The sequence below is a fragment of the Pteronotus mesoamericanus genome, unplaced genomic scaffold, assembly GCF_021234165.1.
Source record: "Pteronotus mesoamericanus isolate MK-2021 breed Mesoamerican mustached bat unplaced genomic scaffold, CSHL_Meso_final contig_100, whole genome shotgun sequence".
NCBI lineage: Eukaryota > Metazoa > Chordata > Mammalia > Chiroptera > Mormoopidae > Pteronotus > Pteronotus mesoamericanus.
The window spans coordinates 4,340,796-4,394,064 of record NW_026554999.1 but is presented as its reverse complement, the minus strand read 5'-3'; the positions used below and the strand labels follow the sequence as shown (position 1 = coordinate 4,394,064).

The following is a 53,269-nucleotide window of genomic DNA, read 5'->3' as shown; positions in this document are numbered from 1 at the left end:
TTAATTCATATTGACATTATGAGAATTAAAAGACTTAGTACATATGAGAACTGTGACTGGCCCACATAAGCCCTAAATAAACATTAACTATTAGCTATAAATTAGAGGAAAGAAAACACACACACGTGCATAGTAAGTTTACACTTAGCTCTCGACTTACTTAGCTAAGAATACAAAATATTTTCAATAGTGAGTTTGCACTCAAAGAAGTACAGATGTGGCATATCTCAGCCCAACCTCTGCTGGCCTCTAGAGATGTGCACTACCAGTAAGTGGGCAACATAAGTTCTTGCAATGCCTGACAAGATCAACTGTTATGGTTCCATTTCTCTTTTCTGCTTGGGGCTTACATCACACCAGTTTAGGGAAAACAAAAGTCTTAAGAAGCTATGCCCTCTGTTGGGAAGAAATTAAAAACATCCGGGTTCTTGCTGATTCTTGAGCCAAAACAAGTGCCAGAATTGTCATAACTCTATCTAAGGGAAGAAAGGAGAATCAATGCCCAGATATTCCTGAACAGCCGTGCTTCTTCCCCCAGTTTCCAGCATTTGGAAAGACTGTTTCTCTATATTGCCTCTATGGAGCAGAACTGGGATTATGATCATTGTGGAAGACATTAAAAATCATGGTCCCTACCACAGATCTCATTAGCTCACTAGGAAAAAAAGGACATATATAAAAATATGATGAACTTTACAATAAACAAGATAAGGGGGAGGGTAAAATAAAGATGCAGAATTTTGCAAAACAAAATAAAACAGTTTTTGAAAAAAATTAGATCATTCTGTGATAAGATAAAAATGCTTGGAGAAAACAGGATTTAAGTTGGGTTGAAAGAATTTAAAAAGCATTCTAAAAAAAGAATAGAATGAGCAAAAATAGGAAAACAGCAATGAAAAAGGAAAGGTTAGACAACATAAATACTCCAGCTTGACTGAATAAGAGATTTACATGAAACTACACTGTGAAAGGCCACAGAGAACCCAGCGTCTCTGGATGTGTTGTACAAATCAGAGATATGAAGGAATAAGGTATTTCAAAAAGCTTAATCTCTTGTCTTTCTACACTTATTCTCTAGATGACTCAATTGGTCTCATGGTTTCCAATGTTATCTCTATGTTGATGACTCCTGACCTTCAGTCTAGTACACCCACGTGAACCTGGACAGCCTTGCTCTGCTTAAATGTCAAAGAGGAATCACAAACTTAGCATATGCAAAGCTTGATTCCTGACAAATCCTGCTAAACCTGCTGCCAAACCTGTTCTCTCAGAGACACCTTCATCTCAGTTAATGGTAACTTCATCCTATATCTGCTCAAGTCAAAGACCTTCAAATAATTCTTGAGTCTTCCTTTCCCTTCATATCCAATCCAGCAAAAAATTCTGTTGGTTCCAACTCAAATATATCTCAAACCAGAATACTTCTCACTGCTATCACTGAGGTCTGAGCCACCATTATATCTGAGCAAGTTTTATGTTGAAGCTCTTAATCTCCCTATTTCTTCTCACTTCTCAATATAGTTGTCAGAATAACTGTTAGCTTTTAAGTCAGATCATGTCACTTGTATTGAAAAACCCTCTAAAGGCTAGCTAGCCATCTCATTCAGAGTAAAAACCACACTCCTAATTGTGACGTACACGGCCCTATTCAATCTATATTTTCCCACTCAATACCTCTCCCCCTAACACCTACCTTGTTTCCTACTACTCATCTTCAAACTCACTCTGCCCCGCTCCCAATATTCACGCTTGCCACCTGAGGTCCTCTGCATTTGTTGTTTCCTCTACCTGGAACCCCCTTACCCTCGACGTTCACTGCCTTCCCCACCTCACTTTCTTCAAGTCTTTACTCAAATGCCACTTTCACAGAGGGCCTTCCTGACCACCTAGCCCAAATGTCAGCCTTTTACCCCTGATACTCTTTCTCCCTCCTTTATTTATTTTTCCCCTTTGCAGTTTATCACCTTCTCACACAGTATGTATTTTGCTAATGTTATTCCTCTACCCCATAGACTGTAAGCCACCAGAAATAAAGTTGTTTGATTACTATACCTTTATCACCTAAAGAGTCCTTGGCACATAATGAGCACTCAATAAATGTGTTAAACAAATGAAAGAACATGGCAATGCTGAACAAAATACAACTAAAAAGAAGAAATTATAGTTACAATACCATATTCTCAAAAACATTTGTTGAGTACCATGTATGTTGCAAGGGCTCTCAGCCAAACAAAATGAAAAAGACAATGGAGAGAGAGGGAGAAAATATAATCCAAAATATATATTCACAATTTTCATATGAGAGTTACAAAGAAAATGGTATAAGGACTTGAGAGAAAATTTGATTGGTAGGGGACTACTGTAATCTAGGCATCAGGTTACCAGGCCCTATATTGGATAAAATACAATAAAAATGGAAACTGTCAGATGTGATGATGATCTTAATAATATAGTTAGTAGGATTCTGTAACTAAATAGGGAGAGGAAGACCACTAAGTGTCAAGCTTAGGGAATTGCAAGAATGGTAGTGTCATTTAAAAAGAGAGAGAAAGAGAAAGGCTTAAAGTGGATGGAAAACTTTAAACAGCCTTAAATGTTATGTCTGAGGTAATAGCGATCACATAAAAGAAAATTTCAGGGCACAGTTCTAGATTCAGAACTGTCACTCGAGGATAAGAAATATAGACTTAGAAGTTACTTTTCCACAGAGAGATAACTGAACTGAAAAAAGGTGAGATTTCTAAGCAAAAGACTAAAGACAAAAGCAAAGGGAAATAGATAAACTCAGAGACACCTAAGGAGCTAACTGTCTTTAAAGGACTTTAAAGGACATTAGGAAAGAGATGAGAAGAATGGATAAGAACAGAGATTAATTGAATACAAAAATGTATGCAAATCAAATATTCTACCTCTTCCTTCTCCCACCTACAAAGCATTCAAGGAGCCCAGTATTCACCCTCAGCCAAATGTAGTAAGAGGATAACTCTCCTTTGTGGCAGAGATGGCCAACTGTCAACCAAAATTCATACACCTACTTCCACAGTGCAGAGTTGTGCCCAAAAACTAATTGCTTAGCCAAAAACATCATTTCTCAGGTGGGACCATGTGACTACTTTTAACCAACGGAATGTAAGCAGTGATATGTCATTTCCTTACCAAGGAAATTAAGAAGTACATCCTCCATTCTCTCTTCCCCTTCCACTAGCAGGAGACAGAGAATCACAAGGCATTTTGGGGAAGGCAGAATCACAAGACAAAAGGCATTCAGGCACTAAATCATCACTTGAAGGAAAGCTGCCTACTAAGAGGGAAAAACCTTCACTGAACTATTAAACAAATGAAAAAAATAAATTGCTATTTTGTTAAGCCATTGAAATGTCCAAGTTTACGTGTTCTAGCAACCAGCATCCTTATTAATTAGAGCCCTTTTATTAAAAGTAAAGAAGAAAGGGAAAGAGAGAAAAATATCACTAGAAAATTTAATTTTATACTCTAGTTTTAGTGACCTAGAGACAGGCCCTCTTCTTTGTAGCTTTTGGAAGACCAGCACCCTGACAGTCAGCTTTCGGTTCATCCACACCAAAGGAAAGCCTGCCAACAGACATCAGAAAAACACATTAAGATGAAGTACTAGGTAGTTAGGATGGGAAAAACATGAATAATTACAACCAAGAGGTCAGATATAGTAGACTAAATTATTCTTGTAGTACCTTGTCTTGTGCAGTTAGCAGCAACCAGCTCATGCTTTCAACATTCTGCCTTGAAATTTCCTTACTCAATAGTACATCTTCATTAGTTACACTTTTGTCTCCCAGGTTACCCGAGACAAGTTTTATCAAATGTTTTGCTGCTTTATAACACAGTTTACCATTTTTTTTCAGCCTCCTCTATCATTTTTCTTGCTCACCATCACCCAGTCCCAAAGCCAATGACACGTACTTTTAAGTTTTTGTTACAGCAGCCCCCCACTTCTAGGTACCCATTTTCATATTAATCAACTTTTTGAAACATGAAACCACATCTCAGTGGCATACAAAAAATAAGCACCTCTCTCACTTAGAAATAAATTCTTGAGGTCAACTGGGGCAGCCCTGCTTCAAGCTGTAGGTCAATCTGATACCTTCATGTTTCTCACATCTGATGGGGCTTGATGGTAAGCAGCAGATGCCTAAAACATGTTTTATTATGAAACGGTTAGAAACTTCCAGAGGGGCAAGTGAAAATATTTAACGCCTGTTAAGGCCTGGGCTCAAAACTTGTGCACTGTCACTTCTACCCACATTCTTTTGGCCACCAAGCCTAATATTAATGATCAAGGCAGGGGTGGGAAGTATCCTCCTTCCATTAAAGAGAGAAAAGTGAGTATTTACTGGATATTGGGGACCATTTTGTGTGGCATCGGGAATTGCAGCCCCCCAAGCTAGGCCCTGCCTATAAGCCTTGACTGGAAAGCCAGCAATGCTGGGAGGTGCATGGACCAATTTTAACACCGAGGGTCCCTTGGGAGATCTGGCCTAAAGAATGCAATATAATTACTGAAGCTTCCTCCGCTTCGCACTGCCCTCATAAGGAAAAACCAGGTGTCTTCCTACACAGTGAAGAGATAATTCCTGAGCCCCAAAACTGTGCCTTGATGAGCATCTGGTGCCAACTTGTCTGACAGACCTTGATTTAAGACAAACCTCTGTATTTCTTCAATTTATTATCTATAGCCTTTTTGATATAGACCAATAGGCTTTGCAAGCATGCTGTATACCCCTGCGTGCATTTCATTCTCAATAAAAGCCACTTCAAGAGAAGGGCTCAGGGTATTCTCCACTACAAGGAATTGCCACCCCCTCTCCTGACAGGCAAATTGTGTCTGGTACAATTTATTCATCCATGACGACCAGGAAGACTCTGCGGGACAGAGCCTCCCTCAGCTGAACAGTTATATAACCAGTCATAATCCACCCTCTTGTACACAAAAGACTGCTTCTATGCAGCAAAAGTTGACTATTCAAAGAATTAAAAAACAAACTAAAAATTATAATTATCAAAAACTGGTAGAAAGATGGGAGAGGGACAGGGGAATAATGTAATTAAACTAAATCTTCATCTTTTAAAGGGAGTAAACAAATGATACTCAATCAAAGAGTGTAGATAAAGGCATATAATTTTAAATTACCAAAAAACAAAATACCAAAATACTTCAAAATGTTTCTAGGGGTAGGTCTCACAATGGGAGGCAACGAATGAGAAATTGTCGCTGTTCATTAAAGTACTTTTGTACTACATTTTTTTATCTTATTCATGTTTTTCTCTTAAAAAATAAATTCTTACTAGAAACTTATTGCTTAAAGGCTAGAGATGTGAGAATCTTCATGTATATAAATTGAATACTATTGGAAAAATTCTGTATCCTTCAAGTAAACAGAGAATTTATTAGTTTCATTATAGTGTAAAAGCATGAGTTCCCCCCCCTTAATATTCAATATAAATTACATAGTTCACACTTCTAGAAAATCCAGTTGAGATTTCTTTAATATATTTTACTGATTATGCTATTAGTTGTCCCAAATTTTCCCCTTTGCCCCCTTCTACCCACTACCCTCATTGCCCCCAACAATACCCTCCTTAGTTCATGTCCATGGGTCATGCATATAAATTCTTTGGCTACTCCATTACCTATACTGTTTCTAATATCCCCCTTCTACTTTGTGCCTACCAATTTGTGCTTCTTAATCCCTGCAACTTTCCCCCCATTTTCCCCTTCCCCCTAACTGATAACCCTCCAAATGATCTCCCTATGATTCTCTTCCTCTTCTGCTTGTTTGCTTAGTTTGTTATTTGGATTCAATTATTGATAGTTGTGAATTTATTGCCATTTTAATGTTCATAGTCTTGATCGTCTTTTTCTTACACAATTCCCTTTAACATTTCATATAAGAGCTTGGTGATGATAAACTCCTCTAGCTTTACCTTGTCTGGGAAGCACTTTACCTGTCCTTCCATTCTAAATGATAACTTTGTTGGGTAGAATAATCTAGGTTGTCGGTCCTTATTTCTCATCACTTTGAACACTGCTTGCCAATCCCTTCTCACCTGCAAAATTTCTTTTGAAAAATCAGCTGACAGTCTTACGGGAACTTCTTTGCAGGTAACTCTGCTTTTCTCTTGCTGCTTTTAAGATTCTCTCTTTTATCTTTAGTCTTTGGCATTTTAGTTATGGTGTGTCTTGGTGTGGTCCTCTTTGGGTCCATCTTGTTTGGGACTCTCTGTACTTTTTGGACTTGTATGTCTATTTCCTCCACCAAATTAAGGAAGTTATCATTTGTTCAAATAAGTTTTCAATTTTTTGCTCTTTATCTTCTCCTTCTAGCATGCCTATGATTCAGATGTCAGTACATTAAAAATGTCCCAGAGGTTCCCAAGCCTATCCTTGATGGGTTTTTTTCTTTTTTCTGCTGTTCTGATTGAATGCTTTTCCTTCCTTGTGTTCCAAGTCGTTGTTTTGATTCTTGGGTTTATCCTCTCCACTCTTGGTTCCCTGTAGATTTTTCCTTATTTCACTTAATTAACCTTCATTATTGACTGGGTCTTTTTTATGCTGTTGAAGTAGTCAATGAGTTCTTAGAGCATCCTGATAAACAGTATTTTGAACTGTGCATCTGATAGGTTGCTTATCTCCATGTTCTTTTTCTGGAATTTTGTTCTGTTTTTCATTTGGGCCATTTTGCCTCCTCATTTTGGCAGCCTCCCTGTGTTTGTTTCTGTCTTAGATAGAGCTGCTTTGACTCCCAGTGTTAGCGCACCTGTTAAATTGTATGGGGGGAGCCTTAGGTAATCACCACTGCTCTGTTGCTCTGTAAGGGGGAGGGCTGGCAATGGGGACAATGTCACTGTCTTGCCTATGGAGTTTTGCACAGCAGAAAGCTGTCTCCCCACTTGCACTTCACTCTCTCCCCATATGCCACTGGTGCCCTTCCGGCGGTTGCCCTAGTGCTGAATCCCAAAGGGTGTAGGTTTGCATAAGTCCTAAGTTCGTTGCATGCCCTTTAAGAGGATGCAGATCCTTCCACCACCCCAACCCCCACTGGTTCTTACAGCCAGAAGTTATGGGGACTTATCTTTCTGATGCTGGGACCCTTGCTGGGTGGTCTACACTGCAGCTGGGATCCCTCACTTCCAAGGTATCCCTCCCATTTTTTATCTACCACACATGGGTGTGAAACCACCCATTCCCATCTCCCCATGCCAGTCCATGTCTCCACACCTCTCTGCACCTCTGCCCCTCCTACCCTTCTTTAAATCCTTGGTTGTCAGACTTCCACACAACTCGTTTTTCTGACTATTCTGGGTGGTGATATTTGTTTTGTGGTGTAGCTATACTTTTTGCTATAGTTGTGCACAGAGGTGAGGTATGTTTACCTACACCTCCAACTTGACTGAGAGATGATAAATTTTTTAATTTAGAAATTTACTTAACATCATTGTAGCTTTTAAAAATTCTTTATCCCAAAAAACAAACTTACAAAATTTATACTTAAGTGATCTGCTGCTACTCACAAATGAAGGCATTGTCAGGAATACAATCCACTGAAGAGTGTATTAAGTATAAGAAAAGGAAAGTAGAAAACAAACATTAATAGATTATATCATTTAGACAATAATTAACACAGACTAAGGATAGAAAATACAGGTCATTCAGGTCTACGATTCCTTCAGGCCACAGCAGACATCACATGTGGCATCCTTCCCAGTAGAACAAGGGAGCAATCTCAAAATCCTTTTAACACAGTACTGCTCAGCCTCCAACTGTCTAGAGCTAGCATATTAAGTGAAACCTCTTTGCCTTAGAGCAAAGCAACACTCAGCTTAATGTTTATTGCATGAGAGTACACTTCATTTCTCCTGTTCAGCTCCTAATGGGCTAAAGAGTTTTCCAAAGGATTAAATAAAATTAAATATTATATTCTGCAATAAGAATATTGTAATAATTGACTATGAAATATCTATTTTTTTCATGACAAAGGATTATGGTTATTCAACTAGTATCACCAGGAAGAGTTTGATGGATATTCCAATAGGAAGGGAAGCCAGAGACTATCTGAAGACTATTTGACAACTATCTAAAGGATCAGTCATCACTTAAGCCATTTTTGTTCAATACAAAGTTCTAGGCATCTCTGGATAAAAAGTCATTGAGCCATGGTATCTACTATACTAGAAAATTTTAGAGTGGTTGCTGGCCCACACCCTGTTCTGAAGAAAGTGCCTTGTTCTCTTCACCCTAATCTCCACAAAAATCAGTCCAAAGCATTTATCACATTTGTCCATCCTTGTAAATTCAGCTAATTGGACCAGGGCAGGAACACTTGGCTTTAAAGTAGCCAATCAATAGGAATGTCATCAATTTTGGTGGCCTATCTCCCAAAAATAATCCAATCAAATTCTCAAAATTTCAACTAGAGACAAAGAACAAATTTGCAAATGAAAGTGAAACTGGAGTTAGAAGATATTGTAAGCTGGTAAGGGCCACCAGTTTGGGACCCTATATAAAATGAAAGAAACAAACAAACAAACAAACAAAGCCTGCTGAAAGCAGGAAAGAACGACTAGGGTACTCTGAGAGATGAAAAGACCTTAGTCCCTGTTTGTGGTTCCCCATTCTTGTTCCTGTGAAATTCAGGTATGTTCTGATGCATGAGTACGGATGTCCTCAAACCTCCTTATAGTTATCTGTAAAAAACAAGAAAAAGTCCCCTCATTTACTTAAGCTAATTAAGGAGGTTTAAATGATGCCCAATTAAAATGATGCCTTAGAGATTGTGCCTCTTTGAGTCCTTGGGAGCCCACTGTGGGATAATGCCTATAATGTAATCTGTACAACTCCAACCAAGATTATTAAAATCAGCCAATTCCTGATTTTAACTAGATGTCAAGAAACGTTATTGACTATATCAACTGCATCAAAGATAGCAACACTCAGTTTGTAATATATTTTTAGCAACAAACATACCTCTAAAAATACCCATCCTCTTGAATAAAAGGAAAGATATTAGTAATTCAAGTTAACGATAAGCTTTTTTTTCTTTAAACTCTGAAAGGGATGAATAAAAAAAACTGCTCTGGGAGTGGACTTACAACACAGGAATTAGATAACAGGGCTAGTTCTTGGAACACAAAATGGACCCAGCCCACACGTATGAGAGCTCTTTGGTAACTAAATCTGGTTTTGTTTTGCCCATATAAAACTTTTAATGTGAATGAGCAGGGAATCAAGGCATTTCACATCTTAAAAAATTAGTATTTTAGCTCCTCTTGAAAATCTAGGAAATCTGGAAACACACAGTCTACTTTCCCACTGGGGGAAGTATCCTCTGGTAAGCCAAAATCCTCCTCACTCTCTATTACATGGCTCTTCTTCTCTCACTGCTCCGGTCTTCTTTAGGATGTAAACTATCAATCCCCGCTTTATTCATCTAGATCTTCCAATTCATAAACTTGCACAATCAACTTGTGAGTGGCTTGGTTAGGAAAAGTTCTGATATCAGCAACATAGTACACCTAGGGAAAAGACCAATGACTTGGTCCTTTGTCCTGCACCCAAACTCACCAGTGCAGACTTACTCTACCCTAAAGACAAGCTTCCTTCAGTCCCTTATTTCTTTTCCCTGTAATCTGACCTCACTAGGAACCCTTCCAATACATCAGACCAGGGAGGAGAGAAGGGGATCATGCTCCCAGTCCTATTCTCCCACGAGGCTCCTGTGCCTCTAAATAAATTTCTGGATGCCTGATAACAGATAACTAGAAGAAAGTTATGTCATCTCTACCTGCCAACAGTGTCTGAAACCCAGACCTTACTCAGAAAAACACATTTTTTCTTCGAGAAATGTTTGAATTTAGGATATTTGCACATTTATTGGTAGTCTTCAAAACCTTTTCATTATGTAGCTAATAACAAAAGTTATATTTTTATAACTGTTGTTTGTTAAGCTGCCAAACAATAATGAAGAGAAAGCTACAGTAAAAGTATATTTAATCACCCAACTGAAAAAGGCACTAAGTTTAGCATGTTAGAAAACAAAATTTATAAGAATACTGAACTTTTCATTTCTTTCCAGAAAAATACATTAACAAGAATTAAGACATCTCTATAAAAGAATCAATCATAATAAACATAAAAAACAGAACAAAACTTTTACTATCAACAGGCACATACTGTATCAAACCACCAGATCACATATCTTGATGTTATAGTCTTGTCAGTTTGTTGCCTGGGTTTCAAATCCAAGTAAGCATGGGTAGTTGCTATAGTGACAATATGCCACTTTGGAACCAGGAGCTTAGTAATACTGAGTACTTATGAGCTTTGTAACGTCAGTACTTCCTCCCACACTTTGAATCATAGCTCAGACATTATAACTTCACAAATGTAACTTGATTCTGTCCTTTAGAAGTCAATTTTGTTACTTTATCAAAAATAGTGTATACTTTATCTAGTATAAATAAATGTCACGAGAAATAACTCACCTAACATGCTAAGAATGTACAAACTCAATAAATATTTCATTACTATTAAAGATGTTGGCTTAAAAAAATAAATTGTATGACATCATTGGGATTTACTGTTTTATTACTGTAACTAGGCAAGATCATATCTTACTATTTCATGTCCTAAACCATTATCATTAATAGTATTCCTACCATCCTTCATTTAAAAGTGAAAGTTAAGTGCTGGAAAGAGCCTAAGTGCCCATCAGTAAATGAGTGGATCAAAAAACTGTGGTACATTTACACAATGGCATATTACACAGCAGGAAGAAAGACGGAACTCCTACCCTTCACAACAGCATGGATGGAACTGGAGAGCATTATACTAAGTGAAATAAGCCAGGCAGTAAAAGACAGATACAATGTGAACTCACCTATAAGTGGAACCTAACAAAAAAACAAACAAGCAAGCAAAATATAACGAGAGACATGGAAATAAAGAACAAACTGACAGTAACCAGAGGGGAGCAGGGAAGGAGATAACAGGGCAAAGGGGGGCAAGAATCCTCAAGGACCAGGCATAAAGGACCCATAGACAAGGGTTGAGGGGGGAGGATTGAATGTGGGAGGTGGGAGTGGATAGGGGGGAAGAGTAATAGGGAGAAAATGGTAACAACTGTAATTGAACAACAATAAAAATAAATAAATATTAAAATAAAATTGTTAAAGAATCAGGAAAAATAAAAGTGAAAGGTAAAATTCAAAAACATTAAGCTGAATTTTATTTTATAGCAGACTGATATATTTCTATTTCCTTTAAGAACTATTCCTAATAATTAAAGACTAATTATTAATGATATCCCAACAAAAGGTAATTTTAGCTAGTAAATTGCAAAAATTATGAAAAAAATATCAGTCTTAAATTAATCAGAGGATATTTCCAGATCATCAAAAAGTCAGAGACTGGAAACCCTTATATACAGGGACAAGGTGTGACAAAAGTAGGTTTACAGTTGTTCAAATGAAAAATAGTAACAAATAATAACCTAAGAATCAACTGTTTTGTGTACTTATAACTGTAAAACCACTTTGGCACACACTGTATATTGCTCATGGGAAAGGAAAATGGTATAGCCACTTTGGAAAACAGTTTGGCAGTTTCTCAAAGAGTTAACCATAGCACCACCATACAAGCTATCTCTTTCACTCTTAGGTATCAACCCGAGAAATGAAAACACATGTCCACAAAAGACTTGTACATGAAAATTCATAGACATGTTATTCATAATAGCTAAAAGTAAACAAAATGTCCATCATCTGGTGAATGGGTAGACCCAAAAAAAAAAAAAAATCCATGTAATGGAATACTATTCAGCAAGAAAAAAAGAATGGGTTACTGGTACAAGCTACATCATGGAAGAACCCCAAGGACATGAAGTCAGGCACAAGAGATAATATAATGTACTAGTCCATTTATATAAAATGTTCACAAAAGGAAAATTTATAGAGACAGAAAGTGTATTAGTAGCTGCCTGCGGGTAAAAGTGGTGATTACCTGTAAATGGGAATGTGGAATCTTATAAAATAAATGAAAATATTCTAAAACTGATTTAAAGTGATGGTTGCACCATTTTGTAAAATTACTAATATCACTGAGTTGTGTACTTGAAATGGATGAATCTTATGATATGCGAAATATCTGTCAGAAAATTGTTTTTTTTCTTTAAAGTTAGAGAACATCAGAGCTGCCAAAACTCTCTATTTGTATAGATGAAAAAGTGAGACCCCAAAAGATTTAGCAACTTGGTTAAAGGTCACCAGCTAGGTCATGGCAAAAGCAAAAAAGAAAAAAGATCAAAATCCAGCCTTATCCTCCCACCAGTCCAATATTACATGTATTTAAAAATGCTCAAAGAATTTTTTAAATTATAATTATTATATAGCATTCTTTGCAAGGTGTTGTAGGAGCATCAAAATTTGAAAAACAAAAAGAATGATTAAAATGTACACAAAATCCATTAGTACATAATGATGTTCAAAAATAAAAATGAAAGCTAGAGAAACTACTTGTCACTCTTTGGAGCAATGTTACTTTCAAAATTAGTAGGAAACAGAATTAAGCCGTTTTTTCTGTCTTTCCAATAGCTGCTGAATTTCAGGGTAACTAAACGTTGTCAGTTTATGAAATAAAACTTCTAGTCTATAGAAGAATACAAACTTAAATACAGATGGAATGAAAGAATAGAAAATATCACTTTGAAACTCCTAATAAATTATGTTTCAGACAACAATTATCAATGTGTTAAGGCCATTAAGTGAATGAATGATGGACGCTGGACATTTCTAGGAAACCAAAATAGCACCTCAGATTACTTTGTCTTAAGGAGGAAAAAAAAAAAAAAGCACAGAATGTTAAATGATGGAGATCAAGATGTCACAAATCTAAAGTGTTTAGCATTATGTCCTGGTTTATTAGAAATACAAGGACTACAGAATTAAGCTAAACACCAATAGATAGTCGTCAAACAATTACAAAAGGTGTGATACTCTACAGGAAAATAAGCCTGGCCTCTTTTAGCTAATCAGAAAAAGAAAAAGACTGCGCAGTGGGGAGCTATTTTAGATTTTAAAAGGTTTGACATACATAACCAAAAACAAGTGTGGTCCCTAACTGGATCCTGGTTTGGACAAAACAGCTGGACAAAGGATATCTGGGAGATAACTGGATACATTTAAATATGGAGTATTAGAAAACATTAAGAAGTTATTTATTTTAAATATTTTGATATTTTTGTCATATAGTAATATGTTTTTATAGTTATGCATACTAAAGTAGGTAGCAGTGGCAGATTTAGACTCTCTATAGTTCACTGCAAAATACATCAATGAGTTTAAGATATAAAAAATTAAAACGCCAAGTCTTAACTTCCTAATGCGCTATTTCCATAAACACTCATTAATTTATGCATAAGATATAACTACATAGAAAGAACTCTTGCAGACAGGTTCAGAGAAGTGACCTACCATGAATATTAGCTATTTTTTAAGCAGGTACTGAGCTGAAGAGCTCAGAAGTAATAACAATATTTTTAGCAACGTGGCACATATGCAAGGTACCAAAAAGCATCAAAGCAGCATGAACAGAGAGCTTTGCCCTCAAAGAACTAGGATTATCTAATATAACAGCTTCTTGGCATTTACAAGATAACAAGGCTGTTCCAAGATCATAGTTAAAGCTTTGAAGCGGCGGCCTTACTAAAGCATTCCTCAATTATTACATAAAATCATATTCCTTTCTGACTTCATTGCCCATTACAACCAGTTAACTACTTCCCCAGATTGTGATGAAGTTAAAGGACACTCTCTGGAAAATCCTTCTCTCAAGCTAAAGAAAACTTTTACTATAACCACTACCTTCATTTCAACTAGGGCCTTATAAATTCAGAACTGGGAAATGAGAGTCTCCTTTAAGCCCTGGAGAATAGACTGACAGTCGGCCAGCCGATCACGTTAGCTTTATTCCCCCCTAGCCCTCTAAACCCAAACGGTGGCGCTGTCCTCACTCCTTCCCCACATAACCAGGTGTGCGCGAAGGTCTATTAGCCTGGTCCGACCCAGCGGGGACGTCCACGTGCGACTTCGGACGCGCCTCTCTCCCGACACAGCCTGTCCGGCTATGCACACGAGAGCGCCCGGTCCCCCTCCTGAGGGACTCTCTCAAACCCTTAAAAATACTCTGAGCAGGTGGGACGGGTGAATAAGACCCTTCATGCTGGCACTTGAGCTCTGAGTCTTCGGCCCAGCAACTGAGAAGCGAATAATGAGAGAAGCGTCACATCCCTCGCACTAACCCGAGTTCTACCATTTCCACCGCCTGAACGCCCAAATTAACCAACTGCCAGACTCGACGGAACTCGACAGCCGCAGTGTGGCGGGAAGGGCTGCTCAGAGAGAGCACCACCCACACTTCCCGCTCCGCCCGGCCGGCGTGCGTCAAGGGTCACGTGCCGCGTCTCCCCTCCCTACCGGCAACGGGGCATTTCCCTCTTCCGGAAGTCGCTCCCATCAGCGCCGAGTCCCTCCCACCACGGGCGACGTCAAACTAAGCTTCTACCACTGCTTTGCCTCCGCTTCCAGGCGTGGGGAGGGCCACTATTTCCTTACAATAAATCCTGCTGCTTCCGGGACCCTTAAACAGTACAGCCGATGGTTTTGAAGTTACTGCGTGTGCAGGCCTCCGGGACTCGTGAGTAGAGTTTGAGAGACCAGCAGCTGGTTGTCTGGAGACCGCCCCCACAGAGGCTTCTCCCCCTCGCCGCAACTTGTGCTGCACTTGGTTCTGCCGAGACCCACGACGGTTCCGCCCCCTTCTTCCTTGTCATTGATGTTGTTGTTCTTGTCAGTGCCGCAGCCCCGACCGCCGGGAACTCGAACCCGAGCCGGGGCCGCCCGGGCGGCGCGGTGGCGGCGGCGACAGTGGCTGCGGCTGCAGCAGCTGCAACGGCTGCGGGGGCTGCTCCGGAGTCTGCGGGGGCGACCGGGGACCGGCAGCCATCGGCGGGGCCGGATGGCTCTGTGCGGGCAGGCGGCTGGGGCCGCTTCGCTGCCTAGCGAGTTGATCGTGCACATCTTCTCCTTCCTGCCCGCGCCCGACCGGCTGCGGGCCTCGGCCTCCTGCTCGCACTGGCGCGAGTGCCTCTTCTACCCAGCCCTCTGGCCCCAGCTCCGCATCTGCCTCCGGGTCTCACCCGCGGAGCAGCCTCGGCTCGAATTCCTCATGCGCAAGTGCGGCTGGTTCGTGCGAGAGCTGCGCGTTGAGTTCGCCGCCGAGAATTACCTGAGCGGAGGTGGCGGGCCAGGAGACGGAGGAGGCGCGGACGCCGGGACTGGCGGGGAAGAAGTCGAGGCCCTGCAGCTCTCAACCCGGTGGCTGGAAGTGCTGCGCACCTACTTGGAGCTGGTGCTGTGCGTGCTGGTCAGCATTCGGAACAACAGGTAGGCTCGTCATAACCTTCCCATCCACCCTCCTTTACCTCCGCCCCTCCCGCGGGGCTCGAGTCGCTCCTAGCTCTCACCCAGAAATAGATTTAGCGAAGAAATGCCTGGCCCGCTTCGAAGCTTTCTTCAGTGGCTGGGGGGAGGTTTCCCGATGATTTCATTGAAGCGGGAGGGCATAACGGGACTCACCGCGCTACTTTATAAACAGTGATGCACTTGGTGTTTATCAGACATCACTCCTTACGCCTTCCAGACACTGTCTCATTCATCCTCTCGGTGGCGGTGCGATGGAGCTGACAGGCGCCGTCAGTATTCATTTTACAGAGGAGACAGCTGAAGCGCTTGTTAAACGTAGAGATTGGGGAAGAGCCCGATCATCAGGGTTGGAAGTTCTTCCCCTTACACCTCCAGCCCCAACTTGTTCTCAGTGATTCACGTAAAAATATCACAGTTCAGCATGGTGGTTGTGTGTGTTGGGTGAATTGGCCTGTGTCTGCAAAGGGTAAGCACTCAACTCCCCGTTTTACATCAGGACTTGACTCTAATTCTGGGACTAACTTCCTATGTTCTTGATTCTAACCAATTATCCTAATAAGTATTCCCCTTATTTCTATTCTCTGTTGTCCTCTCCAAAATCCCATTACTTTTGATTTTCTGTATCTGTATATTCTAACTAGTCTTACAGTTAAACTATGAGTTAGAAAAAAGTTCAAAAGGTCAAAAGAGCAATGTACATAGTAATAATAGCTTAGCAGTTCCCAAGTTCTTTGACATTCACTATCTTAGTCATCCTTTCAATGACCCCGTAAGTTAGGCAGGAGGGCTATTATCCCTATTTTATAGAAAGAAAAGTGAAACTTAACACTGTCAAGTGATATGCACATCGTTATACAGCATTGTTTTTCTCCAAGAGCAGTGTCTTTACTTTTGCAGTAAATACAGCACGTTGATCATTATGCATTATGTTGAACAGAGTTGAGAGAAGAGTTAACTCTAGACCATGTATATTTATATTTATATTTTTTTAATTCTCTGTGTAAATCAAAAGTGGGGGAGATAAGCATATAGCTCGAAGTCATATCCAGAACATGGCTCTGATATTCCAGTGGCCTGTGTGTTTCCATAGCTTTTCACACCAAGCCATTCCATTTCCTTACTTTGATTTTATATGTTCGGAAAGGCTTTTGAGGGCTTGACAGATTGAAAACTCTGTCAGAGTTGAATGTGTGGCTAGAAGACCAACTGATCCGGAAATTGAAAGGATTCAGTCAGTGAGCACTTAACTACTAATGAGACCAAGAGTGGGAGTGAATTCAGTGAGTACCAATTAGATTTTTATGTTCTGAGATCGAATAGCAGTTCTGAGCAGCCATCCAAAAATATGTATGCCTTTAGTCTAAGAACAAGCTTTGCACAGTGCCTACTTTCTTTTAAGTGTTTTAATAACTGGTTGGTTAGTTGGATGGATGGATAACGTTACATAGGCAAAATAGTGGTGTGTCACATCTTCCCTTTTTTGTTTAATTCTTGCTTCCCTCCCTTCCTCCCCCATCACTTCTTTTTTTCAGGTTTATTGAGTTATAATTGACAAATAAAAGTATACCTTCCATTTATATTAGCACCCTAGTCTAGCTCTCTGTGAGGCCACCCTGTGCCTATCCTTCTGGGTTAGCTATCATTTTTACACAAATACAACACAGTGTCATTTCTGATTTTAAGGTCATTTACTATAGGGATGGTGCGGTGTTATGCTGTATTGTATCTCAAATGTAGTATCAATTCAGGCATTACTTCTAATGCTATTTCAAAGGGTTTTTTAAAAAATAAATTACATATTTATAAATAAGTTAATCTCACCATTATTTTTTAATATGTCTTGAGATACTATAGTAATATTGGAAGTATTATTGTGAACAATAAAAACATAAATGAAACTAGTTTTCTTTAAATTGTAACAAATTTGAAAATGTTTTAAACCAAGTTTATTTGGTTACTCCAGTAAAGCCTCTTCGTATTTCCTTCCATAATCACTTAAACTACAGGCTGAGGTTTAATAAAGACCCACACCAACTTCATTTACCACTTTTTGGTTTTTTAAAATATAAAGTTTAATGACTAATGAGAAGAATGAACAGTTGACATTTATCTATATATTACTGAGTTAAATTTACAGTGGTTTTGCCTTAATGATTTCTGCCATTTTATAAGTAGAAAAAGAGTATGAAACCTACCAGGTTACAAGCTTTATGCTTCCAGGCCATGCTGAATTCCTTTATATAATACATACAACTCACACTCTTATTTTGTTGTGTTCCAGTTATTTTCATGTCCCTCGGGAAAACTGAAACACCTGGAAATGTGGGAACTTGTCAAGCATTTTGTTCTGAAAGGATATATAGCATTTTGTTTTGCTTGATCTCTGGGATTTATATGCATATGTAATTTCAGAGTGCCCGTAGCCACCTTACTGATACCTTAGGTATTAGGAACAACTAATGAGGATCGAGGAGGTGCAGAAATGTCTCTCAAAGGATAGAAGACAGTCCTCCAGGATTCAGAACGCCCCTTCTTTACCACTAGGTTACCAGCTTTCTTGATGAACAGTAAGAAGAGAAATATAATATGTACTCACGTGACTATATTATAAGTAGGCTGAATTTCTTCTGCAGTTGTCCTGCAAGAAATTGTACTTAGAAGTTCAAAACAACAAATCTAGGTATTTTTAGGATTTAATCTGGTTGTGGAGTACTGCCTATTGAAATACAGTGTTTCAGACTTCTTAGGAAAAATGAGAACTCATGCACAATAAAATTTTTGACAATAGCTAGTAGCTCAGTCTTTAAAAATACTTAATCAATCTTGACTGGTGTGGCCCAGTGCGTTCAGCACTGGCCTGCGAACCAAAAGGTCACTGGTTCAATTCCCAATCAGGGCAGATGCCTGGGTTGCAGGCCAGCAAAGGGCAACCAGTTCTCTCTGACATCGATGTTTCTCTCCCTTTCTTTCTCCCTCCCTTCCCCTCTCTCTAAAATAAATAAATAAAATCTTTTTTAAAAAATACTTAAACAGTAGGCATAAATACATTTTATCATCTGGTTTATTTTCTGGACTATATAAATATTTTTACATAAGCTTTTTGGGGGGTGAAATGCTATATTGGGAGCAGTACAGTTTTTTAAAGATGAGTACTGCAACAGACAAGAAAGATTGTTTATGAGGTTGACTTTCTTTTCAAAATTCTGGGTTACAACTATAACTAGATATATGTAGATTGACCATTTCATGACTCTATGCCAGCTTATATTCCCTCTTAGTAGTAGAAGGTCTATTAATAATTCTTAGATTTGGTTTTGTTGATGTGACATACACACTGAAGGAGAGTCTTACCTTTATATAGTTTTCTCAACATTAGTCTACCAAGACGCAAGAACTGATAAGCCCATTTAAACATACATTTTAAAGTAGGTTAAACATTTTTTGGACATTTCATATTATTATCTAGGATGGTAGGAAATGCCTTGAAGGTGTTATTGCCAACAACCCTCAGCCTTATTTTTCCCCTTCATAGGGTAATAACATGTAATAATACCTGTTCACTTTTTAGAGCTTACTTTTATTATCTATTTAAAGAAGCACATTTACAGAATAAATATATTAAAATATATTGGGACTCTGACCAGTCTACAGTACCAAGGGGTGGTTGCCTATAGAGAAGAGAGATGAGATGATACATGCCCTGCAGACATCTTACCTTAAAATTGACAATCAAAATTAAAGTGATTCCATAGGGATATCCTCAAGATCATTGAGAAGGGATGAGACTTTAACATGCTAAAGAAACTAACCTCCTGGGAGGCCTGTTGAGGGGACTTAGGGCTCTCTCTAGTCCATGCATACATTCTTACAATGATTAATAAATGAAACAGGTGGTAAACACATAGTACAATATACAAACAATGTATTATAGAATTGTACAACTGAAACCTGTATAATTTTATTAACCAATGGCACCCCAATTAATAAAAAAGAACTGATAGATGGAGAATAGAAAGTAAAACTCAATAAAAGGTTGTCAAACTAAAATATTTTTTCTGTATTAAATGAAGTTGTGTAGCAGCTTTTGAGTAGAGTGATTAAATTATTTCCATTTTAATGTGTTAATTCTGAAGAAGGCTTGGAAGAGTTCATCCAACTGATCAGTTTATATAGGACCTAAGAAAGCAGCTCTAAAGAAAAATCTGGTTTTCTCCATCCAAATTTTGAGAACTTGCTATGTGCCAGGTAGTGAAGTTCCTCATTCCCCGGGAATCAATATTCTAGACAGGAAAGGCTGACAGAAACAAGTAAACAAATGAAAGAAAGTTTATTTCAGTTGTGAAAAAAATATAAAAGAACTATGTTATAGTAACTAGGTAGCAACATTAGATAAGAGTGGTAAGAGAAAACCTCTTCAAGCTGCAACATGAATGACAAGAGTCACCCATCTGAAGATCTGAGCAAATAGCATTCCAAGCAGAAAACAATGGTAAGAACCAAGGCCTTAGACCAGACAAAAGCTTTGGCCTTTTGGAGCAGTAGGAAAGTACCACGTGAATGAAGGTAAGAGTGGTGTCATGATGAACTCTGAGATGTAGAGAGAGGAGGGAATGGGTTAGGCTACGAGAGCTTCAGAATGATATTTCAACTATATTCTAAGAATACAAGAATTAATTGATTGAAAAATTGTTAAGTGCAGGAGCAGTGTCATCTAAATTGCATTTTAAGAGAATCCCTCTGGTTGCTATAGAATGAATGAATTGTAAGAGGGCACAAGACAGGAATGAAGCAGGGAGACTATTTGCAAAGCTGTTGCAGTCATCTAAGCAAGAGATGGTGAGACAGTTGAGGTGAAGAAACATGGATGCACTTGGAATATATCTTAGAAGTAGAGCCAAGAGGACTTGCTACTTGGATGATAGATTTTTTAAAAACGGAGAATCAAACATTTTTTATTATTTCTCTGTAAGACTCACTGTTTTCTTGTTCCTAGCACTGTTAAAATTATCTTTTAATAGCATTTTAAATACCAATTTTGTATGTCAATCTTATTTTTAAAAATATGTTTTGTGTAACCTCTAGGATTTAAGGATGATGGCAGTTCTGAGATGGTAGTTGAGTAAATGAATGTTAATGATTTGTATCCTCTTTAAAAAAATAAATACCTAGGGTTGGGACATAGTTTATTTTTGGAAAACATGGCTTGTTTTTGGTATTAGCTCCTCCACCACCAAGTATTTTCAAGTAATGCCCTATTCATATAGGCCTTACATAAATTTAAATTAGTCTTTTGAACTGCCCCCAAAAACTTCCTGGTCTTCCCTACTGCAGTCACTTGGAATTTTCCTTTCTCTGTTTTCTCATCTTTCATTTTCTTCCTTCATGTAAACCCCTTACTACTTGGAATTTGCCTAAGTTGGACCCAGTATGAGCTATGGGTTCAAGATGGTGGGACTAAGTAGAAAGGAAGAAGCAGATGGTACTCTGCACAAAGATTTTCCTTCCCTTTACCCCCATATCACTGATCTCATCACCTATACAACGAGGCCCAGGTAAATCTGTTTTTCTACTCACTCAAAATGTGTACTCTTTTATTACCTCTCTTAAGTAGACAAGAAAAGGGAGGAAACAGAGGACAAAGTTGAGATACCTTTTAACCTGGTTTGTTATTCAGATGTTGCTAGTAACTTCAAAAGACTCTCACTCTTAAAAATCTCAAAAGGACAACTTAGAATCAAGACAAGAACAAAGATAAAAGACTTAGATCTTCTGTAGCTTAGACCCATTTTCTCAAGCCACACACCTCTCCACACAAAAGTTCTGTTAGAGTTACCACCAGGGTCATGGGCCTGGGTACAGCCTATTCCTAGTGCCAGTACTGAAGAGCTGAATAGGCATGTTCTCGACAGTCTTTTAAAATCCTAAGCTAGTTTTCATTGAGAAACAGCAATATTCAACAACCATGTAATGTAGGCAGTATTATTTTACTGATGGTGAAACTTAGGCACAGAGTAGTTAAATTAATTTGCCAATTACACAATTAGAGAACTGACTGCCTTGTTTTCTAATTTTTAAGTAAAATTTTCAAACATGCATAAAAACTAGACACAATGAACCTATTGCCCAGTTTTAATAATTTAAAGATTTTTCCATATTTGCTTTCTTTTATCTTTACTAAAATGTTTTTTTTTTTAATATTTTATTTATTATGAGACCAAGGGGAAGGGAGGGAGAAATGGAAAAAAACATCATTATGCGGTTGCCTCTTGCACGCCCCCTCCTGGGGACCTGGCCCACAACCCAGGCATGTGCCCCAGACTGGGAATCAAACCAGCAACTCTTTGGTTCACAGGCTGGCACGCAATCCTGTGAGCCACACCAGCCAGGGAACTGAAATATTTTAAAGCAAATGCAAGATAATTGGTGTCACTACACACTTCAGTGTAAAGCTGTGAACATTATGGACATTTTTATATATAACCATCATGCTATTAATACAGTTAACAAAGTTATCAGTAATTCCTTAGTCTCGCCTGATTTTCCTATGTGAAACATAGAGTTTATTCCTGTATTATTTTTTTATTCTTATTCTATTACAGTTGTCCAGTTTTTCCCTCTTTGCCTTCATCTACCCAACCTATCCATCCTTTCCCACAGTCCATCCCCACCCCATTGTTCATGTTCATGGGTCATTCATCTATGTTCTTTGACTAATCCCTTCCTCCTCCTCCTTCCATCCCCATCCCCCAACCCTGGCAGCTGTCAGTCTGTTCCATGTTTCCATGTCTCTGGTTCTGTTTTGCTCATTAGTTTATTTTGTTCATTATATTCCTCGTATAAGTGAGAGACAAATAACATACCACTTGATTTTTTAAAAATCAAGTCTTTTAAAAAAATTTTATTTCTACTACAAGATTCTAAACTCATGTACACTTGAAATGTACCCAACATAACTTTTCATATCATGGTCACACAATGCTTATTTTAATAATTGAATAAGCAAAGAGTAGGAGAGCAGTCTGTAGGCTAACTTTCTAAGTTATAAGTACTTAATGATCTTATATAGCTCTGTATCTGGATTGATGACTTTTTAAAATAGAATTAAAGAAAAATGCAATTATGTTGAAGAATTCGTTCTCTTCTGGCAATAGTGTGGCCCTTGGCATGTTTTATTTTTTTTGGGGGGGGGGGGAAGCAACTCAGTGTTTATTAATCAATAAATGGATAAATAAAATGTAGTATATACATATAATGTAATACTATTAATATTTTTTAATTTTTAAATCTTGTTTATTCTATTACAGTTGTCTCAGTTTTTCCCCCTTTACTCTCTTCCACCCATCCCAACCCCACCCCCACTCCCACAGTCAGTTGCTACTCTTGTCCATGCCCATGGGTCATTCATCATGTTCTTTGTCTAGTCCCTTCCCCTTCTTTCCACCATTGTCCTCTTTCTCCATCCCCTCTGGTCACTTTAAGTCTGCTCCATGTTTCCATGCCTGTGGTTTATTTTGTTCATTAGTTTATTTTGTTGAATAGATTCCACTAATAGGTGAGATCATATGGTATTTGTCTTTCATCAACTGGCACATTTCACTTAGCTTAATATTCTCTAGTTCCATCCATGTTGCTGCAACAATTAGGAGTTCCATCTGTCTCTTTCTTTTTTTTTCTTTCTTTCTTTAATGCAGATTCATTTTAATTATTTTTTAAATGTCAAAGTTAATTATAAAATATTAAAAAATTTAAAACCATTATAAAGTCTCAGCAATTAAACCAACATGACACCAGCACAGAAATAATCAAGTAGATCTATGAAATGAAATGAGCATTCTAGAGACAAATGTATGTATCTGTCTAACAATATAATACATGATTAAGTTGAGATTTCATATCAATGGGTAAAATAAGGATCATTCAACAAATAAGGTGCATGGACCATTATTACCTGAAATAAAACAAATATAGAGCCCTATTTCACACATTATACAAGAAATAGTCAGGTGAGTTAAAAATCAATATGTAGAATCTAAGGAGTTTTAGGAGAAAATATAAACTAATGTTTTTCATGACCTGAAGTAAAATATTCAAACCCAGAAGCTATAAAGTAAATATTGACAGTATGACTATATTAACCATTTAAGATTGTACAGTAATATACATATAAAAAAGTTAAAGGACAAGTAATAGAATAGGAAAGTATTTGCAACACATCTAAAAACGGGTTAATGGTGTGGTTTTTTTTTTTTTGAGGGAAAAAATTCTACAAACATTTAATAAAAAACTGGATAAAGAATACCAAAAAGTCACTTAAAACTTTTTAAAAATAATAGAAATAGACAAGGAATATACAAAAATTGGTTTAGTTTCAACAAATAATAAAGGAACAATTAAAATAACACATCATTGTCCCAATCAGATTAATATGTATTTAAAAATATTGGTAATATCAAGTATTGGCAACTGTGAAAGGAACTGAGTATTCATAGACTCTTTTTCTTCATCTTAAAGCAGTCCCTTTAGCATATTTTGCAGTGCTGGTTTGGTGGAAATATATTTTGTTAGCCTCCTTTTGCCTGGTAAACTCCTTGTTTTGCCTTCCATTTTCATTGAGAGCCCTGCTGGGTAGAGCAGTCTTGGTTGCAGGCCTTTGCTTTTCATGACTTGGAATATTTTTTGCCATTCCCTCTGGCTTGCAGTGTTTCTGTTGAGAAGTCAGCTGTTAGCCGTATGGGGGCTCCCTTAAATGTTACTACCATTTTCTCCCTTGATGCCTTTAGGATTCTGTTTGTCTTTGCTTTTTGCCATTTTAATGATGATGTGTCTTAGAATGGGCCTCATTAGGATCCTCTTGAATGGGAGTATCTGTCCTTCCTAGACTTGTGTGACTTTTTCTCCTTAAATTGGGGAAGTTTTCCATCATTACTTTTTCAAACAAGTCCTCTATCCCTTCCTCCTCCTCTTCTCCTGTTATCCCTATTTTACGGATATTATTATGTTTCAGGTTGTCCTGCATTTCCCTCAATGCCTATTCATTCTTTTTGAGTCTTTTTTCATTTTCTTGCTCTTTCTGGCAGCTTTTTTCTACCTTGTCCTCCAGCCCAGTGATTCGATCCTCAGCTTCGTCTAACCTGCTCTTGATTCATTCTACTGTGTTCTTTGATTCAGTAATTGTATTCTTCATTTCCTCCTGTTTCTTATTGATAGTTTTATGTCCTTTTTCATGCTAATATAGTTTGCAGTAAGTTCCTCATAGTTTCCCTGTAGTTTTTGGTAATTCTCTCTGAGCTCACTGAGCTTCCTTAGAACCATTGTTTGGAACTGAATATCTGATAGTTTACTTGCCTCTATGTCATTTAGTTCTTTTTCTGGGGAATCCTCCTTTCCTTTCTAGAGGAGGATATTTCTTTGTCTTCCCATTATTTGTGAGACTTTTCTTATTTGCTTCTCCTTTTTAAGTTGATCTGTCTTGATTTCCTGACTTTGTAGTGTGAACTTCTGTGGTAGGAGACTGCTGTTTTTACTTTCTGGATCTGTCTCTGATGATGCCTGATGTCATCCCTGTCTGACCTTAGGCAGTCTGTTTGAGACTTTAGGAATCTACTTTTTGTGGCTGTCTCCTTCAGCTGTTAATCTATTCACTCTGCACTCAGCATGCCAGCTTAGCTCAGGGCGGGGCAGAGTCCCTCGTGGGGGCGGGATTATTGGTTCCTCTCATGCTGTGGCCATATGGGGGAGGAGTCAGCACTGAGATCCCCCCTGCTACTCTCTCCATTCTCTACCCAAAGACTCCATCCCCAGACTCTCCTCAAGTGTCTCCAGACCACTCTGCGCTCCCTTTAGCCAGGGATCTACTATCTGTGGCTGCCTCTCTGCACTCAGCAGGCAGCTTAGCACAGGGCGGGGTGGAATCCCACCTGGGGGTGGGGCCATTGGGTCCTCTGACGCTGCTGCTGCTCAGGGGGAATGGTCTCTGCCTGAGTAAGATTGCTGCTACCGCATGGAGGATGAATCAGCACCAAGATCCTGCCAGCTACTCTCTCAGTTCTCTCCCAAAGCCTCCTTCCCAGGTCTCTTAGCCTCATGCATCTCTAGCCCACTCTGCCCCTGCCTTTGCTGGAGACTAGGGTAAGTGGCTGCAAATAAAAGATTTATGCCTTGGCCCTTTAAACAGTTCTTTGTGTCTCCAGCTGCCTGTCTCTTGCAGAGAGCAACCTTGCCACATTTCACAGCTGGCTGTTTTCTGTGTACTTTTCGGGCTCTGGTGCTATAGGCTGGAAATCCCCACTTATGGTTTAGACCCCACTCTTCTCAGGGGGATCCAACTGGCTGTTTCAATATCCTTCTGATGCTGCCACCCATGGGCACCCCGCCTGCCTTCTCAAATCTCTACCACACGCCTTACCAGTTAGGTTGCGCTAGAGCCGATTCTTCTGTCTCCAGGGTTACAAGGCTCCTCTCTTTCTATTGTTCAGTTATTTGTTCCAGGTGATTTCGTCACAATTTAGTTGTAATTCCAGGTTGGTCCTGGGAGGAGGTCAGTGTGACTTCCCCTCACTCCTCCGCCATCTTGATATCCTTTTGCATGTTTTAGAAAGAATGATTATCAAACACATTTTAGGATTTTCAGAATTCATTCTCCTCTGGCAATCTTATGGTTGTATCCTGCTGATATTACCATAGGAAGGGAGCTAAATTAATTTGAAGTATTAAAATGAAAGAAATACTATCTAACCAGCTGTAATGTTTTCCCAGTATGTTTTAGTTACATGCTTTTTGAACAATTACAGGTGCAGGAAAGAACCCTGTTTGCTTCTTTAGTTCACTTATTGGTTCAACAATAAATAAATGAATGTGGATACTAAGTAAATAAAACTCAGGTCACAGATTTCATCTTTAAATAAAAGGATTATGTGGCACAGTAACATGTGACTCCCATGTTACTGGTATAGTTTTCTGGCCTCAAAGTGAGGCATCTATTTATTGCCATGGTTCAGTGGGTTCTATGCTAGTGTTACTACCTTGATGTTCTTTTCAGTCCTTTTTTATCACTTGAGACAATAATGAGCCACCTGGGGGCTATGTGCAGTCTCCTTGGCCTCACCGTATGATCTATAATCTAATTTCAATGTGATATCTGTGAAAGTTGCACTTGAGTTGCCAGGGCTCTTGTGTGTGTGTGAGTTTTAAAGTTACTGTTTTCTACGTAACTCAATAAATAAAATTTCATTTTGAATGGAAAAGTAAGTACCTAAATTATTTTCCACAAATGTCTCTTATATGCTACTCTAAAATATGTCACTTATAATTTTTCTAATAACGGCCAAAAAGACCATTGTATTCAAGGACATAGTTTAACATTAAGAAACAGTATGAACTAAGTAGGAGTCAGAACCCACGTTCTCTAACTAGCTTTGCAGTCTTACACAAGTCACTTCAATTTCCTCGTCCATAAAGATAAATGAATTAGATGATTCCACAAATCTTTTCAGCTTCAAAAGTATAACAGTGATACATCTGTAAAAAAAGTTTGTACATGCATTCTTGGTTATACTGTAATAAGATTATTACCATTTTATTGCTGCAAGTAATAATAATTTTTGTTAAATTGCCCTTGAGTGGCTTGTCTAACATTACTGGGACATAAAAATATTGGATAGCTGGAACTAAAACAAATCTCCCAGGGAGTCTCCTTATTAAGTTGCTAAATTTTAATAATGCAAGTTTTTAATTTTAAAATGATTTTCATGTAAATTAAGTTTTTATAAAGGTGGAAAAGCTATGTAAAGATAATTTAAATTTCTTTTCCAAATTCCTCAACAGTGTGCATTTGTAAAAATAGAATATTTGAAAAATACGGCAAAAGTAAAAAATTCACCAGAGATAATCACTGATAAAATGTGATACATCCTTTTACAAAACAGGAATAATAATGTGCAGTTTTCCATTATTATGTGTTGTGTATTTTTTCACATCATCAAAAATCCTATCATGCACTATTCACCTATTAGAAAGGTCAAAATCCAGAACACAGACATCAAATGCTGCCAAAACATGGAAGGAATGCAAAATGGTGTATCACTATTAAAAATGATTTAGTAGTTTCTTAAAAGACTAAACATACTTTTACAATACATTCCAGCAGTCATGCTCCCTAGTATTTGAAAGGAGTTGAAAACATATGTCCTAACAAAATCCTGCATGTAGACATTTATAGCAGCTTTATTCATAATTGCCAGAATTGGAAACAACCAAGATGTCCTTCAGTAGATGAATGGATACATTAACCTTGGTATATTCAGACAGTGGAATTACTACTCAGTGCTAAAAAGAAGTGAGCTATCAAGCCATAAAAAGACATGGAGGAACCTTAAATACATATTTCTGTCTGAAAGAAGACAATCTGAAAAAGGTATATACTGAATAATTATATGAAATTCTAGGAAGCAAAACTGTGGAGACAATAAAAAAATAAGTGGTTCCCAGGGGTATGGTGGAGAGAGATCTGAATAGGCAAAGCACAGAGGACTTAGGGCAGTGAAAAACTGCATGATAAAATGATGGACATATGTCATACATTGGTCCAAACACATAGAATGTATAACACCAGGAGTGAACTGTAAGGTAAACTGTGGACTTTGGATGATTATGATCTGCCTGTCCATGTAGGTTCATCCTTGGTAAAAAAAATAATAATAATAATTTTATATATATCAGTCTGGGGAGTGATGTTGATAGTAAAGGAGGAGGATATGCATGTAGAGGTAAGGGTAAATAATTCCTCTCAATTTTGTTGTAAACCTAAAACTACTCTTTAAAGAATGAAGTCATTTAAAAATTGTATCATGATAATATATGAGGTCTCTCTGGAACAAGTCCAGCTTTTGTTAATATAACGAGAACAATTTGCACAACATCAGTGTAACCTGGCAGCCAAGGTAAGTGGACTGGAAAGTGCATGTGTGAACAGTGTCGACTTCACTGTTCTTGTCAGTAGGGGAGGTAGGCGCCATTGATGAGCATGTGTACTGTGTGGCCATCACATTCAAAATGAGCAAGTAAAGTAATGAATTTGCATCACATTCTGCATTAAGCTGGAACATTCCTCTGTGGAAACTATTCAGATGATTCAGAAGGCCACAGCCATGGGCAATTGGTTATTGGCAGCTTCATCACGATAACGCACCCACTCCTGCATCACGTCTTGTGCAGAGATTTTTGGCGAAACATGAAATCACCCATGTGACTCAGCCCCTCTACAGCCCAAATATGGTGCCCTGTGACTTTTTGCTTTTCCCAAAATTAAAATCGCCTTTGAAAGGAAAGAGATTTCAGACCATTGATGAGATTCAGGGAAATACGACAGGGCAGCTAGTGGCGATTAAAAGAACTGTGAGGTCCAAGGGTACCTATTTTGAAGGGGACTAAAGCATCTTTGTCCTATGTACAATGTTTCTTGTATCTTGTATCTTCAATAAAAATCTCTTTTTTGTATTACATGACTGGCTACTTTCTGGATAGGCCTCATATATTGGTTAAACACTATTTAAAGTAAGTGATTTTTTACACCCTTATTTGGACATTCAGTTATGTTGAACATTTTAAACCCCCTACAAACCCAGAGATGTGTAATTTACTCATTAAAAAAATATATATATCCTGGCCATCAGGGTACTAAACATAGAATTTGCATTTAAAAAAATCTCTCTCAGCCCAGACTGGCATGGCTCAATTGGTTGAGTGGCATTCTTCAAAGTGAGCAGTCATGGGTTTGATACCTGGTTACAGCGTATGTCTAGGTTGCAGGCCAGGTCCTCGATCCGGGCATGTGCAAGAGGCAACTGATTTGTGTTTGTCTCACACATTGATGTTTCTCTCCCTCTCTCTCCCCCTCCCTTCCCCTATATCTAAAAATAAATACATAAAATCTTCAAAAGTATATATCAGTACCTTCCATCTTTCGGGGGTTTTTTGTTTGTTTTTAGAGAAAGGGGAAGGGAAGAAGAAAGAGAGGGAGAGAAACATCAATGTGTGGTTGCCTCTTACACACCCCCTACTGAGGACCTGGCCCAAAACCTAGGCGTGTGCCCTGGTTGGGAATCAAACTGGTGAACCTTTGGTTCACAGACCGGCGTTCAATCCACTGAGCCACACCAGCCAGGGCTCTTTTTGTTTTTGATGTTTTTTGATGTATGTGTGTGGTTTTTTAAAGCGAGTTATAATTTACATATATAACATTAGTTTCTTGTGTGCAACATAATGATTTGATACTCGTATATATTGCAAAATGACCACAGTAAGTCTAGTTACCCCCCTATCGCCATCTTAAACCCAGTGGATTTAGTGTTTCATTTTTATGCTCCCTATAAGACAGTAAATTTCAATTGGGAAGGATAACTCTCCCTCTTCCCCCAACTTACACTGAAAATCATTTGTAAAGAAAAATGTTGCTGATAGAAATGGGCTGTACATGTAAGCGCAGTAAAAAAATTTTAAAGGCTATGTTGTATGCCTACACATATGAGTATATATGATAACTGATTCTAAAGTTTCTAAGAAGAAGCAAAAGCCCCAGAACAGCCAACAGTATTGAAGGAGAACAACAAAGACTGAGAACTGACACTACCTGCCTTCAAGACTTACTACAAAGCCACAGTAATCAAGACAGTATGGTTTTGGTGAAAGAACAGACAAATAGGTGGAACAAAATAGAGAGTCCAGAAATAGATCCACATAAATATAATCAACTGACCTTTTGACAAAGGAGCAAAGGCAATGCAATGGAGAAATGATAGTCTTTTCAACAGTGTTGGAAGAGTAGGACATCCAGTAGGCACAGACCTTTTAATCTTCACAAAAATTATTTCAAATTAGATCACAGACCTAAACGTAAAACACCAAATTATGAAACTCCTGGAAGATAACATAGGAGAAAATTGAGGTGATCTGGGGTTTGGTGATGACTTTGTAGATATAAAACCAAAGGCACAATCCATGAAAAGAATTGATAAGCTGGACTTGATTAAAGTTAAAATTTTCAGCTCTGTGAAAGACCCTGTTTAGAAATAAAGAAAAGCCACAGATTGGGAGAACATGTTTGCAAAGGACATCTCATTCATAAAGGACTGTTCAAAATATTTTTAAAAGTCTAAAGTTCAACAATAAGAAAACAAACAACCCTACTAAAAAGTGGGCCAAAGACCTTAATAGACATCTATATATCTTCATCAAAGAAGATAGGTAGGTGGCAAATACACATTTGAAAGGATGCTCCACATAGTATGTCATCGGGGAAATGCAAATAAAAACAACAGTTAGACACCACTGCGCTTCTATGGCCAAAATCTAGAACACTGACAGCACCAGATGTTGGCAAAGATATGGAACAACAAGAACTCTCATTCATTGCTGGTGTGAATGCAAAATGATACAGTCATTTTGTAAGACAGTTTGGCAGTTTCTTACAAAACTAAACCTACTCTATATGATACTAAAACCCTGAACCTTGGTATTTACCCGAAAGAGTTGAAAACTTTTTTTGTTCACATAAAACCCTGCACACAGATATTTATAGCAGCTTTATTTTCTTAACTGACAAAATTGGAAACAGCCAAGATGCTTTTCAGTAGGTGAATGGATAAATAAAAAGCCAGACAATGGAATATTATTCAATGTGGGTGTTTTTTTTTTTTAAATGAGCTATCAAGCCAGGTAAAGACATAGAAGAACCTTGGAAGTATATTGCTAAGTGAAAGAAGCCAATTTGAAAAGGCTAAATACTGTATGAGTCCAACTATATGACATTCTGGAAAATGCAAAACTATGGAAAAAAGTAAAAAGTTCAGTGGTTACCAAGAGTCAGCCCCGGGGGGGGGGGGGGGCGGCGGCTATCAAGCCATAAAAAGACATGGAAGAAACTTAAAAGCATATTACTAAGTGAAAGAAGCCAGTCTGAAAAGACAAATTAATGGTTTCAAAGTCTGTACTATATGCATTCCCAGCAACATTCTCAGACTTCACTTTAGACATTCTCATGTGTGTGAGTGGTATCTCATTGAGCTTTTCATTTTCATTTCCCTAATAACCAGGATGAACATCTTTTCATTAATCAATTTTTTCTTTAATGATTTTTGTTTTTCGTGTCCTATCTAAAAAATATTTGCTTAATCCAAAGTCACGAGATTTTTCTCCTGTATTTTCTTAAGCAGTATTATAGTTTTAGCTGTTACATTTAGGCATATGATCCATTTCAAGGTTTTTTCCTAGATTGTGTATACTAAGGATCCACTTGTCCTAGCAGTTTTTTTTTTAAAGACTATCCTTTCTGACATTGAATTGACTTTCCAAATTTGTCAAAATTACTGATTTTTATTTTATTTATCACTATTTTATAAAATTAAATGTTATGTAGATAAAATGAACATATATGCATGGATCTAGTCTGGTCTGTCTGTTCAGTTCCATTGATCACTGCATCTGTGCTTAAGCCAGTACAACCCTGTCTGTGATCTGTTGCTTAGAGTCTTGAATGCAGATAGTGTATGTTATCTAACTTTGTTTTTTTCAAAATTCTTTTGGCTATTCTAATTTACTTGCCTTTTGAAACAGCCTGCTTGATTTTGATCAGGATTGTATTGAATCTGTTGATAATTTGGATAGAACCACCATGTTAATAATATTCCAGCATGTTAATAGTCTTCCAATAAACAAACATAGTATATTTCTCCATTTATTTAGGTATTTGATTTCTCTCAACAATGTTCTGTAGTTTTCAGTGTACTTATGTTAGATTTATTCCTAAATATGTCATATTTTTGATGCAATTATAACTATTTTTTATATTGCAATTTCCAGGTGTTCATTGCTGGTTTATAGAAGAGAATTGGTTTTTATATTTTGACCTTACTAATAAACTAACGTATGAGTTCTAGTAGCTTTTTATAGATTTCTTAGAATTTTTTGTGTAAATGACCAAATAATTGGCAGCTAAAGATCGTTTTACTTTTCCTTTTCCAATCCATGTGCCTTTTTTTGATAGGTAATATTATAAAGTGTATTTTTAATAGTTGGTTTAAGTTTCTTGTCTGTTAATTTCTTCATATGTCTTTTCTGGGTATATCTGCTGATTAATTTTTTCCTAGTTGGGAGTAATTTTTCCTTTCTTTATGTCTGGTAATTTTGATGGGATGCTAGACATTGTTATTCTTTCCATTGTTGAGTTCTGAGTTCTTTAATTATATTTATTCCTTTAAAAAGTGTTGGGTTTTGATCTGACACATAATTAATGTGAAATCAGTTTGATCCTTTTGAACTTTGCTTTTAAGCTTTGTTAGGGTAGACCCAACATACCCTTTATCTAGGGCTAACTAAACGCTACTAAGGCACAGCTTTTCTGAGAACCCTATCCAATGCCCCTGTATTGCAGTATCTCTTAACTTTTGCTGGTAGGAACATAAATTCTTCCTACCACTGTGTGTGTGCTCTACTACTTTCCAGTTGTACTTTCTCCAGCCTTTTGCTGTTTCGCCCCATATATTTGCAGATCATTATTCAACCAAAGACTTGGGTAATGTCTTGACGATCCTCCCTGCAAATTGGTAATGTTCTCTCTTTGCAACTCCCTTATCTCTGGTGCTCTGCCCTGCAAATCTTAGCCACTTTGGGCTCCCCAAAATCTTTCTCCTCAATTCATGGAGACTGTTGGACTCTGTTTGGGTTTTCCCACCCTGTGATACACAGCCTGGAAACTCTCAAGGCCATTATCTGAGGCAATGATAGTTCTCATCTCATTTTTCCCCCTTTCAGGGATCACTCCTATATTGTTTATTGTCCAGTGTTTGAAACAGTTGTTTCATGGGTTTTGTCTAGTTTTCTAGTTGTTTATAGTGGGAAGGTACATGGCTGTTTAATCCTTTATGGAAGAAGTAAAAGTTTCTCCCATAATGTGTTTTAATACCACAAGGACAGTGTCACCGATATACAGCAGTAATCAATAAAAGTTCAGTTGAAGGGAGAAAAATACTTAGATTGTGTCAACTTGTATAGGACTCTCTTCTCTGAATATTATTAGAAATTGAATGTGATATCCTTTTTCTACATTATTTAAAAACTCATATTCTCAAAAAAATATTTTAGAAGTCTTTAAATTTATTTTTATTTCTAGAAGAGATTATGAGAAGCAGATGAACCTCTTTATAATTCATAGGTGTAATGGCAACTTTAGAATAAAGAAAGGGTAATAGAAAAACACTTTCAAGGCAACCATAGTTATACACACATATATTAGTCATGTGTCCCTTAGAGTTTGATATGGTAGCTGTCTTCTCAAGAATAGTTACATATCACTTTTTTTTTAATTGGGGGAGAACATTTTCAGTTGATGTCTTCCTTTGAAATATTTTTAAGAATACAGTTTTTCTGGTAGTCACATGAAAAGTTATTTAGATCTATTAGAGTAATTAATTTAAAGTTTTTTTAAAGTCAAGAAAAACCATTAGATTTATACTATTAGTAATCCTTACAATATTTTCCTTGATGTGTTCTACATTGGCTGTTTTATAACCTTTCCCCATTTACCAGTTGGATATTTAATGGGTTTTTTAATTTATGTGGGATTCTTTTACACATTAAAAAAAGTAAATTTGTTACAAATGTTTTTCTCACTGTTGGTTTTCCCTTTTTAGTGAGGTATGCTATTCAGTATAAAGTTTTTCATTTTTATATGGTAAAATTTTTCTCTTTCTAGTTTATTATTTCTAAGCTTAGAAAGTCTAATCCCTCAGAAATTACATAAAAATTTATTGCACTTTCATACCAGTTTTACCTTGATGTGGTGTTTTCTGTATATAATGATTTCTCTGCAGATTATTCTGATCTATTGAGAAGCCCCTTCCAGCTCTCCTTTTCACAGCAATTTTTTTAAAGATTTGTCTGTATTCATGATCTCTCTTTCCTCACATCCAATCTGACCTTTTCTCATCATATTGCATAAAATGATTTCCATTGTGATCACCATGTTGCTAAGCCAAAAGGACGTTAGCCCTTATAAGACCTCAAGGCAGTATTTCACACTGCTGTCAATCACTTTATTCTTTGTAAAAAGTTTTCCCTTGAAAACTGATTTCCACACTTCTAATTTTTCTCCAACTTCTGACCTCTCCTTTGCAGCCTCATGCTTCTCTAATTTAATTATTGAAGTTCCTGACAATTTAAGTCTTTGCCTGTTTTTCTTCTCATTTATACCCTTACCCTAAGCCCCATTGCTCCCATCCATGACCTCAGTTATCATCCAGATAAACTGCTTGCTCCAGACATGGAATTGCCTACTTCACATCTTAACTTGACTATCTTAAAGAACCTCAAGCTCAAAATATGCAAAATAGAGTTTATAATCTAAATATTCCACCACCTCTCCTCCACCTACCATCCCTCCCCAAAAAAACCTAATTTCTGATTCATTTCTTAGAATCCCTCTCTCAGTGAAAAGCTCTATCATCTATGCAGTTCCATAACCCAGATAATTTAGGAGTTTTTCTTCTTGACTACTCTTCCCTCATTCCCTATAACTAATCCAGCACCCCATCCTGTTCATTTTAGCTCCTAAATATAGCTTTGAAACTGTCCGTTTTCTTCACCTCTACCACCAAAACCCCAGTTTAAGCTACCATTATCTCTCATTTCTATTGCTAAAATACTGTCTTAACTAGTCTCCCCTCTTTAACTCTACCTCCTTCCAGATTATTCTAATGCTTGAGCAATATTTTCCAGACATAAATTTAATCATGTTATTCCCTGCTTAAAGCCATTTTTGCCCATCTCATTGTTTTGAAGACAAAAATAAGAATTTTTATTTGACGTAGAACTTTATCTGTCTTTACAGCCTCATTTCATTTTATATTCACTGTCTCTCTACTCTGGGTTCCTTTCAGCGTCTCAAGCTCACTCTGCTGCCCTTGATTTCAGGGACTCTACACATTTCCTTTTTCCTGCAACACCTTTCTTTACCTTCCTCCTAGTTAACTCCCAGGTATCCCTAAGATTCCCTTTTAATCAATTTATTTGAAGAAACCTTCTCTGACTACACAGTGTCAGATACCCCCATAATATGTAACACCATATGCTTGTCTTCACAGCACTTGATTTTTAACTTGTCTCCTATAGAACACTCAGTGCCTGGCACTTAAATGGCCCTCAGAGAATGGTTGAATGAAAAAATTCATGATTATTTTTCAACCTAAATTTTAGAATCATTCAGAGCTTTTAGTGAAACTAAGGTTATTAATTTGGAAAAATGGAGCATACTTTCAAATGTTATTTTTTATTTACTTAAATCTTTTATCACTCTAGTGCATTATATGTTTCTTGTTAAAGTTATTCTAAGTTTTGTTTTATAAGTGGAATCTCTAGTTGGTTAATTGGCACTTATACAAATAATTTGTATTCAGTTATTAGTTTCCTTCACTTTATTTAAAACTTTACTATTAGAAAAGTGTATGTTTCGTATCTAAAATTATCTAAAACTGAAAGATTTTTACGTCGTTTTTTACCTCTCTTGATCATAAGCTATACTTTTGATCATGAAACTGGGAAGGTTCTCTAGATTTTAGTCAAAGAATATTTCTTACTGAGAAGATATCTTCAGGGCAATGCCCCACCCCTTGAGCATTAAAGACACTGATTAACTGGTTTAGGAAAATTTTATATTATAAATAAAATCTACATGAAACATAAGTTATACAGTTCTTTTATATGTCATTTTGTTATTTATTCATCTCTAAACCTTTTAAGGTAGATGATATTATTACTGAAAAAAAAATGAGTCACCAGGACATTAGGAAACTTTTCCATGGTCATTAAAATACTGAGTTCTTAACCAGTGTTATACCCTGGTCCTCATTCTTTAGAGCTCATGCTGTTTCTACTGTATCACATTGCTTCTCATTGTATGTAAAATGCAATCTGGAAGTGCTTAATTGGACTCTTAAGTGAGATATGAGGTAGAAACTTTCCTAGAATATCCATTCTGAGTATTTTTTTAATTTTTATTTTTATATATTACTCATTTAGACAATTATTTAAATTTTTTTTATAGGAACCTCCAGAAGTTTAGCCTTTTTGGAGACATAAGCGTTCTACAACAGCAAGGAAATTTGTCAAATACATACCTCAGCAAGGTGGACCCTGATGGCAAAAAAATTAAGCAGTAAGTTATATAGTTAGAGGAAAGGGTCTTATATAATAATAATTTTTTTTGAGAAATTTAAGATACCATCAGAAGAGTAATGATTATTTTTCTAAAAATAACATATGTCCTGGAAATATCTTAACTATGAAATACAGTGATCATTATATGACATTTTGTGTAGTAAACTTTAAGACAAATCAAAGAATTTTGTGGGTAATTATTGCTTTGTAAAACTTTACTTGCTTTTGCTGTAACATAAATTGTATGTCACCAGTCTTTTCTGCCATACCGGTATAAAGTGCTGGCTTTCTTTGAACATATCTCTGTATGTTTAACATCTCTATAAGTTTGATATATCATATTCATCATATTTTAATGTGAACTTTAATGATATTTATCATAATAATACTTGTGGGTTGGATCAAAATTAACTAATTAGAGAAAATGGATCTCAACATTGCATGCCTTTTTACTGCCTATTTGCAAAAGATGGTTAAAAAAAGATGGAGCTAAATGTTAAGAAGATCATTGTGGCATGTGTTTTCCTTACAGAATTCAGCAGCTGTTTGAAGAAATACTGAGTAATAGTAGGCAATTGAAATGGCTGTCCTGTGGGTTTATGCTGGAAATAGTAACCCCAACATCACTGTCATCTCTCTCAAATTCTGTTGCCAACACTATGGAGCACCTGAGTTTACTGGATAACAATATTCCTGGTAACAGCACCCTTATCACTGCAGTGGAACTAGAGCGATTTGTGAATCTACGCTCACTTGCCCTGGATTTCTGCGACTTTACAGCTGAGATGGCAAGAGTCTTAACCGATAGCAACCATGTGCCTTTGCAGCGACTGTCTCTCCTGGTCCATAATGTTTCCGTGATGCACAAGTCTTTGGACAACATGCCAAATGATGAGCACTGGAAAGCCTTGGCACGAAAGAGCACCAGCCTTCGGGTCTATATAATGGCTTTTGATATCAAGAGTGAAGATATGTTAAAGATTCTGAAGCCCAGTATACCACTAGAGAGGGTTCATTTTGACAGCTACGTCACTTGTGTTTCAGGAGCTATTGTTGATCTTATATCTAGGCAGTATGACAAGTTCCTCACTCATTTTATATTAATGAATGATGTGATTGACACATCTGGATTTCCAGATCTTAGTGACAACCGAAACGAAGATCCGTTGGTTTTACTAGCATGGAGGTGCACAAAGCTCTCTCTTTTGGCAATTCATGGTAGGTGATTTTTGTTCACTACAATTTGATACTAATATTACATCTAAAATGTTTTATGATAATAAAAAGACAGCACTGGTATTTATACTATTAAAAATCTTATAACAGCCTTGGCCAGTGTGGCTTAATTGCTAGGAGCATTATTTCCATAAACCAAAAGGTTGCAGTTTCAATTCCTGGTCAGGCACATGCCTAGGTTGCAGGTTAGGTCTGGTCTGGACATGTACAGGAGACAACCAATGGATGTTTCTTTTTCATATCAATGTCCCGCTCCCTCTCTCCCTCTCTTTCCCTCCCGCCCTCCCTCCCTCCCCTTCTAAAATCAGTAAGTATGTTCTCCAGTGAAAATTTTAAAAAATCTTGCAACAAATTAATATGCAGATTTTTGTACTTTTTAAAGTTTATAAAATATACCAAATGGAAAGTCACATCTCCACCCTAAGTGGTCTGCTCCAAGTTCCCTGTTACTTCTTTCTTTCACCATGTGATGGCATTTTATAAAAATGGCATTTGAAGTTAATTTTTCTAAGAAAGCATACATATTTAACTGTGGTAGAAATATTTCCTCTAATCACAAATGTCTTAAGAAGATAACATGGAAGGAAGAGAAAGTGTGATTTCCTTCATGACCGTTGCCTCAACTTCTAGATTCTAGGTATTAACATTAATTTATACAACATTTTTTTTTAATGGTGGTTCCATTGACTGGGTATATGCTTATTTTATCCTAGGGCCTTTCATCTTAATCTGAACTATTGGGGAGAGAGTTTCTATTCTGACAAATTAGAAGAGTATTTTACTTCCTTTTCCTTTTTTTAATACTTGTAAGACATGTACAGAATGCAAATTAGGAAGTCTCTATGAATATCTTAAAGTGTTTATTAGCTCTGTTTCATTATTTTTGAAATTATTTTTTTAGCCTACATTTGTGTCTTGCTTTTTTTTTTTTTTCAAGTTTTGTTTTGTAATTTAGTCAGCCAGCAAAGACTAGACCAAGTGTGGAAGGTAATAAATAAAATGAGGATTTTGTATCGGATAAAGAAATGTCAAGTTACTCAAAAGTTAATTTAACCCAGTCTTTTAAAAGCTTTTTTTCTTCTTTTAATAAGGTGTTAGATATAGCTTAAGATATATAGCCCTTCCATTAATTCTCCTTTTATTCCTTTCCAAATGTAATTATTATTCTGAAATTAGCATATTACTCCCATGACTGTTTTGTACTTTACGTATTTGCTACTGACAATGAACAATTTATTTTTAAAGTTTAAAGTATCACTTCGTAACTTTGGACTATGAATGACTTTCACTAATGAAAAATACCAGTTTAACTATGTATTGTTAATGGATATGTATTGTTAATGGATACATACTTATAAAATTTGTTCTTAATGATACATCAATATCCAGAGCTATAAAATTATATTTTAAATATATTTGATTTTACTAAATGCGGTGGTTTCAGAGTAGGATTATAGCACCTGCCATTTCACCACGCACGGTAATATTCTTGGAGACAATATCAAACCTGTCCTTTTTCTTTTTCTGGCTAATCATAGTTGCTTCTCAAATCTCAGTATATTTTTAAAAGAAAGTGACCAAAGTGGTAAGTGAGATACAAATTTGTGGGAAAGACTAACTTACATAGACAAAATGCAAGGAAATTACAGTGCTTGTGTTTTGCTTATTTTTAAGGTTACACAGTGTGGGCACACAACCTCATTGCTATTGCTCGTCTTCGTGGCTCTGATCTAAAAGTACTTGAAGTCACTGAAGAAAGCATTGATTTTGACCAAGGTGAACTTGCCGACCAGGATGTGGATCCAGTGCATAACCTTATTGAGCAGGTATCCCTGGGCTTGGGCCAACCTTGGCATGCAGTCATGGACATCGAATCACTCAGTGTCTTCACTGAACCAAATCGTCATTTTTACAGAGAGATGCAAAGCTTCAGCGAAGACATTTAGCTTTTTTTTTTAAATGTACAATTCCTGTGGTTACATAAGCAAGTAGGGTCCCATTATGTTTTTTTTTTTTCCAGTAGTGTGAATTAATCCCTTTGTGCTGTGTTTAATCAGTATTAGCTTCATAGAGTTATATATGTATATTCTTCTTGATCAAAGAACGTACTCGGGTATTGGTTTAGAAGTTCAAAGTGACAATGTATGGGGCTTTCACGGTTAATGAACTTGTTACCAAACCTTAAGGATATACAACCGAAGGTTGTCTGAGGTTGCTGGCTAACTTTGTTTTTCACTGAGTTACTCTGCCTTTTTGATGTTTTTATTCTTTGTGTGTCAGAGTTCAGAACTCAGGAGCCAAAATATTTTTATACATATATAGAAATATATCCATAGCCTGGTAGATTTGTATGCAATGCACTGCATTCACGTATTCTAACAGCATTTCATTAATTTTTATTTGAAGTGGAAGAGAAGAGGATGTCCCAAATGAGTTATCCTTAACAGAAAAACCAAGACTTTAACTTTCATTACATATATAAAATTGATACCAATTACCATTCTGAATTTTGTAGAGTACTAGGTTAGAATATTGCTTAACCCTTTTTTTAAAATGCATTTACATAAACAAAAATTGTTGGATTTTTAAAAACTATATATGACATGATTTTATTTATCAATTACACTACACACAAGTTAGCTTTTAAGCCCAGATTTCAAATAGTGGAGGAAGAAAGAAACTATATTCCAGGGTAAAACCTCCTAAAGGAAATCAAAAGAACAGAATTATAAACACACATGCTTGCAAACAAACATTAGTCGTGAAATCCCTAGCAACAAGTCACTGGATTTTTCTCTGTCAGCACGCATGTCAGCTGCCAAAGAATAGACTTAACTGAAGAAGTGCCCACATGCTGGCAGGGGCCGGCCCACTCTGGCCAGCCAGATACTGCTAGATTGTAATATTTAAGGTCGAATTTCGACCTGTGGTACACAGCTGTGCTGTGGCTCAGTCAGCAACCTCAGAACTCTGAAAAACAAAACAAAAAAGAAAAAAGAAAAAAAAAAACCATGCACCTGTTTCACTGTGAATAGTGAATGTAAAGGAAGAAAGGAAAAACTGAGAGCTTGTTTTATCACAGGTATGAGCTGCTATGATACATGAAGAACATTCCATGAAGTATGTTTTAAAACCTTGTTATATCTGAGAGGCTTTAAAAGCCGATTTAACTGTTTCAGGGCAACCGCGGTACAGACGTGGTCTCTGTGAGACTTCCACCTGACCCCAGTTTTAAGTGGTACGAATGTTGTGCATTTAATGTTAAAGGACAGTCTGCAATAATAAAGTAGCCAACATGGGTGCCCAGCAGTGCTGAGACCTGGCTGCTCTATTGTAAGCTTTGGAAACACAATTTATGCAACAGATGTCCAGATATGATTCTATTTATGGAAAAAGTTTATATGTGTTTTACAAATGGTTTTACCATCTTATATTAAAATGACCTTTTGACAGGTGTGCACTGTTTTGTCTCCAGTGGGCACATACCATACGGATTTTATATGTACATCAGTAGTGTGAATCCACTGGCACAGTGTGTGTAAATGCCAGATGTGGTGAGATTTTATCTTATAAATGTGATCAGATAAATAACTCCTGACAGAAACTGTAAGGTAACCAGCTGAATGTTTGACCTGATGACTGATGTTATATGGTTTATGTTAAATGTATATTCTTTTAATCAATGAATAAAGCATTAAAAAGTGATCATTGAAATATATTTTATTGTATATGAGGCATGAAAACTTTTAGTGTTAAATAAACTGTGGTAATCCTTATATTGTGTATAATCATATGTTAGCTCCTATTGTAACCTGGGTAGTGAAGTTCAAATTTGAGAACATATCATAAAAAGTCTTAAGCTGAATAATTTGGAGGGTTTTAATTTTTTAACTCACTTTGGCAAAATACAAGCTTAAAAGCAAACAATAGACTGGTTAACACAAAATCCAAGTGTGGCTACTTACTTCTGTATGCCAGTATTAAATAGTTCATAAACCCCTACATATTGCTTTAGTTTGGCTTTGCAATCTTACATACTTGGTTGTTGAAGCAAACAGCTGTCATTTATGAGAAAGAAAAGGGCTTCTTTGACATCTTTCCTTTCTTATTCATTCCAGCTACTAACTCTTCTAGACTTTTCATGTTAGAATAATCTGGTGTTCACAAAGAAGAGTCATCATACCTGCTGCTTCCTTGTTAGAGACATCTAACTCCTTTGAATAAATCAACACGTTTATGTATTTAAAGTACCAAATAGTATTCAAAATGTATGGAAAAAGGAAGCCTATTTTTATATATGAGTATCATACAAGTGAAGGTTGATATAGTAAGGCACTACACTGGCAGTCTCAACTTACCTGTTTTCTACTCTAAGCTCTGGCTCTTTTGCTATATGAGCACAGACTCTTCCTTGAGCTTTGGTTTCCTTGTATGTGAAATGAGGGATTGGACTTGGTTTTCTAAAACTCTGATTCTGCATCTAAAGTTTCAACCCTTGTTAGCCAACAGGTTATAGACATGTACAAGATCATCTTTGAACAAATGTATTAAATAAAATATTCTCAAAAGAGAGCTTACTAAACTATATGAAATTTACATATCTAAAATTATTTTCACATTTCCCCCACCACCCTAGGAATGAAAAAGTTGGATTCGGTGAAGCAGGGCTTGGGAAGGAAGTGTACTTACAGTTGAGCACATAGACTCAGAAACTAAATTGCTTGGGGCTTATAGCATGAATCAGACTTGGATCTTTATGAAGCCAGTACCTAAAATGGTGCTAATGGAGCTAACACACAAGAAGGTGTGAAAACCCAGCGGCCACACTGCATTGTCTATATTAGTGCTTCCCAGTGTTTTCATGTCCTGACACAAAAAAACATTGTACAGCAAAATGGTAAAAGCTGGAAGGAATTGGAGCAAAAAAAAAAAAAAAAAAAAAAATCACTTTATTATATAATTGATGAGAAAAATAAAATGCTGATTTAGAAATGGTAAATTTGTATAGAACTTTCAAATAAAATCTTGTCAAGTGTTTTAACTGATAACCTCTTAAGAACTTTAATATTGCCATCAATCAAAAAACCCCATACATGATATTTAAATCTTTTTTTCAGTCATTCAAAACTTATGCAGCTGAATTATACTTAAGAAATTAACTATTCTAAATGTAATGTTGACATTCCTTGCAATGTGAATATTTTTTTTATGTCTTTCAAAATAATGAAGCTCTAATTTGTAGTCACCCATATTTAACCATGCCACTTAATTTAGCTACCACAGAGAGCACATTCCAGCCACCAACAGACAAGTATCTGATTTATAAGAAGGCAATTTGAGGCCTGTGGGGTGCCCTCCTCTTACCTCCAGCTCCCAATCGCCTCACTCTGTGGGGTTTCACGCCTGGGTTTTCCTATCTTCTCTTAGGACATCTGGAGCATGCTTCCCTCTCCCCTTCATAGACTGTTCACACTCCCACCCCACACCTTGCCCACAGTGGACAGCGGAGCACTACATCTGGCAGGGGAGTGGTAAGTGACTGAGTTCGGGGCACACTGTCAGACCCAGTTACCCTCCAGCTGCTCTCCAACAAGAGACTGAAAGCATCATTAAGCAACCAGCCAGGGGTCCCAGCCACCCCAGAATTCAGGTAGCCTGGAGGGGCATCACCTGGTATAATCAATCTCAGGACTAACTTGGCTTGCTGATTGTGGAAAGAAATGGAAGATAGGCTGTGAATGAATTTTCAGGATACCTGAATCATCCTTTGTAAAAGATTTTTTAAAAATAAGGGCAAGATAATATGAAACATCAACAAGGAAGAGATAAACACTGAGAGTTGGAACTTAAATTGGAATATCTACTTTAGAGAGCAAAACTTCAATATCTTGTAAAGCTGAAGTTGTTTGTGCCCTATGACCCAGCAGTTTCACTTCTAGATGTATTTTCTTAATGCCAAGTCTTTGATCATTTTTGTTATAGTCCCTAAAAATCCTAAAGGAATTTTGAAAAACCATGTACTTCTTTGCACAGTTTAAGGTAGACATATAACATTGGCCATAATCTTATATTAAAAGTTTAAATGAACTATAAACATTTTTTAAAATGTATGTAATGAGATCTAAACGCCAGTAATTTGGTACCTCTTACCATCCATTCATTTAAAAAACACTGTAAATTCTTGATCATTTGGAAATGTTACATCACTCGTTTTCCTCCTTAAACCCATATATGGTGTCATTTATCGATTTATTGCCTCATCTCTGAAGGCACACTTCAATATTTGCTCTCCAATAATGGAACTCCTTTAGGTAGTGCACCTTTAAAGTCAGCACGATGTTTTCCCAGTGAGAGGCATGTAGGACATGGTAGAAGGAAGAGGCTCTCCTGTAGTTCTCATGGCAGAGAAAGGTAGGCAGCCTGGGTGTGAAGACTTGCGGTGGAGCCTGCCCCAGCCATGGGCCCAGACACTGTCCCTCTGTGCCCTTTCAGCTTCAGCCTGACCGCCAGCCCTCTTGACACACAAACAAGGTGCGGCACAACCCACATGCTTGAGAGCCTCCTTCCTTCGATGGTACATAGGCTGCCACTGTCCCAATTGGCTGCATACTGCCCATGTGATCCCAAGGGTCCTAGAGGGGCTTGCCACTGCCTGGCCCACTCACTGCTCTGAAGGCTTCTGTACCTGCAGTACCCAGACTCCCACTGCACATCCATGCCACTGGTTGCTTTTTTTCCTGTCCCCCACCTGAAATGAGGCAGGTCCAGTATAAATTCTACTCCTATTTTTTTCATTTTTATAAACACAAGTGCTAAAAAAATACTTTCACGTAAATGAGATGAGAATCTGTTATAATGATGTTACTCATTCTTCAAATTCCTGAGCTTATAAGGCCCCCCCAAAAAACCACACTGGCCTATCGAAACTTATTTTGGTAATTTGGTTGATGCAAATGGAGTTACTTTCTCAGCACTGACACCAATATTTCAAATTGTCTTTTTGGGGTTCCAGAGGTTAGTACACCTTAACATGATGCATTATAGTAAGATCAGGAGTGGGTGAAAGGTATATGTTCCTTTTGCAACATGGGAGTACAGTAACTACAAAAGGAGGTTATTAGGAAAGGAGAACCTATTGCTTCTTAAGTTCATCCTTCAGCAGAATAGTTGTGGAAAACAATATACATAAAAGGTGAAATTTTGTGAATTTCCCCAAAAACATACCAGCAACTGTTTGTAAATTCTTTGTGTACTTGCAGGGGATGTACCCCAAGTTTCAAAATTACAGCTCCAGAGAAGTATTGCTTATGTGACAAAGAAACATACTGAGATGCTTGTTTCCACATTATAATGAAAAAAACAGCAGCAACTGAACATCCATCAATAACAGAATGAATTTATTGTTGCATAGCCATACAGTGGAATACTACACAGCAGTCAAAATTAACTCAACCTATATTTATTAAAATGGATGAATCTCAAAGTGAAAAAAGCCAACTTTGAAGGGATATAATGATATTGATGTACATTTTTAAAAGGCAGATAAAATAAACCTACATATTATATATAAATATTTAACTGGAAAACAAAAAACATTTCCATCCTCTACATAAGAGTATTTACCTCTGACATGAGGACAAGTAGTGGTATAGGCATGAGGTCAACTGTATCTGTTATATTTTTTCTTGAATAAAAAGGAAATGCTAAACTTGTTCTTTCTGAGTAGCAAGTAAAAGGAAACTCATTATATTTGGTTCTTTCCTATATTTTTGAAATATTTGTAATTTACAATGTCACTACAAGTTATTAAATGCATATTTATGGAATGACTTGGTTAATGATCATGGCTGAGTCTAAAATGTGACCAAAGCAAGATAGAACATTGCTTCCACTCACTCACAGAGGAGTGCATCACAGTAAGCAGAGGCTCAAAGAACTCCTGAGAGCTTAACGACTACCTTAATTGTAAAGAGGAAAGTTCTAAATAATGTCTTAATACATTAATGCAGTTGACTATACATTTCAATTTAAAGCACTATTGTCATTAGAGTAATATGAACATCATATAAAACAAACTCAGCTATTTTGAGTGTAGCCAAGGATCCAGAAGTAAGTATAAAATAACTTGTGGGGCCACAAAAGACCCCAAACAGCCATAGCAATTTTGAGAAAAAGGACAAAGTTGGAGGTATGCTGCCTAATATCAAATTATACTACAAGGCTATTGTAACCAAAACAGCATGATACTGGCATAAAAACAGAAACATAAAGCAACTGGACAGAATAGAGCCCAGAAATAAGAAATAACCCCACACCTATCTGTTCAATTAATACATGACAAAACAGGGAATTGAGTATTAAGTGAAATAGTCAGAGAAAGACAAATGCCATGATTTAACTTAAATGTGGAATCTAAAGAACAAAATATAAACAAAATGGAAACAGACTATAGACAGAACAGACTGATCCATGGTTGCCAGAGGGAAGGGGAAGTTGAAGGACTGGGTGAAAAGGTGAAGGGATAAAGACGTACAAATTGGTAGTTACAGAATGGTCATGGGGGTGTAAAGTGCAGCACAGGAAATATAGTCAATAATACTGTAATAACTATGTATGGTGTCAGGTGAATACTGGAAATATTAGGGGGAACACTTTGTGAAGTGTATGCTTTTCTAACCATTATGCTGTACACTTGACACTACTACAAAATAATACTGAAAACTGTGATTGAAAAATAAAATTTAAAAAAGATTTGTGGGGATAGATTACTGCCTGCACTAATACTTAAAAGTACCACGTTCAGAACCACCACTTCCACTTCCTTGTAGCTCACTTACTCTTCTTCCTTTCAGCATAATTCTAATAAGCCTGTTTGCTTGATTTCTCAATCCACAGTAGATTGGATGTAGAGGAAGGAGTGACTGTGAAAGGCATAGAAATTTCCAAACTTGAAAAAAGAACATAACTGAACCATAATGCCATTTGTTTTGGAACTTGAAACAGATTTAAACACCTCAATAACAAAACTGAAATATTTGGAAATAATAAATATTTGTAATAGCCCTGTATCAGCAGGAAAATCCATTATCTTCAGAATACCTGTGTAATTAATTAATACAACTTTTAATACATTTTAGAAGTATTTTTACACAAGATGGTTAAAAGGGTTGGTGTTTAAAAGAATGGCTTGAATTAATCAAGAAATATTCACTTAAATGAAATTTTCTGAGAAAACACTGGGTAAATTAGCTGAGAAATATAGCATGCATTGAATATTTACTGCGTGCCAAGCACTATTTTAGCCACTTCAAGCGTAATTTATTTAATTCTCACAGCAACCCTGCAGGACGTATCATCCACTTTTCACCTATGAGGAAACTGAGACACAGAACGGTTAGGAAATCTTGTCCAAGGTTGCCTTGGCCCAGTGGCTCAGTTGGTTGGAGTGTTGTCCTGTGTGTGCACCGGAAGGTTGCAGGTTTGATTCCTGGTCAATGCACAAACCAACCAGTCGGCACATAGGAGAGACAATCAATCAATGTTTTTCTCACTCACACTGGTTTCTCTGTTCCCCCCATCTGCCCCCTTCCCCATTCCTCTCTCTCACAGTCCCCCAACTTACTCTATTTAAAATCAAAGAAAAATATGCTCGGGTGAGAAAAACAGGGAAAAAAAAAAAAAAGGAATCTTGTCCAAGGTCATAAAACCAGTAAGTGAACAAAATTTGACCCAAGATAAAATAGGACCCCTGTATTATATGACCTCTATCCTGCCACTCTTAAATACATCTATACTATTCTTAAGCAAATAATACAATTTTTTTATTTTTTCAAATGTATAGATATTAAATTCTGAAGTCACATACTCTCCATGTACCTTGCTGTGTTTCTTGAATTGCATTAACTGTCCTTGGTATATTCCTCTGTGTGCGTGCACATGCATGTACACACACGTGACTGATTTTATTGATTCACAAAGCAACAGAATGATCGTGTAGGTGTATGAATTTATATGTAACACATAAAAGTGTGTATGTGGAAACACACTGAAAATATAAATGCACTATATAATCTAATATATGTATATAATTTCATTCTCATTTTTTATAAATTATACAGTTGGTATATAGTAAACCTACCTACTGTCAAGAGACAGGCAAGTTAACTGTAAAATTAGAATAGTCACTAATTTGTTGTTGTAATTATTTCTAGAAGCTAAGAACTATACTTACCTGGGATGATACGTTGTTAGAGATTTTCAAGTGACTGAAATACATGTAATTTTGGTCCTTCCTAGTTCTTATCTATGTTTTTTGGACCCAACAAACAGGAAATTTTTAAAAGGCTAGTTTTACCTGATCAAGATGCAATTTTAGTTGACTGACTTGATCATATTTCCCACTAAATTAATAAAATCTAGTTTGGCATCTTGTTATTCAAAGGGCCATCAAATTAACAGATCCAAATAGTTCAGACCTAGGTAGTTACCAATCTCCTTTCAGCAATATCAGGAAATTAAATTCTCTTTTGATCATGTGGATTCTTTGACTATACTCCCTATTATACTAATAAGTATAATTTTATTAAAGTATCAAATAGTTAAGTGAAACTTTAAGATTTCTTTATATAAAGACTAAAATAAAACACATACTCTGACGTCAAACCATTTCAAAATAGAAATTTAACTTAAATATTATTTACTAATTTCAAAAAAATTTAAAAAGACTTGAACACAAGTTCACAGAAAATGAATTCTCTTTGGTTGAAATAGACGTAATTCAAAATGACAAGTTCCAACAAAGAAATGGTAATAAAAATTTTAAAGCACTACTTAAAACATTTACAAACAAAGGAGAGCCAGTGTAATTATGGCTTAATGAAATAACATATCCCAAAATTTGGAAAAAAGTAAAAACAGAGGGAATGCACCTCAATATAATAAAGATCATATATGACTAGTCCACAGCTAACACCATACTCAATATTGAAAAGCTGATTTTCCTTTAGGATCAGGAACATGAAAATGGTGCCCACTCTCACCATTTCTATTAGACATCGTGTTGGAATCCCTAGCCAAAGCAATAAGGAAAGGAAGAGGAAGGGACGAGAGGGAAGAAAAACAGGAGAAGAGGAAAAAGGAGAGGGGAGGGGAAGGGAGAGGAAATGACAGGAGAAAGGAAAGAACAAAAAGAGGAAAAGACAGGAAAAGGGAAAAGACAGCCAAAAGGGAAAAGGAGAAAGGAAAGGGGAGTGGGGAGGGGCGGGGAGAAGGTATCCAAATCACAGAAAAAAGAACACTGTGTTCACATGTGACATGATACCATACAGATGCTTCTTGACTTATGAGGGGGTTATGTCCTGATAAACCCCATCCTAAACTGAAAATACTCTAAGTTAAAAATGCACTTAATACACCTATCCTATACCAATATCATAGCTTAGCCTACCTGACCTTAAATGTGCTCAGACCACTAATATTATTTAGCCTACAGTTGTGCAATTATCTTGAGTTTCATCTCAAGAGAACTGCTTTCCTTCTAACCAGAAACAGGAGACACAGTTGGGCGTTTTGTAGACATGATGGGATGTGAAAACACAAAACACAATATACCGAAAATGCTGACAACACAGTGCACTGTACAGTATTGATTGTTTACCCTCATGATCATGTGGCTGCCTGGGAGCTGTGGCTCGTTGCCACAGGAGAATATGGTGCCACATATCATTTGCTGGGGGGAAAAAGATAAAAAAATTCAAAATTCAGAGTACAGTTTCTATTGAATGCATATCACTTTCACACCATTGTAAAGCCAAAAAATCTTAAGGTGGGGACTATCTCTAAGTACAGTCATGCACAGCTTAACAACAGGGATACATTCTGAAAAATGCATTGTTAGGCAGATTTGTCACTGTGCAAACATTATAGAACATAGTTACACAAACCTAGATGGTACTTTTATACAACCAGCAGTGCAGGTGATTTGTTTACACCAGTATCACTACAAACACGGAAATAATGCATCACTATGGTGTCAGGACAGCTATGACATCATTAGGTGATAGAAATAAACGGTTAGAAAGATGAATTCAGCACAGTTGCAGGTACAAAATTAATATACAAAATGAGTTGCATTTCTAAACACTAATGACAATCCAAAAGGAAATTAAGAAAGCAGTCCCATTTACAAGGGCATAAAACGGTATAAAACACTTAGAAACAAATTTAACCACAGAGGCGAAAGATCTATATCCTGAAAACTGCAAGAAGTCAATGAAAGAAATTAACTGATTTCCAAACTGGTTTGGAAATGGAAATTTACCTCCAATCAGAAGAGTAAGAGCCACCCTCAAGAATTTTTCTGGAATTTTCAAAATAATGGCTCTTCCCCCTCCTCAGATTGTGAACACTGAATACCATTTTAAGTCTGGATATGCTGCAATTATATGGGGAGATAATATACCTGAGAATGAAACTAACAGAGAAAAGCAGAGCTAAGAGATTAGAAGAGAAAGACCATGTTTTGATGTTATAATTTAAACCATAACTATGACTCTAAAAGTGAAACCCTGGAATTCCTAGTTACACCAACCAATATTATTCCATTTTTTTCTCAAACTGGTTTGAGCTGCATTTTTGTCTTGCAAGCAAGAAACCTAATACAATAAACTTAATTGCTCTTCACAAACAATTATCAGAGAGCTCTCACAGACCACCAAAAAACTCACCAAAAAGAGATCAGAATTTGATCTCTTTTGTCGCAGTCAAATTCTGTCAAAGTAGCTGCTACTCTGAAAAAGGAGGCTTAGTTTGCAAATGTAACAAGCCTAGATGCTTTTCTAGAGAGACTTATGGTGAATCCTGAACCACACCTGCAGAAGCAGATTAAAAAGCACCAACCATATTCACAAAATAATTTCATAGTATCTCAGCATGTGTACAAATTGTATGGATTGTCTGGCTTAAAAAAATATATATTATTTTTTCAACCAACTTGGTTCCAAAGAATGTGATCCCCTTTCCTCTTAACAACCTTTTCTCCTCTGCCCCAAATTATGGCCCCAGAATATATTTTATGTATAGATCACTAAAAAATCATCCCAAACCTAGGATGGAGGGGGGAGTATATGCAGAGGTATTATACTGTCATATAAAATTCTTTAAAACTTCTTTTAAAAAATGAAAACAGCTTAAGTGTTTGGCAAGAATAGTCAAGTAAACCATAACCACAAAAGAGAAAGTTACATAACCATTAAAAATGAAGTGTAGCTGCCTCAGGTTCTGTGCCAGATGTTCCACCCCTTCCAGCACCATGTCCTCTGCCTGGGGTCTGGAGCTAGCCCATAGTGAGTTTCTATGGCAACCTTCATAATTTTTATTTTACTTCTTATCAATTACAGCTGAGATTCAATCTTAGTTTGCATCTTTAATAATTATTAAGGGACACTGTGCCCTGGCTGGGTAGCTCAGTTTTTTGAAGCGTCACCCATACACCAAAAGGAGACAGGTTCCATCTCCAGTCAGGGCGCAATCCTAGGTTGTGGGTTTGAACCCTGGTCAGGCACATACAGGAGGCAACTGATCTGTTTCTCTCACATTGTTGTCTCTCTCTAAAATCAATAAAAATATAGCTTTGGGTAAGGATAAAAAAAAAAGAACACTGTCAGTTTTACGAACATATTCTCAAACAAAGATCTGCTTTATGCTTTAGAAGGAAAGGATTGGAACAACATGTAGCAGGGCTGTTGATAGAGAAACCATTTTTGGACGGTCATCACAGATCTGTTAAATAGAACACCTCGACTTCGCTTCTTTTGGAGAGAAAAATAATAGCTTTAAGTTTGTTTTATTTATTTATTTTTTACCTAAAAGCAAATACCAAAGGCTGCAGTCAGTATATGGTACAAAGGGTCAGTATGATATGTTTTTCTTTTTATCATCTATTTTCACTTAAAGTAAAAACTGTGTTTGAACTATTTATAAAAATTAAAATTTTTTAAAAAAGGGAGGTGGGGTGGGTGGAAAGGGGAAAATGGTGTGGGGAAATGGAGACAAACTGTATTTGAACAAGAATAAAAAAATAAAATTTTAAAAATTTTAAAAATGAAGTTTACAAAGACTACCTAAAAATTCTTTTCAGTAATTAGGTTTAAGACTATGCAATTATAGACACATAATTACAATACAAAAGATAGTTGAAGGAGAAAAGGCTGGAAGGAAGTGCAACATAAAATACAAAAAGTGATTTTGTTTGGGTGATGACCTGGGATGACTGTTTTTTCTTTGGCTTTTGACCATTTTCGTATAGGACCATGCATTACTTTTCTATTTAAAAAATTGTAAGATCGAAGTGCAAAGAAAACTGTCAACCAAGACCAAGAAATACTCCTTCTTGAAATGTCCAAGCCTTTGCATATCAGTCCAAAATGATGCTCAGTTCAAAATCCTGAACTTTGGCATATCCCTTTAGCTATCCCTTCAGATGATGGTAACAACGGCAATAGAAAACTTAAGCTTCAAAATAGCAGAGTAAACACATACACTTACCACCTGACCCTCAAGGCCCTGTTGAAATAAACACAAAAAAGAGTCCAGAGAAATAAACTTCATAATACTGAAAAGAATAAAAGAGGTCACCAACAAATAAGGTTTTCAAATTTTATAAGGGACAGAAGAAACAGATGGGATTAGGGTGAAGGATAAAAGAGGTAGGGAAAGGTACAGCCTAGGACCTGTTGTCAGGGGCTGGGAGTCAGGCTGCCAGATAGAACCTGAAGCTGGGCTCAGAGCCAGTTGGTGTGCTGTGCACAGGACTGATGTAAGAAGTAAAAGTAGGGAGTTTACTTGAAGTTCCACACCCAGAATAACTAACAGTTGGTACCACCACTCCCCTGCCACAACCCCAAACACACAGCAATGAGCCAGGATTTGCCTCCAGCTGAAATAATGAACAGCTATTCCCTAAAGAAATCAAAGTGTTTGGAACAAGCAAAAGCTTCTAGTGTGAATGGTGGAGTCCTAGACGAAGCCCTTCTCATTCTGGTATCTGGAGGGCTTATCGCCGTCGGCCAGCTCCCTATGCGCTCATCCTAAGGCAAAGCCCGTCAGTCACTTTTCTGTCTCCCATCCTACCTCCCCGCCCCCCGCCTCACCTATCCAACACAAAGATTTCCCAGTCTGAGGCCTCACTCAGGAAAGAGATCTCACAGGAAAACTACTTCTTGCATAGAAAAAGCTATAAACTATTTGATTATATATGATTTGGTCTGATAGTGAATAACTATTAAATAAGAATAGTGATGTAAATGTTAGCCACTGA

The 53,269-nt window shown here is 37.0% G+C and overlaps 1 protein-coding gene across 1 annotated transcript; it reads left to right on the top strand.

Annotated features, from left to right (window-relative positions):
- Positions 1 to 14,863: 14,863 nt before the first annotated feature.
- FBXO33 (F-box protein 33) lies at positions 14,864 to 40,014 on the top strand. The gene is made up of 4 exons (XM_054591112.1): positions 14,864 to 15,474; positions 36,605 to 36,715; positions 37,250 to 37,935; positions 39,628 to 40,014. The coding sequence occupies exons 1-4, from the start codon at positions 14,864 to 14,866 to the stop codon at positions 39,897 to 39,899; spliced, it is 1,680 nt and encodes a 559-aa protein (XP_054447087.1). The 3' UTR covers positions 39,900 to 40,014.
- Positions 40,015 to 53,269: the final 13,255 nt, after the last annotated feature.

Bases quoted from the DNA above. Each gene is read 5' to 3' on its own strand.
- FBXO33 (XM_054591112.1), top strand. From the start codon at position 14,864: ATGTTGTTGTTCTTGTCAGTGCCGCAGCCCCGACCGCCGGGAACTCGA. The intron at 15,475-36,604 runs GTAGGCTCGTCA...TTTTTTTTATAG, and splicing joins GTCAGCATTCGGAACAACAG to GAACCTCCAGAAGTTTAGCC. The intron at 36,716-37,249 runs GTAAGTTATATA...TTTTCCTTACAG, and splicing joins GATGGCAAAAAAATTAAGCA to AATTCAGCAGCTGTTTGAAG.